The sequence below is a fragment of the Lissotriton vulgaris genome, unplaced genomic scaffold, assembly GCF_964263255.1.
Source record: "Lissotriton vulgaris unplaced genomic scaffold, aLisVul1.2 SCAFFOLD_1655, whole genome shotgun sequence".
NCBI classification, from domain to species: domain Eukaryota; kingdom Metazoa; phylum Chordata; class Amphibia; order Caudata; family Salamandridae; genus Lissotriton; species Lissotriton vulgaris.
In genome coordinates, this window is record NW_028246986.1 from 183,861 (window position 1) to 255,949 (window position 72,089).

Sequence of the window (72,089 nt, forward strand, 5' to 3'; positions counted from 1 at the left end):
ATCTTCTTTCACGCACGCGTACACTGTTTAAACGCTTCCGCATCACCCGGGCGGTATCACTTTCGCGTACTCAGCGCCGGATCGCGTCTTATGCTGTTCACGCTATACACTTGGTAAGTTTTCAGCTCCCAGGAGCTTCACTCGATTTTCCAGCACTTTTTTTCATTTAATATCACGCCATGCTCTTAATTACACGTTTCTTTTAACCCAGTTCCACGCACATTCTTTTTCACCTCTCTGACAGGCTGGCCGCCGACATATTCACTCGGCACAGTCATTCACATGGGTGTTTCACGTTCGTAGTTTGACATTGCATGTACACCCGCTTTCATTCTACTACCCACGGTTTTCACCTCAGGGGAACTCTGAATCTACTTTTATACTTACTTTCGCTCTTTCACTCACCATATACTAATACACCTTCTTCATCCTGTTTTTTTAAGAAGGCATGTTCACCACTTTATTAACCTTTCTAACTATCATCTTGTTTTGTTTCAACTCATTTCATTCAATCTGCACTCGGGACCTGACTAGTAACATTCATTTCCTCTTCTTTCTCCAGAACACATTGACCCCTTGAAAAAGAGCTCTTCAGCTCGAAATGCATCGGGATGTTCAGATTTATAAATCAAACATTTTGAACTGTTCAACCTATGAATTTGATCATGCAACAATTGTCCACTTGACATTTTGTTTATTGGATATACTCTATTCCAATTTGAAAAGGACAAATCGCATTTGTAAAACAAAGTGAATAAAACTTTGAACTTTTTCTTTGAACTTTATTGTATAAATGGCTTTCATTAGCACACAGGTGTGCTCAGGCTTCTTCACCTTACGCTGGTAAGGTATTTCTCGCTTTATTGACTTGCCCCTCCCGGACAGATAGGGGTTCACCCTGAGCACCCTAAAAAGATTCAACCCAACGGCACCCATTGCTTAAACAGTATCAAAAGGAGTGCAGCGGACTTCATCTTTTTTCATGTCTCTTTCTCTGAGGACATTTGCCTAACTTACCACAGGTGCGTGATGTGGGGTCCCACATGACAATTTTTACCCAGAGTTCATAAAACATCTGACACCACTGGAAGTGATAACACAATTCTGCTACTATTTTCTTGATTCAGTGTACTCATTAGTCCAAATCTTGTGTCAAAGGCCATGGGAAATGTGGAAACATGAGCAATTATGGTGATAAGAAGAAGTACATTGTCTTTGCCATTTATTAAAATATCTGGGGTCCATTTGGGGTGTTATGCATGCAGTGACTATTTTCCTGTTATGGGAAGTATATGTACGGTAGGCACAGTTTCTTATTATGCAAGAAACAAATAAAAGAAGTGACAGGATGTGCACATTAAAAGGTTCAATATGATGATATCCTTCGTAAAATTATTTCAATGACTGTTGGACCGCAGGAAAATACAGGAATTCAAAAATTACTTTGGCCACAAAACTATACCATAAGCATGATTCAAGTACGTCTGTCATCTTTAGACACTTCCTTAGAGTATTGATCTAAGGTTTAATGGTAAAATCAATCATTGTTTTCTATGCTTCCAATTGGGTTAATTTAGATTTATACTTAACTTCATTTCCAGCCACCTGCACAGTGCATTCTGACCTTTGAACTTGCTGGTGAATATTTGTTAGGCTGCTCAAGGAGAGCAATGAATATATTTATAACGTATTTTACTTCTTTTTTCTAACATTGCAGCATTCTTCTACAACAAATGACAGTAACGCTTCCTCCCCACCACCCTCTGGTTACCATTCCAAAATCTACACCCCCAGCGCCCCCCATCCCGGAGGAAGATGCCACCCCTCCTTCGTAGTCAGACGCGGTTCGCAGGCGCGTGGTCCTGGTCCCATGCAGCAAAGGGCCTGGCCTCCCTATCACCCCTATCTCGTGGGTCGTATCAGATTGCTCTAATCCTCACCTGTCCACCCATGCCAAAGTTTGTCACTTTTTGGGAGGGCTTCCTCTTCCCTTGTATATCACCCTTTCCTGCAAATAGGAAATATTAATTTCACTTTCCCAATCTCTCACCTGCAGTACCACTGAGGAGCCCCATTTACGCACCACTTTTCTCTTGGCTAGAAGGAAGGCAAGATTCAATAGAAGCCGCTGATAGGAAGACACGTCTGATCCATTCCATACCACTAAGAATATCAGGAGCACTCCTGGATCTATTCAAATGTCCGTGGCTCCCTTTAAGTCACCCCTTCCCAGTACTCGCGGAGACTCAGACAATCCCACAGTGTGTGAAGAAACGTACCCCTCTGAATACAACCTTGCAGACACTTCTCAAGCGGCCCTCTCCCCATTCCATGTAAGAGGACCCTGGTATAGTATACACGGTGTAGAATCTTAAACTGTATCAATCTATAGCGGTCCTTAATCACTACTATTCTGGGAAGAGCAATGAATATATGATGCAAACTTTGGAGCTGCAGCATACCATCCGAGCTCACTTGTGAAGGACAACAACATCCTCCCATTACAATCTCATAGACGAATGGGGAAGCAATCAAGTGGAATATAGTCTATAAAGGACCTGTCTGCCTATTCCTCAATCTGACAATTTCTCCAACATGTAACCCCTCTCAAGATTAGTTCTCCGAAATCCATCCTTACATTGCAAGGGTTCCCTATCACTGAACCTGTTTCTAGCTATGTTTCAACTCAATTCCTTTTATTTTGCTTTCAGGGTGACCTTTGGTGCTCGCACCCTCTTGGGAAGTGATTTCAACCACACAGACATACTCTTGAAAAGAACTGCATTATCCTACCTCACTCTGGAAGAAATATTCAGTTACAACTAATGCCTCAAACTATTCTTTACCTCCCAACTCCATCTCCTTTGCAATTGGCGCCAACACATCTCAACCTTGATAAGGTCTCTATCACCTTTGCTCACTCTTAAGGAGTTATTTGCCAAGGAACCTCACTCTGGTAGAAAATTTTACTTTCTCAGTGCAGTGGTACTCTCAAAAAGCCTGGTACTCTGACTGGATTGCGGCTTCCATCATTCCATGCCATTAATAGATAGAAATTGGCAAGTGCACTTTTCTTCTGGGAAGCGTCCACTCTGCTGCAAATTACCACATCACTGGTTCGGGTGGGACTGGACTATACCATATCAAAAGATACCAAAATGATTCACCATCTATCTCAGCACCAACTGGATTATGGAAACGCCCTTTTCATCTGCATCTTGAAAACTCTCTCCTAAAACTCCAGATGCTGCAAAATGCCTCTGCCCGACTTCCTACAGGAATTCCAAAATATCAATCAGCATCACAGGCCTTGATCAAATTACATTGGCTCCCAGTTGCAAGGAGGATGGGATTCAAGGCGCTCTGCATTGCGTTTAAGCCACTGTACAATATTGAACTTCACTACCTTCATGAGAAATTTGTCTGATACATCCCTCAGAGGAGGCTCAGATCCTCAGATGCAAAATTCTTAGCATTACCCAAGGTCAAGCGAGCCTCATGGGAGGAAGGAGTTTTGTCCTGAGGATTGCAAAGCTATGGAACTCCCTCCCCGCTAATTTAAGGAAATGCCCAGATTTACTATCATTACAGAAATCCACAAAGACTTGGCTTTTCAATCAATATAGCGCTTTCATATCTCAGCCTCATATCTCCCTTCCTGTTTAGTAGAGCAGCAGTGCCAAAACACCTCAGGCCATTTGAGCGCTATACAAAATTCTAAATCAAATCAAAATCCAAAGTAGATATTAAACATTTAATTGTTTCAAGAAACAAAATCAAATATTAGTAATTTAACTTATAACCCCAAAGGCAAACGCACTCTAAGCTAGAGATTAGTCGTTTTTTGGACAGATTTTGAAAGAAGAATCCATTCTATGTCTAAACTCTGTAAGTGCTCCAATATCACAAGAGATATCAGAAATAACATACCTGCAGTCGAACCACTAAACCCATTACCTGCAGATCCTGCTGCTGAGGTTCGGTCGGGTGTTTCCTCCGTAGTGACTGAATGAACGTCTGTGTACGAAGGAGCAAAGCTTGGGCTACTGGTGTCTTGGGAGTGGGTGGTGAAGCTACTTTCAGAAGTTAGTGGATGCCTCCTAAAGGAACCAGCAGGAACTTCTTGGTAGTCCACAGCCTTAAAGGAAAATGCTGAAAAAAATGATCTAATGTTTATATGGTTGGAATGAAAAGATCTATCAGTCTTTGGTTTACAACTAATTGATTTACTCAAATGTATGCAAGGATAGAAATATATAAGCTCCAAATTATAGTGGCAAACTGTAACCATGTTTTACTTTCCACTTGTATAAATGAATGAATAGTTTAGCCAATAAATCTGTATTATTTAAATGTAACTGAAACAATTGCATGCTTTCATTAAACTACTCAAGACTTACTGGGCTCCCTAGTGCTTCCACAAGAGGACTTTACCTGCTCTCCACCAAAGGCTAAATTGATAGGTCAGTAACAGCAGCGGCTCCTCCGCTATGGCAGAGGGGTGTCGCCCCCCCAAAAAAATGTCAGGAAAGGGAAATAAAACGACACTTGTTTAATTTTAAATCTCCTGTCTTGCTGAGTCTTGGGGGCAGGGCCTGGGGGCTGATGCCACTGAGAGGAGTGGTAGTGCATTCCCTTCACTGCGCATGATGGTTTGGCCGCCCGTTTCAGACTGGCCAAACCATCATGCGCATTGAACCACTCTCCAACCCCAGCTGCATTGTTGGGGTTGAAGAGAGCAGGCACAGACTCCTAGTCTGTCCTGGAGCGCCAATAGAGGGCACTCAGGCCAATCCTGAAGCTTCTCTCCTGTGAGAGCAGCTTCAGGATTGGCCGCAGGTTATTCTGGGAGCAAGTGTTAATCTGTAGCAGCAGAGCTGAGGAGCGCGACGCGGGGCGCGGACGGCTTAAGGTAAGATTTTTTCATTATTTTGAATCCCCCCCTTCGATATCCTTGCGTCGCTACTCCTGCCTATTCCAGAGTATCTCTAACTAAACCATAGGGCTTCTTTGCCTACCTATACAATAGTAACACAACCCCTGCCAATACTCTAATATCTTAGCACTACCTATGCCCCTTAAAGGCCACTCTACCTATACCTTAGTGCCTCTATCCCTACCATCTACTCCACCACCTCTACCCCTCGCTTTGAGCTAGTGCGACCACTAGCTTTACAGTATTTCTACAATTCGCGCATCTGAATACCATGATAGCACCATCCCCAGTCCTCTACCACAGTACGCTTAGTCCTGTCTATAGCCAACTGCCTCTTCCCCTACCTTTACAATTGCACATCTACCACTGCCTCTACAGTAGTACCTCCGCAATTACCAATACTGTAATACCTCTTCTACTTACACCCTAGTACTACTCCTGCCTATACCCGAATACTTTGCCTGTATTAACATTCCTACCTTTTTTATCCTAACATGTATTCTTGTTCCATTTTCATATCCTCACTGCTCCCTTATCCCTTCTCTTGCTGAATTTCTTCCAGCATGGGGAGTCAAATTGGTGTCATCATTTTCGATTTGATCCAAAATGAGATGCAGCCATCTGTGGCAGATGGTAACACTGTGGAAGGGATTGAATAGTCGCCAAGGTAACTCAGTGAGATAATGCACTTGCTATAGGTGTTCAACCTGGAGGTCACAGTTTTGAATTTTGTCAGAGTCAAGTCAACCATTTATCCTTTTCTGCTACATTGAGTAGCAGACAGCCAGGTAATAACACCTGCTCTTTTTAGAGATAAATAGCAACAGGCTGTTTCTCCTTTCGTGCTGTAAAAAACCTAGCTGTTATCATTTCTATTATTCAGTTTGTTGTCTAACTTAGAATGAAGGATCAGGCAGTGGGGCAATCAATGCCTGTTATGGCTGGAAGAGTACAGAGCCAGACAGTGCTTAATTTGAGCCAGTAGTTTCCAGTGCTCGGCAACTGCACTTTATTGTTAACACTGGGACTCACGATATATTGCCAAATCTCCAAATAAATTAAAGCTCTGGCACTTCTTTTTTTGCAAATGAAACACTGGTGACAGACCAAGATACTTTAATTTATTCGGAGATTTGGCAATATATCGTGAGTAGGGACAAAGGAAGAGATCACAGATAGACTTGAATGTGTTGTCTAGAACTATGAGGGGGGTTGTGGGCAGAAGAACAAGTCAGTCTTAGACCGCATTGAGTTTAAGGAGAGGCTTGACTACAAATCGGACATGTAATGTCTGCTCCTTCCCCCACAAATCACACTCTTGAGCCAAGGTGAGTACAACACTGATTTATTGGGGATTATTGTAAGTACACAGAGCTAGGGCGCCGAGCGTCTAACTATCGCCAGCTCCGGTCGCCAACTGTCGTTTCTCCCCGTTCGCGCCTTCTCCTTTTTCCCTCTGCGCATGCGCGCGCCGGACGCTCCAGTCTATGGCGTGACGCGTCATCGCGTACACGCTCATAGACTAGAGCGCTCACCACATATCTCCCCCCTTTTATTTTAAACAAGATAACTTTCCCCCCAACTGGCTGAGTGTCCTAAACGCAAGAGTCAGTGTCTCTGTGGAGCACCGGAAGGGTGTCAACCCTGACTAATGTCCATCCATTATAAAGTCTCTATATCGAGAGGGCGCAGTGACTGCCCTGCCGCTGCGAGTGCGTCTTACCGGCAAGTTCTCTTCCACCTCTGCCTCACTTCGTGATCTCTCGCCATCTCTCGACTCTCCTCTCTGTGCTGCACCCTCTGGTGCCCCTTCTCTGTCGGTAGACTCTGTGTTAGGCGCCTCCACCTCATTGTCCTCTCCTGCACCTTCCCACAGGTCTACTGCACTGCGCTCTGGTTGAGGTCTTGCATCTTGGCAGTCCACCCGTATCTCTTCCTCCTCGGACTTGGGCCACACTATTATCTTGTTAACTCTGGCCATGCGATCTTGGGACCACACCTTACCGTCGCTAAGGAGGGCCGCCCTGCCTCGCACCTCCTTGACTTGTAAGGGCTGGCTGAACTTGCTTTCACCTTTCTTTTGCATGGTAGGGAGTTTGACCCTGACCCACTCTCCTTCTTCCAGCCCTGTTTCCTTCACATTGCGTCGTTTGTCGTAGTGGGCGGCATAGATCTTCTGGGCCTTCTCCAGGTTGTGCTGCACCACTGCAGGGGACCACTTGCTGGTGATGGTCTTTTCCCTCCACACTACGTTGTCCCGTGTGAAAGGATGTCGTCCTCTTAGCACTTGGAACGGGCTGTACCCCACCGCTGTGGGGGTGATCCTGTAGGCCCACAGCATGCTCATCACTTCGGTCTCCCAGTCTTTTCCCTGTGAGATGGCTGCCTGTATGGACCCCATAAGCACGCGGTTAAACCGCTCCACTTGACCGTTGCATGCTGGGTGATAGACGGCCGTGTGCCTTGACTCGATCCCGTTCCTCCTCATAAATCGGACCCATTTGTCCGATACAAATTGCGGTCCATTGTCACTGAGAATGGATTTGGGTATTCCTTCTCTCAAGAACACAGACGTCAGAAACTTCAGTATTGTGTCCGTTTCCATCGATTCTTGTATGTCCACTTCAGGCCATTTGGAATACTTATCCATCATGACACATATATATTTGTTCACGCCTCTGCTGTCCAGGATGGGCCCCAGTATGTCTATAGCCACATTCTCCCAGGGACTTTGCGGGGTGTCGAACTTCCCCAATGCTGGTCTGAGTGGTCGTAACACCTTGTCTGCTCCTTGGCACTGCCCGCACTCCCTCACTTGCCTTTCAATGTGGGCATCCATACCCGGCCACCAGTACATCTGCTTGACTCGTGCCTTGGTTTTTACAATGCCCAAATGACCTTCGTGCAGCTGCTTCAACAGTTTGGGTATCAGGGACTCTGGAGGCACGACCCTATCGCCTCTATACAAGAAAATCCCCGAATCACTTAGGGACAGTTCTTCTCTCATCTCAAAGAACCTCCGCACTCCCTCTGCGAGCTTCTTTTTGTCCGGCCAACCGGAAGTGAGGTGCTTTTTTACCTCCGCTTTCTCCGCATCCAGTTCGTAGGCAGCCTCCCATTCCTGGGCACTGATCGTTGTCTCGTGGTCTTCCATGCTGGCTACCATCTCCTCCCCGTCCGGGGCCTCCTCCGGCGCATCCTCCATAGCTGCATCCCGGCTGAGGTAATCAGCAACCCTGTTTTGTGTTCCTGGCAGATATTCCACGTCATAGGTGTAGTCTAGTAGTTTCAGAGTCATTTTTGCAATTCTTGGGGTCGCCGTATCATGGCCCGAGGACGTCAATACTTTGATGAGTGGCTTGTGATCTGTTTGGAGTTTAAATCTGGTGCCCCATATAAACTGCCTAAACTTGTTCATTGCCCAGGTGACTGCCAGCATCTCCTTTTTGATAACGCTGTACCTCTGTTCCGTTGGAGATAGCGCTCGTGACGCAAAGCTGATCGTCTCCGTGGACCCATCTTCTCTTTCCTGTGCCAAGACCGCCCCCAAGCCTTTGTCGCTCGCGTCTGTTGTCACTGTGGTCTTGCCAGTGGGCATGTACCCTTGTAGCGGGACAGCGTGGCTGATGCAATCCTTGATCGTGTCAAATTCCAATTGTGCTTCCGTATCCCACTCGAACTTGGTCTTGTCTCTGATCAGTTGCCTCATCTTGTATGTTCTGGTGGCAAAGTGTCTCACAAATTTGCTATAATACTCGGCCATTCCCAGGAACGACCGTACTTCTTCCTTGGTGCATGGGGCTTTGGCATTCCTGATTGCCTGCACATTCTGTTCTTTCGGTGAGATGCCATGTGTCCCTATTTCGTGACCTAAGTATGTTACTGATTGAGTCCCAATTCTACATTTGCTCCATTCCGCCGTCATGCCTTTGTTTTGCAGCACTCCAAGGACCCTATGCAGCTTTTTGTCGTGATCTCCTTTGGAGGAGCCCATCACCAAGATGTCATCTTGAAAATACTGCACCCCTGAGATGTCCTTGAATAGTCTATGCATCAGCTTCTGGAATACGGCCGCAGCGGATGCCAGGCCGAAGGGCATCCTCCTGAATTGGTAACACCCGAAAGGTGTGATAAAGGATGTGTACTTCCTACTCGTAGGGTGCAGCTCTATCTGGTAGTATGCAGACGTCAGATCTATGGTGGAGAAATGGGTGACTCCTTTCGTTTTCGCCAGCATCTCCTCGATTCTGGGAAGTGGAAATCTCTCCACGACGAGATTCTTGTTGAGCTCACGAAGGTCCACGCAGAGACGGACTTTGCCATTTGGTTTCTTGACCACCACCAAGGGCGAAAGCCATTCCGCACTGTCCACCGGCTCTATAATGCCTTGCTCCTCCAGCCTCAGCAATTCTTGTTGTACCGCCCCGCTCGTGGATATGGGTATGTTCCGGACCTTGTGTACCACTGGTTCTGCTCCCTCCTTGAGGACCATTTTGTGCACGAATTTGTCCAGTTTGCCCACTGTGCCCTCAAAGACCTTGGGGTATGCCGATTTCCAGTCCTCATCTTTGTGGAGGGGCCATTCATCCGTCAATAATATCTGTTCCTTCCCCCCAGGATTGAGTATGATGCCTAGGTCCCCGGCGTCTCTCCATCCCAGAACCGATGGGCCTTTCTCCGCCACATACAGGGTGCACGTGGCCGACCTCCCTCTGAATTCGAACTCGAAGTCCCGGCACCCCACCAGGGGGATGGTATTCTCTGTATACGAAATGGGCCTGATGTCCGGAGGCCATAAGTCTGGCCCCACGACCGGTGCAAAGTCTTCTTCCCAGATGGACCTTTGCACAATGGTCCAGGGGGATCCTGAATCGACCGCCACGTGTACTTTCACCCCTCCTATGAGCATGTCCGTACGGGGCTTATCACTGCGCTTCCCTGCCACCTCCAGCACTTGGTCCTCGATGCACAGCACCAAATCGTCCTCATCTAGGTCATCTTCTCCGCTCACATCGGCAGTGGCTGCTTCTACACACTTGACAGTGGATTTCGTCCCCTTCTTCCGACACACCTTTTCAAAATGGCCAGTCAGGCCACAGAACGAGCACCTAGCTCGGAACGCGGGACATCGTTGGTCCTGGGCCGCATGCGCCGTGCTGCCACACCTGTAGCACGCAAACTTACTGCTAGGGCTGGGGCGAACCGTTTGTTTACCCATCCCTCTTGTGTCTCTCCTCTGGTCTCCATACCTGCTTTTGGGATTATTGGACTGTGGTGCCTCATCAATCTTGTTGATCATTTGCTTCGGCACGCTTTCTCTTTTTGCTGCATCGGCGCCTCGTTTTGACATTTCTGCTTTCTTGACCATCGCCACCACTTCCTTGAGAGACGTCTCGTTCATCGCCCATAACTTGTCCTGGACGGCTCTGCTGGTTGTATGCATCACGATCTGATCTTTTATGTATTCATCTTGGAGAACACCATACTGACACGTGATGGCCAGGCGTCGGAGGGCTGCCACATAATCGTCAATGGATTCGCCCGCCTCTTGTTTTCTCTGCTGAAAGTTGTAGCGATCTATGGAGACGCAAACTGCTGGGCGGTAATGGCTGTCCAAGTCGTCCAGTGCATTCTTGAAGACGTCTGTCTCTGTTGCACCCCTCTCCTTGGGTACTAGATTCTTGAACACCCTCACCCCTTCTGGGCCTAAATTGTGGAGCAACAGTCTCTTTCGTCTTGCCGGGGTGTATTCCCCTTCACTCTCATCTTCCAGAGCTTCAATGTAATTTAGAAAGTATTCTTTCCAGTCCTCCCATTTTAACTGCGGCTCACCCGGCCTGGGCAGGAATGGCACCGGTGCCATCAGGGCTGAGGCTTGATTTGCCATTCTGGCTTCACCTCTGGGGTCTGCCACCTGAGCACTGGGCTGGTTGGACTCCCTGGATGCTCCTGCACTCCCTGCAGCGTCCCCTTGACTCCTGGGACTACCTGGGGTACTGTCCCTTGTGGGCAGCGTGGGGTTATCTGCCTGTGCCTCTTCCTCTGACTTGGGGGTGATGCCTTTGGTTGCCAGGGTGCTGGCTGTTGGTTCTGTTCCCTTGGGCAGCACTGACCTGGAAGAATATGCTGTATCCTGGCTTTCCAGTTGCCTCTGCGCTGCTGCCACGCCCTATGCTCGTGCTGGCTGTTGTTCTGTCCCTCTGGCTGGTGTGGGGCTGTTGGGGGGTGCAGCTCCTGTCTTCTGTGCACGGTGGTGTTCTTGATCCCATCCTCGTCGCCAATGTAATGTCTGCTCCTTCCCCCACAAATCACACTCTTGAGCCAAGGTGAGTACAACACTGATTTATTGGGGATTATTGTAAGTACACAGAGCTAGTGCGCCGAGCGTCTAACTATCGCCAGCTCCGGCCGCCAACTGTCGTTTCTCCCCGTTCGCGCCTTCTCCTTTTTCCCTCTGCGCATGCGCGCGCCGGACGCTCCAGTCTATGGCGTGACGCGTCATCGCGTACACGCTCATAGACTAGAGCGCTCACCACAGGACACTGGGTTAAGAAAGAGGATCTGGCGAAATTAATAATAATGGAATGTGTTTGGATCCCACATTCAAAGAGATTAAAGAAATAGCAGAGCTATTGTTTACTTCTCCTACATGCTTCTACACCCGTTCTCATAGCGCTTTAATTTTTTTTTTTTTAAATAACGCAAGAAAGTCTAGTGCCTTTTTAAAACTGTTGTTGTTTCTTGTATTTTGTGCTCTGTACCGCTCTGCTCCCCGGTCCACCATGGGTCTTTGTCCCGTTTGAGTGGAGGGAGTATCGGTAATGCTCCAGCCCAATTCCTCTCTTCCGGGTTGGAGACCGGAGGGGGCGGAGCTTTCATCTTCTACTTAATCGGATGCCATTCCCCACGCGCAGTGGACGCGCACAGCAGGTGTGTCAGGAGTGCGCCAAAGGCAAGCCCGTCTGCGCCCATCTGCGCCCAGATGATGCCAGGGGCCACAACCCCTGCAAGTTTGCATCCGTATCCTAGGAGATACAGTCCCCACTCCCTCCTCACCGATACCACATACAACAAGAGGATCGCAAAGAGGGCAGAGGAGGAGGCCTAGCAAATATTTTTAAAGACCTCTTAAATTGCAGCAGTCTCCCTAACCTGGTACCAAATTGTGAAAGTTTATCTTTCGCCATTGATTTCTCCCCCACAACTACCTACTCTGGGCTACTTATTTATGGGAAACAACAATTACAATGCAACTTTTACAACGCATTCTGTTACAGCGCACACCATTACAACGCAGGATCCTTTACAACGAATGCCTTTACAACGCATGACATTACACAGCAGATGCTTTTACAACGCATGCCATTACAACGTAAGTATTGGTAAGTATGTCATTTTATTTAATCATTTATTTTTAAATTTAAATTAAATAAATTTATTAAAGTAATAGTATATATTTAGTTTTGGGTTATGGGGTACAGGGGTATTTTTAGGGTTCAAGGCTGGGTTTGGGTTATGGGGTACAGGGGTATTTATAGGGTTCAGGGCTGGGTTTGGGTTTTGGGGTACAGGGGTATTTTTAGGGTTCAGGGCTGGGTTTGGGTTATGGGGTACAGGGGTATTTTTAGGGTTCAGGGCTGGGTTTGGGTTATGGGGTACAAGGGTATTTTTAGGGTTCAGGGCTGGGTTTGGGTTATGGGGTACAGGGGTATTTTTAGGGTTCAGGGCTGGGTTTGGGTTATGGGGTACAGGGGTATTTTTAGGTTCAGGGCTGGGTTTGGGTTATGGGGAACAGGGGTATTTTTTGGATTCAACGCTGGGTTTGGGTTATGGGGTACAGGGGTATTTTTAGGGTTCAGGGCTGGGTTTGGGTTTTGGGGTACAGGGGTATTTTTTAGGGTTCAGGGCTGGGTTGGGTTATGGGGTAGAGGGGTATTTTTAGGGTTCAGGGCTGGGTTTGGGTTATGGGGTACAGGGGTATTTTTAGGGTTCAGGGCTGGGTTTGGGTTTTACACTAACTGGATTTTAAATATTATTTTTATACACCTACACTATTTAAAAAAAATATTTAAATATATTTACAAATATACTAACAAAAATGTATTTAATAAATTAAATTAAGTCAATATTTATTAATTACATTTGTTAAAAAATAATATACTTACCTAGACTTACGTTGTAATGGCATGCGTTGTAATAGCATCTGCTATGTAATGTCATGCGTTGTAAAGGCTTCCGTTGTAAAGGATCCTGCGTTGTAAAAATTGCGTTGTAATGGTGTGCGTTGTAAAAGTTTGCGATGTAACGTCATACATCCCTTATTTATCACCCACCTGGGGCCCTTAGGCAGTTTCTCAAAGCCCCCCGCCCCCCCATCATAGCGAATTTGGAATTGTGTGCCATCTAACTTCTCACAATTAGGGGATCTCAATATCCATCTAGATGATTCCTCCAACCACACTGGCAGAGAACTGACTATGAGCCTTTCTGCACTACAACTCAAACAGCTAACATTCGGACCCACCCATATCAAAGGTCATCTACTTGACCCTGTTTTTAGCAACTGCACAGAGCTCAGAACGGGAATTCCATCCCCGCTTTCTTGGTCCGATCATTTTCTGATGCCCCTGTCCTGGGTTACTTCCGACTCTCATTCCCCCACTAACACAATCATTCTTAGGGAACGTAACTGATCTCAACTACCCCTGGAACTCTGGAAGCCAGCCCTTGAAGCCCCTAGACATTCCAGCAACCCCAACCCCATCGCAGCTGATGAGGACTAGAATAGCTGGATCCACAGTTCCTTAGAAGCTGTGCTCCCCATTAAATCCTCTCAAACAAAACGGAGTGCCACAACCTCTCCCTGTTATACCTCCAATTTAGGCGGACTTAAACGATATTGTACTCCCCTACTAGTAAATTTGCGTAAAGGGAGGCAATAAAAACCTATAAAGATGAAATCAAAGCCTCTCAAGCAGTCTTCTATGAAGAAAAAATTAAGGTAGCTGCTTCGTCCCCCAAGGAAATCTATCGAATTGCCAAAACTCTCCTCAAACTTCCTCAGAAAGCCCCCAATCCAATTGATGCTCAAACCCGATGCAATAATCTGGCAGACTTCTTTCTCCAGAAAATACAAAAAAGATATACCTCCTTTCCCCTCACTCAGCCGGATCCAGCCCTGGCCACTACCATAAACTCAGGACCTCAACCCTCAGCCACTCTGGATTTCCTCCCCATTCTTGATCCCACTACGTTAGACTCCATCATGCAGCGAATAAAATCCAGCTCCCCCCTTGACCCGGCACCTCCACGTGCCTTGCTGCTGGTCATAGGAAACATTTTTCCTACTACTCTCGATCTGCTCAATGACTCCATCTCCTCTGGCATTGTCCCCCCCCCCTGGAAGCGTGCCGTGGTCAAGGCTCTTCTAAAAAAGCCTAACCTTGACCATGACAATCCTAGTAACTATCGACCGATCTCCCTGCTACCATGGCTGAGCAAGATTCTGGAGAAATATGTCAACTCGGTACTGGTAGAGTTTTAGTACTGTCTCGCATTGGAAACTTAAGTTCTAGCGAGGACAGACTAATCTTTATTTTGAATGCGGCAGAGGACAACCAGAATAAAATTGTTTTCCGGTACCTTGTGCCTCCTTTTATCCTCACCCACACCATCTACTCTATCCTGGCCCCTTACCCACACTTCACCCATAGGCAGTTAGATAAAAGATCTCCTCTTTGAGGTGTGCCCGTTGGGTATTGCACCGCCTACCCAACGAGGAGCATCGCCTATGATGAAGCATGACACTCGCAAGGGTGTGTGAGGCCAATATATCCAACACAATGGATACCCAGGGTTAGTTCTCCACGAAGTACTGCCCTTTACACCTAGTGACCGTCTTCTCCTTCCTTCAGGAACAGCCCAGTCTCCTCTTTGTTGTCTGAGAATTTTTGGAAAGTAATCACCTACTTGATCTCTCCCAGACTGGTTTCCGTCTCCAGCATGGAACCGAAACCGCCCTCCTCACAGTAACCGAAGAGGCTAGGAAAATCCTTGATCAAGGAGGATCTGCAGTAATCATCCTCCTCGACCTAAGTGCCACATTCAACACTGTAAACCATTGACATACTGATCCATCGACTTATGAACTTAGGAGTGTCAGGAAATGCCATCATCTAGTTTAGGTCGCTCCTAGCTGACTGCTCCTTTCAGGTTTTTGAGGACGATATCGGCTCCATCAGTTTGCCACTCAGTTGTGGTTATCCTCAGGGCTCCTCCCTGAGCCCCACACTGTTCAACATATATATGAGCCCCCTTGCTGAGATTGTCCGTCCTTTCGGCATAAAAATCATCACCTATGCTGACGACACTCAGCTAGTGGTGGCCCTCAATCAGCCAAACATCTCTCCAACCAACCTAAGCAGCTGTCTAGAGGAGGTGGCCAGTTGGATGACATTTTCCTGTCTAAAATTGAACTCATGCTATTAGGAAATACTCCCTCATTCAATGCGAATCTACTGTGGCCCACTTGCTTTGGCCCCGCTCCAGCCCCAAAAAAACACAATTAAAAGCCTAGGCATCTGGCTGGACCACTCTCTTAATTTTTCAGCCTCCTGCTATGGCCTGCTCAGGCTATTACGAAAAATCCTTCCCCTACTCCCATTTCAGACAAAACAAATCATGGTCCAGGGCCTCATCTTGTCCCGCCTGGACTACGGGAATGCCCTCTTCTTAGGGACCCATCAATCTACTACCTGTAAACTTCAGATTATTCAAAACTGTGCAGCCTGCACACTCCTTCGGATCCCCCATCGGCAGTCAACCTATCCAGTACTAAAGAGCCTGCACTGGCTCCCAGTTAGGGAAATAATTCAATTTAAGGCCCTGTGCATTGCCCACAGGGCTTTCTGGAAGACTGGCCCGGCCATCAGCCAATCACTGATTACTCCCTACCAACCGAACAGACAGCTTCGTTCGGCATCTTCCTTCCTCGCCCTAGTCCCCAAAGTCAAGAGAACAAGGTGTGGTGGCCGTACATTTGCCTACAATTCAGCCAAACTGTGGAACTCTCTTCCCCTCCACATGCCGACATAGCCCAACCTACTACCTTTCTGCAAACTCCTAAAAACTCTGCTTTTCAATAATCCCTTATAGACCTTAAGCAGCCTCAGGGTAGCTAACACGCTTTACAAATGGTCTTTTCATTTAATTTCATTTCACTCATAGAATTAAAATTGCAGTAAATACTATACTCAGTTCCTGAGCTGCTGATCGACTTAATGTGGGATATTAGAGAGCAGCCAGGTGAAGCGAGGCAGTGTGCTCGCGAAGGAACCTCTGAACACTTAGCGGGAAATGCACAATGAATTGCAGTTTTTGACAGTTATTCAAACACAGACTGATCAGAAGATGTGAGTGGCGAGGCACTGGAATTTTTTTTTTGCCCATATGGCCAATCTTCAATAAGTCCCTTTGGGTGAGCAAAGATCAAATATACGCCCATGCCCCTTCTTCATGACTAAAGAGAACATCCAAGATGGCCAGTCGCTCATTAAGAAAAGAGGAGCAACTAAAGGGAGCCCGCCCTCTAGATTGAAGGAGGCGGTGAAGTCGTGCTTCCACTTCCCCTTTTGTACCGTTTTTGGCCACCATAAGTGTGGCAGGGTATGCTCAGACGCGAGTCCCTTGCTCACTTTGCCACTGGATTCAAGCAAGCCGGGCTGAAGACGGCTGGAATGCCAGAAACCGGTCCTCGGAAGCTTGTTTCCGGTCCAGGGAAGACATGGCTTGTCAGTTCGGGCAGGACTGTTCCCATGAGACACAAGGTCAGACTGATTTGCATATAGCCATGTCTGAACTGGGGTGGCAGAGTGGGCTAAAGAACGGTGATGGATTAAACCCAGATCTTTTGACTGGGTGTGAGTGTTTGATTGATTCAGATGCTCCGTCCATCACCACCCCCTTTTGTACCGCTCCACTTCCAACAGGTCACACAGACCTGAAGATTTTAAGGAGGAGCCTATGGAGTACTTGTCACAGTCAGCCTTCCATACTTTGTTTTAGATTGTTTGAATGCTTGTAAAAGATGGCATATCCTAGGCTGACCACCCACTCCACAACAAACAATATCGGTACTACTAGGAGACATCCTCTCTGCATGGGGTAACAAGCAATACTAGACGTGCTTCAATCTCCTTGAGTGTCATCAATGAGTTAAAGCTGAAGTCCCTAGACAGGATGAACATAACATCTAAACAACTCCTACCACATTCATTGAGAGCATACCAAAAATTAAGGGAGATGCTTGTAAGAGAAAGAATTCTGGAGGTACTTGTTATCTCGTGCAGAGAAGTTGTGGCCTAGAAGTTTGGACTTTATTGCTCTTTTCTAGGACAATGTCAGACTTAGTTGATTGGACAGTATTACATCTTGTTTAGCTCGCCAGTGTCACAGCAACAGTGGACCAACCAACTTCAGGCGAGGCAGCTATTCTGGGCTATGTCTTCACGATTCCAACGGGGAGACACAGGAGTCTCTAGCCCGCCGACACCAGTGAGCATAGGTCTCTCTCTATAATCCTCCGATCCTGCAGGCCCATTGTATCTTGCTCCTCCTGGACAGTCACTCCCACAACACGATTAGCATGCTTCTTCCCTCTCTCAACAGGGAGGTTTGCTTCTAGCCAAGTGCACAGTCAATATTCATATTGCCAATAATGTTCAAGTAAGCAAGGGAAGAGAGACTGACCTGAGACCATATTGACCATCTGCTGGTCTGAAGGTTGATTGCATGGAACTTACCAGCTAAAAGTAAGGATTGGCATAGAAGAGTTGCATGAGACGAGGTAGTGCGAGATCGTGAGATGGCATATTTTAAAAACGAAGATGAGACTGGCAGTTTTATTTCAGACTGTTCTTGTTATTGACCAATATGGACCTCAAGGGGGCCATGCAGGGCTAAAAGAGTGACTTGCAAAAATAAATGCATGCTGTTGCACATATTATGGGTAGGTTTAGGGGAAAATAGAGAAATAATAGAAGAACAATCCCGGGACCCAGTTAGGGATCAGGGGATTGGCTGCAGCAATTTGATGGTGCAACTGGTAACATTAGATACAACAGAGGTTAACTTTCTTTGTTTTCAAATTTGAGAGATATGTCTAGGGCGAAGTGCGTCGGGACCCACTATGGAGGTGTAACTAACATGATGAGTTTCCCAAAGAGAATTGCTTGAAAATCCAGCTGAATGAGGATATCTCCAAGTAGTGGGTCAGGCGAATGAGGTGGTGATCACCTGGTGATCACCATCCAATGTGACAGAAGGAAGGTTCAAGTTATATCCTTAAAATCCCTGGTCTTATCTCCATGTTGCAAGTACAATTGAAGATGATGTGTGATTCACTGTAAGAATTGATGACAGACTGTGCACTGCATAAGGAATCCAAGAAGAAGTGCCACCAAAAAGTGAGGGATGAGTTGGTGCAGAGGTGGGACTTTAGAGTCAGCAACGGAGAAAGAAGATATTCAACCAATAATGGAGACGTGTGTAACAAACTAGACTCATGAGATCCTGTCATCGATGAAAGAACACAAATCCTTGGGGATCAAGAATTATAGCATACTTTGACCTCAGTTGCCAGACCACAGGCCACATTGTGCATATTGAGGTTTTGTAATTCTCGAGTCTGACTCCATTTTGTTCTGTGCCACCATTTTGTGTTGCCCTCACGTAGGCCTGTGAAGGTAGCCTGGCGAACAAAGTGTATACATTAACTAGGTTTCTTTTTACTCTGAAATGAACTGTAAGAAACTGACCTCTTCACCTGAAACTGACCTCGCAAAGCCAATTTCCCTGATCGATCTTTGTCTGAGATTGCCAATCAATGTTTCCTTGCACATGCCTTATCTTGTTCAGCATCTGTTACTGTTTCTTTTTTATGTTTCTTCATTACATGGGTTATGCTTTCAATTATAGGTTTGTCCGGCTTGTGGAGATTGAATTTGGGACATTCCTAATAATTAACTTTTGGGTTGGGATACTGTAAATTGAGTTTTTGTTATGTGATACTTTGTTTGAAAATGTACCTTATTGGCTAGAATTTTGTGCAGTGGGAGTACATTTATAATGTGAATAATGGGTATAAAAGGAGACGTCTCGCCTTAGTAAAATGAGCAGTCTCCTGAGAATTTACACCGTGATGTATTTCTAGGATCACTGTTACTAGCTGCAGCTAATAAACTTGGTCTCTGATGCCATCCAAAAGTATTCCGTGTCTCTGTATACCAAGACAGGTGAACTCTAAGATCTTAGGCGTGCCCCTGACGCCGCTGGGTTAAACCCTGGTTCTTCAATATTACCTCCAACCCACTTCCCCTCCCCCAGCAGGGGAAGGAAAAATCACAGGCAGATATCTTAAGAGACCAATGATTTTTGGAAGTGGTCAAGGGTGAAAGTAGGAATACACCTGTGTGGTGCTTAATTCAACATTGTTCAGACCCAGGTTTCTGCAAAGGCAATCAAGCACTATGGTATGGAAGTAGAGATTGAGATGCTGATCCCAAAGAAAAACGTGTATATTCTTTTAATGAAAAAGCAATACCTGGGCCAGAAGCAGTCCCACAATCTTCCATGGCACCCCATTTTGCGGAGCAAGCAACATGTAAACATGTCACCAACTGTAGCATGCACAATTTAGTTATTTTACTTTATGAAAAAGACACCATCTCCTTAGCCAGATCCGATGCATCTTCCTACAAAGACACATCTCATTAAAAATACAGCTTCCTAGAAACACTATGGGCCTGATTTAGATCTTGGTGGATGGGGTACTCAGTCTCAACGGTGACGGATATCCTGTCCACTGAAATATAAATCCCGTAGGCTATAGTGGGATTTATATTTCAGCGGATGGGATATCCGGCACCGTTGTGACGAAGTAACCTGTCCACCAAGATCTAGATCAGGTCCTATATATTCAACCACAATTAAATTGACTTCTTCAAATCAAAAAATCTCCTGGGGCAGTATCATAGAAAGCGCCCTGGGGGCACAATAGCCATGTGCACCAGCTTTGTGCACCACTGGGTCACATTGGTGTTACAGAATGGGCTGCAAACATGTGTGTAGCACGAACAGCCCCAGGGGCCGGGCACCCCGCCCAAATCATACGGATCACATATTCCGGTAAGGAATCACACAGTTTTAACCCCCATGTGAAGCGGGATGCGATAAGGGCTGGGAATTTGGAAGTGAGCAAACACCTGATAAGGTCTGTCAATATTGTAACCTGGAGATAAAAGCGCCGTCCGAGTACGGGACGATCAAGCCCAGCATGCACCAGGAGTTGCAGGCATGGAGGCTAGGCTTGATTAATTGCCGTTCACTGCCCAAACACAAAACTGAAATTTGCCTGTTAGAGGATGCCAATTTAAATGTCTTATTTATTACAGAAAGTTGGTTCACTGAAAGTTCCACCCCAGACATTGTAACGGCCCTCCCTCCAGGATACCAAATATTCAGGTTGGATCGTACATGGCCGGTGGGGGATGAATTGGCCATTTTGATAAAAAATGTGTTTAACCGCATCACCAATGCCCTCCCCATCCAGGGGTGTGAAAGCCTCCAATTTTCAATTTCCATATCACCTACAAACACCTTTTCGGGGCTCCTAACTTATAGACCACCAGGCCCCTATGGAGAGTTTCTAAACAGCCTTGTTGATTTTCTCGCTAGCATATTGGTATAGAAAAACTATATTACTATAGTAGTGGACCTAAACTATATTACTATAGTAGTGGACCTAAACCACTTGGAGGACCAGAACCTCCACAGCATCAAAAGGCTGCTGGTAGATCTCGAGGGCCTGTAACTCTCCCAGTTGGTCACGTCTGCCACACATAGCAAGGGCCATATACTGGATTTGGTAATATCAAATGACACTAACATCGAAGATGCTCCTACAATACCAGTGCCCTGGTCAGATCACCATCTCATTCCATTTAATCTAGGTGATAGAGCAAGAGAGCAGGGTAAGGCCACTCCTGCAGTAGATATGAAGAAAAGAAGCTGGGCCAAGTTGAATGCAGAGGCCTGAGGGAATTTCCTAGCGGACATGGCCACACTGAACACCAAGACACAGGTAACAGTTGAAGAAGCATATTCTAGTTGGGAAACTTAGATTACTCAATCACTGGACAAAATAGCCCCCAAAACCTCATTTAAATCCCAAGCCAGACCCATAATGGTGCCATGCTTTAACCCCCAACTACTCTACTTAAATAAAAACTGCAAAAAAATTGAAAGGGACTGGAATCACAGTAGTTATGGCCCTAACCTCTCCAGCACAAGACGCTCAATCAACGAAGGCCTCGGAGGAGAGGTGCAATGACCTAACCACCTACTTCCTCACAAAAGTTACGGACACCTACAGCACTTTCAGGACTGGGAGAGAAATACCCACAAAGTAGGAAGGGTATTAAGTAGAGACCGCCCCCCACAAACCATCATTAACCTCCCCCCAGTTAACGCGGAGGATGTGAAACTACTGATGGCTAAGTTGAGGTCAGGCTCGCCACTAGACCTAGCCCATCGTACATTGTCCAAAAAGTCACAACTACCCTCCTCCCTACACTAGTTAAGATCATGAACCTGTCTCTTGAGTTGGGTGTAGTACCAGTGCCATGGAAGCATGCATAACCAACACAGATCCAGCGCAAATAGGGAACTACCGACCCACCTCGATGCTACCATTTGTTGGGAAGCTGCTGGAAAACACATAAATTGAGTGTTGACAGAGTTCTTGGAAACAAACAAATGCCTCCACTCCATGCAGATGGAATTTCGTGCACAGAATCAGCTCTATTAACAGTGGTAGAGGAACTCAAAATGTCGCTGAACCAGGGAAGCTCAGCAGCTTTGCTACTCCTGGACCGGAGTGCAGCCTTCGACATTGTGGACCACCACATTTTGCGAAATAGACTATCGGCCATCGGTGTCCAAGGTAACACTATACAGTGGCTGGCTTCATTTCTAGAGTGGCGACCTTTCCAAGTTATGGAAAACAATCTCCTCTCCATCACAATGCCGCTGACTTGCAGGGTGCCATAGGGCTCCTTGCTGAGTCCCAAACTTTTTAATGTTCACATGGAGCCACTATCACGGATTGCCCAAGAGTTTGATGTTTCTTTGACATCCTACGCCAATGATATCCAGTTGGTGATTTCCTTAGACGCCAGTACCAATTGGGACTCCGACAGGCTAGCTCCCTGTATGGAGAGAGTAACGGAATGGATGACAAACAGCAGCTTAAAACTGAACAAGGACAAAATGGAGATCATGGTCCTTGGGAATACGGCAGACTTTAGGCCGTCAATAAGCTGGCCCAACTGCCTTGGCAGCCCACCCACTCTGAAGGACTATCAAAAATCTGGGCTTCTGGCTCAAAAAGGATCTATCAATGGTGACACAAGCCAAGAAAGTAGCAAAAATCTGTTTCGGACTACTTAGAACGCTCCGAAAAACACTGGAGTGTATTCCCATACAGCTTAGAAAGGCAGTAGTCCACTCCTTGGTAACGTCAGTCCTGGACTACGGAAGCTCACTTTTCCTAGGGGGCGCCGAAATACGTGATTAACAGACTTCAGGTGGTCCAGAATGCAGCAGCAAGGCTGCTGTGCAAGGCCCCAATCCAGGAGTCAGCCAGTAAGCATCTCAAAGTACTCCACTGGCTCCCGGTGGAGGCCCAAATAAAATTCAAGGTACCGGTTGTGACGCACAGAGCGTTACACAACCTGGGTCCAAGAAAAGTCAGAAACCTGGTGACCCCATATGTCCCAAATAGGAGCCTGAGATCCGGCTCCGAACGACTGATAAAAACGACAGGAATCAGGAAAGCTAGGGGGGGGGGGGAGGCAGATCCTTCTCTCACCTATCACCCAAGTTGTGGAATTAATCAACACGTGAATCGCGAATCTTGAGTAAAGAAGCAGCATTCTGGAAGTCAATCAAAACGTGGTTGTTTAACCAGTATCACTAACTTTATTCTAGCCTCGCCTAGCATCAGTCTGTTAGCGCTGGGAAGCCCTCGGGCAGCTATGTGCTCTACAAGTCACAAATCTAAATTAAAGTAAATTAAATTAAATTCCATACTACAGATAGTGCTGGCCCACATGTAGTGCAAATGCAATCTCAGATGGCATTCCCTCAATTGCATGGGGGCACGGCCCATGCAAATGAAGTAATCCCTTTACCTCTGTGCCTGCTTTGTATTATAGACATGGTCCAAAGGCAAACAAGCTGTCAGGAGCTGCACGGACAGTGCGCCTTCTTCTGGCACACTATCAGAGCATCCCCTGATGGCCGCCCTCTGTAGGGGAGAAAGAGGGTCCCATGAACCCCCCTGACATTCCCTTGCAAGTGGATACAGTCACTCACTGCATCAACCTGCAATGGGATCTGTCTCCTCTCTTAATGGTGCAGGCATGTTGCCGCCTGCAGTGAAACATGGAGCAGCTGCTTCAAAGGCACTCCATATTTCACTTGAAAGCACTGCCCCCAAGGAAGCATGAGTTTGCGGCTGGCCTGAAAGTAGCACATTCAACATAATAGGGTGCACTTTCCCTGTTTGCGCATGGCACATCTACTTGAAGTGAACAGGGAAAGTGCGCCCTATATGCAATAGGGCCCCTGATGTCCAGGTAAAGTATTTTCCTGAGAATAAAGCATATATTGCAGCACACTGAATCTAATGCATTGTAAACATTCCAGCTTCCTATAAGAAAATCATCCAGGCTGGTCTGCTGTCAGAGACCAAGTGCCACAATGGCATGACAACTATTGCTTAAGAGCGTACAAAGCACAGCTGGGTTATTTTATTTTATATTGCTATGCTCTGCTATAGTACATAATATGAGACTATGATAGACTATGTTGTAATGTTGTAGCAGGTGTGCACATTTTCATAAAGTTCTGATATGTATTCAGGTATGATGGTGGTACCTGAGAGAGACCATGTTTTGCACAGGGCTTCTTTAAATGTTTTTCCTAGCATAGATCTGGTTCATGTTTGCTGGCTTTGAAAGTGAATACAATGCTGCATTTTCCAACCAAGGATTTATGTATGTCGTGTGAATGCAGTGTGCTGCTGCTCCATTGTTGTTATTGGCTGACTGGCCAGAGCCTTTTAGAATATCAGGAGAGTGTGTTTGACTCTGACTCAGTTGGCATTTGGAAAAGATAATGAAAGGATACAGGGACCCTGGCTCTGTGGAGATACAGTCAAGGCTTCTAAGGTGATTAATTTATTCCATGGTTGTGAGGATCTTCTTTTGTAATATTTACCAAGGACTCCTTTCTCAAGTAGTGGCAAAGGGCCCCCCTTAGCCCATTACCCACTCAAATGCTCGCGAACAAAGACACCCTTATCATGGCCGAAGCTAGGTCAGAGGTAGATGCTTACGTATTTATTTTGTAACTAAACTGAAACACTTCCAGACAGAAGACAGTATGAATTTCAGTATTTAACTGAGTGACCCCTCTCCCTAGGTAAATAATTTATCTTGGGATGAACTTTAGAATCTAACAGGAATATGCAACTTCAAAGCTATGGGAAACACCCACTTTGGAGAGAAGTACAAAATATCAGTTTAACTCACAAACTTAGTTCAAAGGTTTTTATTGCCATTCTTCGTTTGACTGAATCCACTACAACATTAGATTCAAGGGATATCTGTTAGAAATTGGATTGTTGGTTGACTGGGGTTTGAGCCCTAGTCAAGCAACAGCCACAATCCTAGTCATGGTAAGAATCAGTCAAACCATAAATTAACCTGTGGTCACCTTCTGGTAGCTTGGCACAAAGCAGTCAGGCTTAACCTTAGAAACTATGTTAAAATATTTTTCAACACCCCCAACAGATCCCACACCGGTTAGAAAAATAGAGCTTAATTTAATTAATAATACAAGACCAAAACGTCAAAAATCCAATTAGTAGAACTTGAGATATTGAATTTAAAAGTTTTAGGTAAACATAGCACCTAGAAGCAAAAATAGCTGTTTGTGATATATGGTATCACCAGACCGGGACAAAGTCAAAAATTCAGGCCAATCACAATGAAGTGCAGGCTGGCTACAGGGACTTATTTAGGCAAGCTGAAACAACCGATTGCTTGGATCTGCATCGAAGATGCACCCCACAGCCGAGACAATGCGTCAGTTCTGAGATGCGATGAGGCTGTGGTGCAAGGTCCTGATGAGTCAATGCCAAAGATCCTATCGGAGGGACTTGTGATGCAAAGTCCAGTGTTGAGGATGCAAGGTGCAGCAGAGGCGATGCATTGTTTCCGATGAGAAGTGAAGCTGCGATGCGGAGATCCAGTGTCGTCGTCGGGGCTGTGGTCGACGAGGGATGCAAAGAGCCTGTGCTGAGTAAAGCATCGCACAGCAGCAGTTCTTCAGGAGTTCCATCGGTCCCAGATGTGGGAGGCTGTGGTGATGCAAGGCTTTTGCAACGGGTCTAATCCACACAACAGTGTAGATGCATCGGTTCTGCTTGAAGATTCACTGTTCAGACAAGGAGATGCGTCGGTTCTGCTTGGAAATTCGTCACTCAGCAGAGGATGCGCTGGAAATATACCTAAGGCCCACTTCCAAGGTTCCAGGACTGGGGTGGCACCTCTTGGCAGGGCAGGCTCTCAGATTGCAGAGTCATATTCTGCAGCAGGATGGTTGGAAGTCTTTTATGTCCCTGAGACTTCAGATCAAGAGGACAGCCAGCTAGGCCTCAGAGTCACTCTTGGTTCAAGTGATGCAGGTCCAGTCCCCTCACCCAAGTAAGAGGACAGCAAGTAGCAGGCCAGCACAGAAAGGCAGGAGTGCAACAAAACAGTAGTCTAGCAGAGAGGCAGTCCTTCTTCCTGGTAGAGTCTTCACAAGTACAGAAGTGTACTGAAGTGGTGGTGTCCGAGGTCCAGTACTTATACTCAGTTGTGCCTTTAAAGTGGGATAGACTTCAAAGACATTTGAAGTGCACAGAGGTCCTATCTTTCTGCCCTGAATCACTACAGCGGGGTATGCAGCCCTTTGTGCGGGGACAGGATGCAGCATATTCAGCTGTGAGGATGGGTCCAGCTGCTCCATCCCATCCTGCCAGGATGGCCTATCAAGTCATACCTAAGCTCCCATTGTATGTGGATGTCCAGGGGGAATACAAAAAGCCCAGCTGTCACCCACTCCAGAAATGTGATCTGAGACAGGCAGCAGGCACCACATGGCTAAAGTAAGAAAATGGCAACTTTCTAAAAGTGGCATTATCAGAATTGCAATTCAAAATCCAAATTCACCATGAGTTTGTGTTTTAAATTGCGATTCCAGAGACCCCAGACTTGAAGGGTTTATCTCTTACCAATTGGAAATTACAATTATACAATGAAATAAGGTAATCCCAATGTTTTCCTGAAAACCGAAATTAAGAGTTCTACTCTACCAGGACATGTAAAAGTTAAAAGTAGATGTGTTGTAACCTAGCATACCTTGCATGCTATCATGTTAACTGCAATGTGTTATCAGGTGGAATCTTGGGTTGCAGAGATGCCTACCTTAGCTGTGACTGAAATGTATTAAAAGAGAAGGGTTTGGCCTGGCTAAAGGTTTGTTATTGCCAAGTCGGAATGACAGTGTAAACAGCACACACAGGCTCTGCAATGGCAGGCCTGAGACATGGTTAGAGGGGCTACTTAAGTGATTGGCACACTCAGTGCAACAAGCATTTAATTTACAGGCCCTGGGCACTTGTAGAGCACTTTACTAGGGACATGTAAGTAGATTTAATATGCCAATTGGGTATGAGCCAATGTTACCATCAGCCACCTCCGGCATGGCTCGCAGGAGGGGTAGAGGGGGGTTGAATGGGGTGGGAGCTGCACAGTGGGTGGTGATTAGTAAGCACCCAGGCTCCCTGACCAGTCACAACTCTGCGATACACCGTTGTGATTGGTCTGAGCACTGTGACACAGCGCTCTCTCAGGGGCTGGAGGGGTGGGCATGTTCTCTATGCAGGCTGTAATGCAGCCTGCATGGAGAACAGGGAAAGTGTGCATGACTGGTTTGGTGGCCCAAGAAGGCCGACCAAACAGTCATTGCGCACTTAGGAGAGGCCAAACCACTCCTCCCCTGCTCTGCTTTGAGAGAAGAGCAGCCCCGCCCAACCGCCCATCCACAAAGCAGCACAAAGCATAAAATGATAAGAACTCAAAAATATTATCATTTTATGTTTTGTACTTTGCACTGCTTAAAAGCAGTGGGGTGACACTCCTCTGCCATAGCGGAAGAGCTGCCACTGGTAACTATGTTCAAGAGAGAGAGAGCACATAAAGGTTAGCACTGGTTGCCAGTGGTAAAATGTTCAGAGGTCTAAGGCCAACAAAATGGAGGTCACAAAAAGTAGGAGGAGGAAGGCAAAAAGTTTGATGGTGACCCTGCTGAGAGGGCCATTTTCCAACAAAATCTAAAGAAGGCCCAATGTTTTAAAACAGATTTCTTTGTGAGCTGGGATGCTGCTCTGAAAGTGCTCAAAAGCAACTTTGAGGAATCAGAGCTGATCAACAGTTCTTCTTGGGGATTGAGGCCTGTAGATAAAGTCCTGCACAGAGCTAGTGATCCCCTCAATGCTGTTGGTGTTAAACTCCACCTGCAGACCAGTGGGGCCACTAATAATCTGTCTCTTGATCCATTCCTCTTACAAAATAATAACGAAATAAGGGCATTTCAAGAAATTGTTGAATGGCATTTCGAAAACAGTTTCCTATATACTATTATGCAGCCCTTTCATAAAAGCATACCATATAACCTCAATTCATGAGGCTGTGAAATTGTTAAGCATGATTTAAGCCTCATTCTCACTTTTTTGCCCCTAACTTCTGAGGAATGATGCTAATACATTTTATTATTTTTATAACTGCCTTTATATAACCTTTAGTTATTTATCACTGCCCTGTATTCTTGTGCCCCCTCTTGCTGGGTTAAATCTTTTAGCTCAGCCAACCTACAATAAATAAATACATTAAAGGTGACCCAAGAAAGTCTTTGGTCTACCTGCATTGGTAAATAGCTGTTTTTGTTGGATACTGTGAGAACTTAGAAAGCATTTAGGGCCAGATCGACTAAGCTTGTGTGCATTCATAAACGGACTGATTCGAAGGAACAGGCCATTAGCTAACGCAAAAAGCACTTTGGCATTTATCATACCCCATGTGCAAATCAGTACCATGCTACAGAGCTGCAATTTGGGTTTGCAATCAAATACCGATTCGGTTTTTGGAAGGCGCGCGTTTACGGCATATCTTGCAAATACCTAAACTGAATGGCATATATTTATATTTTGCAACTGAATTCTGGTCAAACAACATTAATATTTTACTGACTACAAACATGCATCGATACCCCATTCGCAAATAGGAAGGGGTCTCCTCAGGCTCCCTGTCCCTTTGTGAATATTAAAAAAAAGGTTGTTTAAGAGGAAGCAGTGGTCTACAGGACAACTGCGTCTTCTTAAACAACAAAAAAAACAAAGAAACTTTTCTTTACAAACGCAGTCCAGTTTCCTTTAAGGGAAAAGGTCTGAATTAAAAAAAAATTGCTTTACTAAAAATCATTCATAGACATGGTGGTCTACTGACTGCAGCAGGCAACCATCACTGTGATAGCTGCATTTTGGTCGCAATTTGTGACGTTTCTCATTAATATTCATGAGGCAGGTCAAATTGTGACCCACTATGAATCTGTAATTTGTGAAGAGGCCTATTAATACATAGGTCGGTTCACAAACTACCAAACTCCTCACAAAAATACGGGTTGAAAATTGCGACCAGTTGTACATACATCTGGGTCATAGTCTCTAATTTGCCTTCCACCGTATGGCTTTCTCGCACACATCATCTAGAATGTAAACATTCTGGTTTTTGGCTAATGCACTGAAGGAAAAATACATTCCTTGGGGTATAGAATGGCATCACAACAGACAACATGTACAACATTTTAAAGCTTTCCAGTGGAATTTGATATGGTAATTATTCAGTTCAGTGTCTTTACAGCTGCATTATGCATCTTCAAATTGTTCCTGCAAAAAAAATAAAAATCATGCCATGAAAGCAATCCTACTCCTTACAGAAATTGCTCTTCGTGTGAGCTACCCCAGGGATTCTAGTAACCCCACACATATAGTAGACTCTAATTCCCTTTATTTCGAAGATATCCATGTTCATATACAAATGATCTGTATTTGTGACTTACAAAGCTTAGCAAATCACACGAACAGCTCAAAGCGCTATGCCATGTGTATGTGTAACCATTATCACAAATCACTCTGTTGCCTCACAAATACAACAAACAGGAAGGTTCAGCCTTTGCTATACTATAGCCTATCACAAACAGCTACTTTGGCTAAGAAATGTTGGTTTGCTGTTATGTCACTTACCTTTTGCTGCAGAGCAAGTGGGCCCAAGCGCCAATGCCATGTTTTTTTCAGTTCATGAAATCACCGACACAAGCGTTATCAGCAGATACGACCTATTTTCCTATAGTAAGCGCACAACGTGACATTCCCTCCTCCCCACATTCTGTCACCTTAGCCCCACTACGCCAAAGAACTCTCAGAATCAAGGTAGGTTGTCCATGGCGTAGCCTTTGATTCACATCAAGCAAAGGAATTAACCACAGAGCATTACCAAGTAAAGTATCCTTCTTGGATATATAAGGATTATTCATAGCATCACACTTTAGCTGCATCAACATGTTAACGGCAGTAAGGAAATTAAGTACCACATTAGATTTTAACTCTAACTCGGCCGTACACTAGAATAACATGGCCGTATATTTGAACTTTACACTTTACTTTTTAACTTGGCCGTACACTAGAACTTGGCCGTATATTTGACTTGGCCGTCTCGGCCACCAATGTCCTACTCTGCTGCGCACATTGTGCTGGCAGGCCACAACGCGCTACAGCCAACAGTTTCACTTTCACTTTTTAACTTGGCCGTACACTAGAACTTGGCCGTACATTTGAACTTTGCTGTCTTGGCCACCAATGTCCAATTCTGCTGCGCCCATTGTGCCGGCAGGCCCCAGCGCGCTACAGCTAACAGTTGCACTACTTGAGATCCAGGGCACCGCATAAAGCACTGTTCCACCGGGGCACCTGCTCACAGGCAACCTCCCCAAGATTGTTCTCAGTCCATGCGTCGTGGATTAGGGCAGTAGAGACCAAGACTACCGGCAGGTCAGTCCCTCCTCCCCGCCGACCCACTGCAAACATGGAATCTACCCCCTCCTGGGGTCCATGGAATGGCTGCACCTCCATTGTTGTGCATCCGTCTTTGCTGTTAACGGTCAGCGCTCCGCCACAGGGTGAGAAGCTCCCCGGCGCACTCGCCCTCCCCCCCAGATGCTGACTATGCTTCACAACGACTGCCTTTTACCTGAAAGACGCACTTTATTGTTACAGAACAGCACCAAAATCCTGACTAGAATAAATGGCATACACCGGAAAATATACGGGACAACTTAACCCCATGCATATTTTCTCTCCCATCAGGCATGCCCTGCCTTACAACAGCTTTTAAGCCTTATCCAGAGTCTCATGTAGACCCTCGCTTGTTTTCTGTTCTATTTCCATAATATCCCACACATATTATTGTGACATCCGATGTGTCCCACTTAGACACCTTTACCTATTTATAAACGGTAAGTACCATAAAGTACGCTGGATAAATTTACCATATGTCTATGTCCTTCACCAATAATGAAAAACATACCTGTTGAAAACGCCCGCTGAGCATACCATGTCGGTAGGCCCTGCCTTGCGCAGCCTTCGCCCGGGTCCTAATCCGATCCCTCGCCTGTTTATAAACAGCACTTACATTCACTGTGCCCAGTGTGCCATTAGGCCCCGCTTTGCAACCACCTTTTCCAGGTTTCCATTAGAACATCCTGCCGGTGTATAAATGGCCTACCCTGGAAAATATGCAGGATAAATTTACCATATGTTTATGTCCTTCACCATTAAGATAGAGCACAGTCTGCCGGTAGGCTCTGCCTTGCAAAGGCCTTCCACAGGGGTCCTAATTAGCATTTATATTCACTGTGCCCAGTGTGCCATCAGGCCTCGCTATGCCACAACCTTTCTTATGTTCCCATGGTGTATAAATGACCTACACCAGAAGATATGCGGGATCACTTAACCACCTGCCCATTTTGTTCACCCACAGTGGAAAACATACCTTGTAAAACGTCAGCTGCGTGCAACATGCCAGCAGGCCCCGTCTCGCAACAGCTTATCCCCAGGTTCCACCCGAGGCATACCTGCCCGTTCCTGCAGGAAGTTTGCTAAAAAATTATTCTGACCACATCATCAACTACGGGCACTGCATACTGCATTGGCCTCCTTGCAGATCTTAATGGGTGTCACATAAAGTCCGCACTGTGCACAATTCGCACTTAAGTTGGAATAGTGGGCATTGGAGTAGTAGCAGATTGGGCACCTACCCTCAATGTTGCACAAAGGAAGCACTGCCACCGGGATACCTGATCCCAAGAGACTCCTAGTAATAAACTATGAGGATTCCGTTCCCATACTGTTATTGTTTTGTACTTTATGAAGAGTACTAACTCGCTACAAAGCGATGTACTTTGATAACAATTAAGCATGAGCGGAAAATCCGTTCCGCTCGCGGATTTCGCGGATTTTCGGTACATTCGCAATATGCGAGATTTGCGAATTTCCCGCAAAATCCACGAACGAAAATCCGCGAACGGAACGGATTGGGTCAAAAGTTCAAGCTGACTTTTGTAACTCTTTTAGAATGGCGCCGGCAAGCTGCCAGAGCCATTCTAAAATAGTTACAATAGTCAGCTTCAACAGGACGCTCTAATAGATAAAGTAAAGCAGGTGCTGCTCAAATTCAGTTACACAATCATTAATCACCCCAAACTTGGGGTGATTAATGATTGTGTAACTTAATTTGACCTTCAACTGGAGCACCTGCTTTTCTTTATCTATTAGTGCTTCCTGTTGAAGCTATTTCTAGCTATTTTAGAATGGGGCTGGCAGCTTGCCGGCGCCATTCTAAGTGGGGCTGAGGGCAGAAGGGCACAAAAGTGGGACAGTGGGCAGAAGGGGACAACACATGAGTGGGGCAGAGGGCAGAAGGGCACAGAAACAAGTGGTACAGAGGGCAGATGAGCATAAAAAACGAGAGGGTGGCAGTGATTAAGCAGGCAAAAAAAAAAAAAACAGCGAAATTGCAAAGCGCCTCGCGAACACCCGCGAACACGCAAAGAGCCTCGCGAACACCCAAAAATAAAAAAATCCGCAAATTCACGCGAATTTGCGAATTTTGCGGATTGCCAATTCGCAAATCCGCAAATTCGCAAATTGCCAATTCGCAAAATTCGCCCATGCTTAATAACAATGCGAAGCAACTGTCACCTCCCAGGTGCTTATTGATATGTTAAACTAGCTTCTAATGTTAGCCCAATGTGCTATTCAGCATGGTCCCATACTGATTGTCCTCGGTTTTGGTGCAAAGCTGTCCTTTGCGACTAGCGCTTCCAGAAGGATCTTGCAATTGCTCCTTAAACTTTTTAGTAGGACCTAGAAAAACCAATGAGAGACTACCGATTAATGATGGGAATCAGTTCACCCCCACTGCTATCACCCCAGGTGCAAGCATAGGTATGTGGGTATACTACCTTGGAGAAAATTAACCACCATTGCCCTTGACAGGAGTATTGGAACAGAACATACTGATAATTAGCTACAAACAGCTGACATTGCCCCTGGCAGGAGTATTGGGCCAGAACATACTGAAAACTCTGTGACAAACGGCTGATATTAGTACTGCCAGGGCGCTGGATCTACCCCCCAGCATTGTCCACTCGTGTGTTATTTTAATGGCAGACACAGCAAACAGTTGCATTACTTGAAACCAGAGCACCGCATAATGCACCGGCCCTCCGGGGTACCTAAACACAGGCAGCCTCCCCAAGATCCATCTTAGTTGGCTGTCTCTGCCCCCATGCTGCACAAACTCTGCCTCTCACACCAACTGCCCACATAACGGTTATACCCGAGGCATCCCCTTTGTCCCTTATTTGCAGTGGACCTATGTCCCCAAAATGTTGGACACATTAATTGATCAAAGAAGCCCTAACTTAGGATAAAACGCTACGCCAGGCCCCCTCCAACTGAGCCTTACAGGAACATCACTCCATCGACGACGTTCTCGACGACTTTTCTTCCATCCAGGCTGTACACCAAGGGGACAAAGAGAAGGAAACCCCACGTGGCACAGCCTTAAATAGCCTGACAGGTTTCATTTCCTGCCGGCCAGCCAACCCCCTTCCTTATCCAGGGGCCCCGGAGGAGGCTCAGCCCCATGGCGCTACTAAGGGCGCCCCTCCCCTAGGCGCGGGGGGGGGGGGGGGGGGGGGGGGGCACGCCTGTCACTCTTGAACTCAGTAACAAAAATGTTTCAAAACGGTCTCCTTATATTTATAAATCCAGTTCCCACCACTGTTTCCCCAGATGTTATTATACCTCGTTAATAAGATTCTCTCAAAGTAAACTTACACTACTGATAAGCATGCAGCAAAAAACATCTTTCTTCCAAATGTGACCTCTTCACCACGCACACGCACCCCATTGTCTGACTTCAAGAAAGAAATATTGCGGAAGGAGCAATACTTAAATCCGGACTCATTTATGGCAATATTTTACAAAATGTATAATAAATATCATAAATATATTTACTACATGTATACCATACAATATTTTACTATATTTTATATTAGGAAGCCGTACCAGTCAACTCTCTCCTCAGAGGTCGAGAAAATACAAAAGCTTGCACTCAGGCTGATCACCGTAATACGTAACGAATCAGAGGGTGTTTGTGAACTCTGCTGCTCGCAGCACAGCAAACAGGTGGAAGGATGTATGGAAAGTCACTGTAACCTTTTGCTCTAAATCACAATGTTGCTCTCTCCATTACCTGATTATTCCTATTTTTCAGTACACATTCACATTCTCTTCACGTTATAATAATACTTTTCTGTCCATTTCACTTCTTAGATCTTCATTGTTTTTAAATAAATAGGTCACCTTCTCGGTTACTGAAGTTATTAAGCAGAGGTGGATCTTCTAAAGAGTGACAAAGGCCTTTCATCGCTCTGTAGCCTACTGAAAGGGCAACAAATATTCTGGGGCTCTGCAACAGTCTGCATGGGTGCTGAGCTGTGCAGTAACCTCAGCTACATACATGCACAAGTGGCATCCAATATTCTCAAACTCTTGCATTCTTATCTGGGTGCCCTGCTGTGAAACCAGTTCATATGCTGGATATGAGAGCAACAAACATCCTCAACATGCGACAGTCTCGCCTGTATGCTGTGCACTGAAATGAACATGCATGCTTACACACTTAAGGCACACAACATCCTCAGTCTCTCAAAGTCTCATGTGCATCGCTTGTGTTGCAAAAACCACTCATGCCTGTATAAAAGGTCCCACCACGCTCCATCGCTTTTCACCAAGCCTCCTGCGGTATCGTAGCTTGTGCCTACGCTTGTGCCTACGCTTGCCTGAACTTGTTATCCAGCCAAACGCTAGCGCTACTGTGCCTGCGCTTGATTAGTAATATTGTTGTGTGCGCTAGTATTGTATCCTCGTTTGGTGCGCTTGCATTGCTAAAACGTCACGCTAGTTGCATATTTGCTGCCTTGTCTGTATTTTGATCAAATCACATTTGCCTGACTGGACCGGCGACTCTGCCCACCCCAACCCCGTCGTCCTTGCTTCCGCTTTGGCTGCCATCTTGTTGTTGTTGGTATTGTCCCAGCCTGCAGCTCCACCCGCATCCCGCCTCCCAGCTGACCACCCCTCCCACAACAGAGTATAGGATCGTATCCCCCAAGGAAGCGCTGTGACCGTCCTGCCTCCATCTTCAGAGGTCGCTCCCACCACGCTCCATCGCTTTTCACCAAGCCTCCTGCGGTATCGTAGCTTGTGCCTACGCTTGTGCCTACGCTTGCCTGCACTTGTTATCCAGCCAAACGCTAGTGCTACTGTGCCTGCGCTTGATTAGTAATATTGTTGTGTGCGCTAGTATTGTATCCACGTTTGGTGCGCTTGCATTGCTAAAACGTCACGCTAGTTGCATATTTGCTGCCTTGTCTGTATTTTGATCAAATCACATTTGCCTGACTGGACCGGCGACTCTGCCCACCCCAGCCCCGTTGTCCTTGCTTCCGCTTTGGCTGCCATCTTGTTGTTGTTGTTATTGTCCCAGCCTGCAGCTCCACCCCGCATCCCGCCTCCCAGCTGACCACCCCTCGCCCCACCCCCTCCACTATCCACTTATGGTAGAGCTACTGACGCGCAGCGTTCACGCGCAGCGATCGCGCCCCATGCGCGCCGAAGGTGCGCCAAAGGTAAGCCCGTCTACGCCCGTCCGCGCCTGGACCGCGCCCAGCGCCAGTCCCCCTGGCCCCCGTCCCACCCACCCCACCCGCATTACATACGCCGCCTCCTCCCTCCTAGCCCTTAACCCCGGCCGACTCTCCAACTGCGCCCAAGCCGCCCCTGGACACACCCATGGACCCTTCACATGCAACTCCTGCAAGTTTGACGGCACCAAGACCAACTCCACATCGACTAACACCAAACAGAGACCTGACACCAACCACCTAAAATGCATCCTGCTCAACACCCGCTCGGTCCACAAACACGCCATCGACCTCTGGAATCTACTAGACACCATCTCTCTGGACGTCGCCTTCCTAACTGAAACATGGATGAACGCCTCCTCAGCCCCAGACATCACCATTGCCATCCCGGAAGGCTACAAGATCATCCGAAAAGACCGCACCAAGCAAACAGGAGGAGGCATCGCTATCGTCCACAAGAATTCCATCCGCATCTCAACCAGCTCAGACGTCAACCTCGCTAGCGCCGAACACCTTCACTTCCAGATCCACACCGACCCCAAGACCACACTCAGAGGCACCCTCCTCTACAGGCCACCAGGACCCCGAGCACAATTCAGTGAAGACATCACTGACTTTATCACCCCACACGCACTCCCCTCCAAGGACTACATTCTACTGGGAGATCTCTATTTTCATCTGGAAAAAAGCAACGACAGCAACACCACCGCCCTTCTGGACAATCTCGCCAACCTCGGACTCAAACAACTTGTTAATACCCCCACTCACCTCGCAGGTCACACACTCGACCCTATCTTCACCTCCAGCAAACATATCTCCTTCAGTCACACCACAGCTCTCCATTGGACGGACCACAGCTGCGTTCACTTTATCTACAAAAAGACCACAACCCACAACCATCCTCAACCTACTCTGCGAAGAAACTGGAACAAAATCAGCATCGACCAGTTCTCCTCATCGCTTCTTCAAAACCCCCCTGCCCACTCTTCGAACCCCAACCAAGCAGCCATTAACCTCACTCAATGGCTAACCAACAGCGCCGACAACCTAGCACCCCTGAAAAAACGTCAAATCAAACAAGGCAACAAAAACGCCCCCTGGTTCAACGATGATCTTAAGAAATCCAAGAAACTCTGTCGTTCCCTTAAGAAGGCCTGGAAAAAAGACCCAAACACCAGCACCAGAGACGCCTTCAAAAACGCCACCCGCATACACCACCAACTGATCCGAACTGCCAAGAAAGCCGCTTTCAAAGACCGACTTGACAACAACGCCCACAACAGCAAGGAATTATTCAACATCGTCAAAGAATTCACCAACCCCACTGCCAACTCCAACGACATCACTCCCTCTCAAGACCTCTGCGACTCCCTAGCTTCGTTCTTCCACGACAAAATTGCAGACATCCACAACAGCTTCGACAACCAACCCGGAGACCAACCCACCCAACCTTCTGCCACACCTTCACCCCCCTTGAACATCCTTATTGACTGGAACCCAATCTCCACTGATGATACCATCCGCCTGATGAACTCCATCCACTCAGGATCCCCCACAGACCCATGCCCTCACCACATCTTCAACAAAGCAGATTCCATCATCGCACCCCACCTCCGAGATGTCATCAATTGCTCCCTCACCTCCGCCACCTTCCCAGATAGCTGGAAACACGCCGAACTCAGCGCCCTTCCGAAAAAACCCACAGCTGACCCCACCGAACTCAAAAACTACCGCCCCATATCACTCCTTCCATTCCCGGCCAAAGTCATCGAGAAAGCTGTCAACAACCAGCTCGCCGCCTTCCTCGAAACCAACAAATCCCTCGACTCCTCACAGTCCGGCTTCCGAGCCAAACCCAGCACTGAGACCGCACTCATCGCAGCAACAGACGACATTCGAACTCTACTGGACAATGGTGACACAGTCACCCTCATCCTCCTCGACCTCTCCGCAGCCTTCGACACAGTCTGTCATAGCACCCTATTACAACGCCTCAGAAACATCGGAATTCAAGGAAAAGCACTGGAGTGGATCACCTCGTTCCTTGCCGGAAGAACTCAGAGAGTCCGCCTCCCACCATTCAAATCAGAGGCCACTGAAGTCATTTGCGGTGTGTCACAAGGATCTTCACTCAGCCCCACCCTCTTCAACGCATACATGAGCCCCCTCGCGGCCATCGCACGTCAACACAACCTCAACATCATCTCCTATGCTGATGACACTCAACTGATCCTCTCACTCACCAAAGACCCTAACACCGCCAAAACCAACCTACATAAAGGAATGAGAGAAGTAGCCGAGTGGATGAAGCACAGCCGCCTGAAACTGAATTCCGACAAAACAGAAGTCCTTATCAGAGGTACCTCCCCCTCCGCCTGGGACGACTCGTGGTGGCCAGAATCCCTTGGAAAAGCACCCATCCCAACAGACCACGCACGAAACCTGGGCGTCATTCTGGACTCCTCACTCTCGATGACCAGACAAGTCAACGCCGTTTCATCATCTTGCTTCAACATTCTTCGCATGCTCAAAAAAACATTTCGCTGGATCCCCACTGAAACTAGAAAAACGGTCCCCCACGCACTGGTTACAAGCCGCCTGGATTACGGAAACACCCTATATGCCGGTACCACCGCAAAACTTCAGAAAAAACACCAACGCATCCAGAACGCATCAGCCAGACTCATTCTAGACATTCCGCGTAAAGATCACATTTCTGGTCACCTGAAAAACCTTCACTGCTCCCCATCAATAAGAGGATAACATTCCGCCTTCTAACCCACGCACACAAAGCACTTTACGAACTTGGACCCGAATGCCTCAACACACGACTTTCCTTCTACACCCCCTCCCGCCAGCTACGCTCCTCCCACCAAGCCCTTGCTGCTGTACCTCGCATCAACAAAACCACCATGGGAGGAAGATCCTTCTCCTACCTGGCGGCTAAAACCTGGAACTCACTTCCCACTCACCTTCGCCTCACTCAGAACCACCTAGCATTCAGAAAGCAACTTAAAACCTGGATATTCGACAAGTAACTCCCCACCCTTCTCCAAGCGCCTTGAGACCCTCTGGGTATGTAGCGCGCTATATAAATCACTGAATTGAATTGAATTGAATTGAGATTCTAAAGTTCTGAGTCTTACTTGCATGCCATTAACAATAATAAGTGCACACACAAACACATATATGTGCGTGTGTGTTACCACACATGGTAAGAAAATAAGGTAATATCCCGATAGATAAAATGGCAGCTGCAACTTTCTGTTCAGTTTGCGTTCAGCCAATCAGAGCCTTCCAGTTGGTGTGTGCATTTGCGAATAATGCCAAAATCACAGCGAAATGTCCATGGCCAGAGATATCACTATACTTTTAAACTAAAATTTCTCAACAACTACTTAGCGGATTTACACCAAATAAGCAAAAGGCACTTTCTTAAACCGCCATCTACCTGCCTGCCAAATGTGGTGTGAGCCAGTTCAGCGGTTTCGGCTGTAGGTGTGTAGCCATGCATTGTGAGTCAATCTTATCTGCTTGCATTGCAATAGAATCACCTTCTTGTCCACAGGACATAGCAGCAGAGGTTACCATATCCCTACGCCTTTCGGCGTTAGCCTTGTTCACAGATGGAAACAATGTGAATTCAAAGTCCTTCGTGCATGCTAATTTATGCTAAAAAGTCACATGACCAGTCTTAAAAAATATATTTCCCATAATGCAAGGTACTATTCACGTCGTAAATGTCATGTGGATTCTCAATAGATCCTTGCTCATCACTTCTTGATTCTTCAAGGATTTTTTCATTGCTCCTGCATTAGATCGTAATGGGGCTGATGTTACACACGACATGTGGCTTGATTTTATTGCACAGTGCATACTTCTTTCAGCAGCCTCTGGATACTGCTTGTGTCTCAGAATGGTCCGGGAGATATATAATCTCCTCCGACTCCTTTCCTGCATCAGTTACCTCTTTTGCTGCTACTGGCAATCCTCATGTAGGTGGGTGACTGATAGTGCGTCATGCTCCAGATAAAATCCATAAACCAAGTCTCCAAGCACACGGAACCCCCAACCCTTCAGGGCGGCCTAGGGAACAATGGGCATTGAGCAGCCCATCAATCGCCATCAAAGCAAACACAAAACTGAGGCCCATTTCTGAAACAAATCATTTATTCCACAGGACATATCAGCACAGGTTTCCATATCCCTACGTGTTTCGGTAAATATGTACTTACCTTATTTTCTTACCATGTGTGATAAAGGCACCTGTGTTGTAAAGTGAAGGCTGTGTACCCATGCATTGTGAGTCAATCTGATCTGCTTGCCTTGCATTGCAATAGAATCACATTCTTGCATACATAAAAGCCATCACATTTCCTCAAGCTCTCATAGTCCAGCCTGCATGCCTTACAAAATGCCGTACATTTCAGTAAGCTCACATATATGCTTCAAAGATCCCTGAAGTATAAAACAGTTCACATACATGTTGCACGTAGCAAAAAGAAATGCACATATTATTTTATACATAATTAACCCTAAAGACACAGATCAGTGCTCTTAAAACATTTTCTGCTGTACGCAGGCCTGCTTTTCCCCCAACCTTCCGCACTGCTCCCTGTTACGGCTGGTGTCTTCCTTCGCAGAGACCACAGCCACCTCTCCAGTGACCCCGCCTGCCCTCCGGTATCGAGACCACAGTGCACCAATGCAGCAGACGTGCACAGAGGGGACGCTGTCCGCATCCAGAGACCTTTCCCTGGGCCAGGACTCCAACCACTACAGACTGCCTTCGCTGCACTTCAGACGAACTTCGAGCCCTGGACCACTGATGCCAGAACAGCAGCTGTGCCCAGGCCTCCCCCAGGACCATCAAAGGCCACTTCTCTTGCCAAACTGCAGCTTTACGTGCAACACAAGGGAAACAACAGACTCCACATCCATCAGCCACACTATGTCAGTCGCACCCAGCAGCATAGCCAGCGCAAACACCACTGGAGAGATCAGCAGCATGCTGATGAATATATGCTAAATTGGAATACATGCCATGCAAATCTGGGACACCGTCACCACCCGCGCCCCAAATGCCATCTTCATCACAGAAACATGGCTAAACCCAGCATCAGCATGCAACATCACCACAACCACTCTGGCTGGATACAAGATAGCGCACCAAGACCGCACCAATAGAAAGAGCATCAGCATAGCCAAAATGTATAAAGAGACCCTCAAATACGCAACCTCGACAGGTGACACCACCCCCTTCATAGAGCACCTTAACTTCCAACTCCAAACGAAAAGCGAAACTACAATCAAAGGCACTCTTGCCTACGGACCTCCAGGACCCCGCCATCACTTCTGCAACACCATCTTCACCACTCCTATCGTCATTGACTTGAATCTGTATATCTTCCAACGAGGCCTCAACTTTCACCTTGAGAACATTGACAACACCAACACGGCTAACTTCAGAGAAAATATATCCAATATTGGCCTCAAGCAACGGGTCACTGTTCCCACCCACATCGCAGAACACATGCTCAGTCCTATCTTTGCAGCCAGCAATAGAGTAAAACACACCCACACTGAAAAACTCATCTGGACTGACCACCACTGCATCCACTTCTTCATTTTGGAACCCCTTCAACACCCCCGCCTCCAACGCCTGCGAAACACGTCACAGCTGGGTCCAAGGTATCAGAATATTGCTAGACCAATTCCCTCAACTCCCACCTACCAAGCTACCCACCCCCATCTAGGACACAGAACAAGCAGTGAACATCTTCACAAACTGGATCACAGCAAGCACTGACAAAGTCGCCCAGAGTAAACCTACCTACCCCAAGAAACAAACATAACACCCTTACTGGTTCATGGAAGAACTAAAAACCCAGAAATGCTGCTACAGACAGGCTGAAAAGAGATAGCGTGGCAGTAATACCCTCAAGGACCGAATAGGCTTCAAAGCTGGCCTCAACCACTACCACCACCCACTAAAAACACCAAGGAGACCTCTCTGGACACCTGCATCAACGACAGCCGCAACAACTCCAAGGAACTCTTCAACATAGCAAAGGAATTCATCACCCCTTCAGCAACAGAAAACACATCAAGTCCGTGCATGATCAATGTGATGCCCTGGCAGACTGTTTCAGCTACAAAATTAACACCATCTACCAAGACTTTGCAACCCAACCCCCTGCCACAGACAGTGTCAACTTCCTCATGCTGACCGATGCCCACCCACACCAGCTCACTTCGTGGAAACCCATCACAAAAAGGAAATGGTCACCATCAAGAGATCCAGCCACTGCGGAGCCCCTACAGACCCCTGCCCCCACCACGCTTTTAACCTCAGCAATCAACTCATCAGCAAAAAACTCACCAAGGTTCTCAACTCCACGATCACCACAGCCCACTTCCCCCAGAATTGAAAACACTCCAACATGAAGACTTTGCTGAAGAAGCCATCTGCCGACCCAGGAGAACTGAATAACTACCGTCACCTTAACTACCATCCCCTCTCTTTGCTCCCCTTCCTAGCCAAGGTCATTGAGAAGGCAATCAACATCCAGCTCACCAGACATCTGGGGAACCACAACATCCTGGGTCCCTCCCAATCCTGCTTCAGAACAAACCACAGAACCGAGACGGCTCTAGTCACATCCGAATGCTGATAGACAAGGGAGATACAGTGGTCTTCATCCTCCTCGACCTCTCAGAAGCTTTTGATGCCGTATCCCACCACACACTGATCAGCAAGCTCCACCAGATCGGAATCCAAGGAGCAGCCCTCAAGTGGTAGCATCATATCTCACCGAAAGAAAGAAGAAAATCATCCTCCCTCCCTGCTCCTCGCTCCCTAAGAACATCACCTGTTGGGTACCTCAAGGCTCATCCCTCAGCCCAACCCTCTTCAACACATACATGACTCCCCTGGCCAACATTGTGCAAAGCCTCAAACTCAACATCCTCTCCTACACCGATGACACCCATCTCATCCTTTCTCTGACTAACAATCCAAGAACCATCAAAGACAATTTCCAAAGGTTCATGAAGATTTTACCAACTGGATAAACAACTGTCAAACTCAACATCGACAAGGCAGAAGTACTCATCTTCAGGAAAGGCAAGGACACACACTGGAACAACGAATGGTGGCCTCAGAGCTGGGCCCAACCCTGATACCCACCGAATAGACCCACAACCTTGGCATCATCCTCAACAGCCAGCTATCCATGAAGAAGCAAGTCAGGGCAGTCTCCACTGCCTGCTTCCTTATGCTCCGTATGCTAAGGAAGGTTTTCAGATGGCTCCCGACCAACATCAGGAGTCACCAGCAGACTCAACCACAGAAACTCCCTCTATGTAGGAATAACTCATTAGGAAGCTCCAGACAATCAGGAACACAATGGCCAGGCTCAGCCTCAGTCTCCCCAGACAGATACACATAACCCCTCACCGTAGGAAAATCCATTCACTACCGGTCATGAAGAGATGCCATTACAAGCTACTCACCCATGTACAAAGGGCATTAAACAGCAAAGGACCTGCATAGCTCAACCAACGCACGATCTATCACCAACCCACCACGACATTCAGATCAGGATCCCTCACCCTAGCTGTCACCTGTTGCACCTGCTGGACAAACAGAGGAAGCCACTCCTCCCATCTGGTGGCCAAACCCTGGACCCCTTCACCTCAAAGTCTCACAATTGCTCCAGCAATCCAGGAAGGACCTCAAGACATGGATGTTCAACCGATAGAAGAACAGGAAGAATGATCCCACAGTGCCTCGAGACCCTCACAGGTGAAGCAGCCACACTCAACAAATCCTGATTGATTGATTGATTAATTTATTGATTGACTGATTCATGCTTAGAGCTACTGTGCATATGTTTATTTGATAGGGGCCTGAAAATCTATAGCTGTACCACAATCCTTGCTGTTTTTAAACTGGATGCCAGCACTCAAAAGGAGTTGCTGTGCAGATGTTTCTGCTGGAACGATGCGTTTCGGGTACCTTACAGCATCATACTGGGGCTGGATGGAATTTTGTCTAAGAAATATAGACAAACACTGATGTTCATTAAGGCTTTCAACTATTACATTTATCACAATATATGGTGGGATAAGTAAAACTGCTGTGCTGTATATTGAAATACTGCATCCATTCTATATTGCTGTGTAATCTATAGGTCACGCCTTTGAATCCCAGGGGTCCACTCGACCTTTCATCTTCTGATGTCGATGAAATGCATAACGCCGAGTAAATTAACAACTATTATTAAAGGGTAGCATTTTTTATTATTATAAAGCTGTGAAAAACTTTAGAAGTGAGGTTATAAAAATGTGAAAAACTTTAGAAGTGAGGTTTGAGATTGGAATGTGGTGTCTTGTCAAAAAGTCCCAATCCCTGTTTTTTTTCTAATAGAAAATCCAATATGTAAGATAAAAACATAAATTGTACATGAAAGAAGCAGAACATCTAAGAGACTTTGAGAGGTGAGGTAAATTATGCCCAAAATAGTGTGAAAGAAAATGAAGCTCATTATTGGCTTTTATTTGAACAGCTTAACTTACTTAACATTTCAAACCTTACAGAGAACCTCAGGTATCTCGATGAACAGGGCATTTTGCCTAGCATGTTGCCAACATGCTACTGGGTTTTAGAGACATCAGTGAAGTGTCTGAAGACAATTTAGACTTAGTTCTTCCCACAGCCTTGCATCCTACACCAACCTTTCACACACTAAGGGATGGCTGATCCCACACACCGAAGACCACTGCTCTAAAGTGTACTAGGAGTACTCCAGTTCAGTTCATTGTGGAGGTCAACTGACTGGTATCAACATCGCACTGATATCTTGTGGACTTTCTTAATGTACAAATATTCTCTTCTATATTCTAGCCTGCGTTGTAGTACAAAAAACCTCCTGTACCTGAGTTCTACAGTGCCAGGATACCAACCTACACTTTCAGATTAGTTTCAGTAACTAAATTACAGTACATTTTTGGGACACACAATCTCTTTTCCTTCTCACCCAAGAGAATCATCTTCTCTTGCAAAAGTCTTGTTTTTTCATCTGAAGCTAAAGCTAGGTCTTGTTCAAGCTTGCTGTATAAAGCGGCAATTCGTTTGTTTATCTTTTCAATCATTCAGTTCACTGTGATTTGCCATTAAAAGTGAGGAGCTAGGGCGATCAATCAAGAGGGTGGGGAAGAAACTGAAGAAGGAACAGAGCAACTGAGCATCACAATTCTTCCCAGTTATTACTTCAATTGTTTTATATAGCTGTAAACATGCCTCATCTGGATCACTTCTAAAATGTGGTTTCACTTATGCTTGTGCAATTAGTTTGTTAGTCTTTATGGGTGAGTGTTAGATTTGGCATCTTTTGGCGTGTTTCCCCTGAGTTTTTGCTTTCAGACCTCTCGGTTTTGACTCTGTTTGTGCTGGCTTAGTGTTTCTGCGCACTTTTCTCACTGCTGATCAGTGGTAAAGTGCAAGTGCTCCTGTGGTAAAATGTGTTGTGGATTGGTGTTTCCATGATTGGCCTGTTTGATTTATGTGTCAGTTCCTATTAGAGTGCACTGCATGTGCCAGGGCCTGTAAATCAAATGCTGTTAGTGGGCTGCAGCACTGGATTGTGTCACCCACCCACACAGTCCATAAATGTAACTCCGGCCTGCTATTGCAGAGCCTGTGTGCAGTCTGATACTGCCATGTCGACTAGGCAAGTGCACCCACTTGCCAGGCCCTAACCTTCCTTTTCTTACATGTCAGTCACCCCTAAGATAGGCCCACAGTGCCCCTGTGGGCAGGGTGCAGTGTATGTGAAAGGTAAGACATGCTCTGGTGTGTGTGGCATGTCCTGATAGTGAATGACTGCCAATTTCATTTTTTCACAATTGCAAGGCCAACTGTTCCCCATAGGACATAATGGGAAGTTTGTATATAACATCCTATAAACATAACTGGCCCTGGGAACTAGGTAGGAAAATGAAGTTTAGTATGCCTGAACTCAGAATCTAAAGATGCATCTTTTAGTGAAGGTGATTTTTACATTCTGTGTTTGAAAATACCACTTTTAGAAAGTAGGTATTTTCTTGCCTAACCATCCAGTGTGCCTCTGCTGGGGTTCTGGATTGACTGTCTGGGTTTTGGATGACGGGCTGGGGAGCAGGAGTGGCTCTGTATAGTCTAGGTGGGTCAGGAAAGGGCTGAATATACCTGGGCTGCATTTTGCACCTGAATGGGCCTGGTCTGCCTCTGACAATGCCATCTCCACCTCCTGTCAGGAAGCCACACCAGAGAAGGCAGAACTGGTTTTGGCTGTACACAGACACTCTCTGCCTAAGAGATCAAAGAATTTTGGGATATAAATATTGGGGCCCAGACCCCTGAGCTTTAGAACTCCTTCTGACAAAGAAGACTACCAAGAAGAAGAGCCGAGGTGTGGAGGAACTACTTCTTTGCTGAGTGCTTTGCTGTGTTGGCCTGCAGTGGCTACTTCTGTCTTAGGCAGTGAAAGGACTGGACTGAACCTTCTACAACTTCTTTCTTTGAGTATCTCCAAGGGCTTGAGGTTGAGTTTGCCCTCTGTTCAAGAAGTCTCAGGAACAGCAAAGACTTCAATTTCTTCTGCTCTCAGCACTGGAACTGTGTGTTTTGTGCTGCAACAGAAGAAAAAGCAAACTGACGCTGTCTATGACGCCACTGCCGACTCTGTGTCCTGAAGGCAATGCAGAGGGCACCACCGCAATGCGGCCCTGCGACCCTGGTCTCACCAATGAAGCCTGCTGCTCGCACCGCGACCTGTGGGCACTTCCCCTCGCATCATCTCACTTCACGACGACGCCTTGGTATCCCCGGTGACGACGCTCCACGTCAAAATCGATGCCGCTGCTTGCACTGCTCGTAAAGTAACACAATGCACTGACCTCATCCCACACTGCAGCCTTGGCCTGCCGGTGCCATCGACTTCAGTTCGTCAGCCAACAACAGCGCTTCAGCAACAACGCCGCTGATTGCACTGTGACCTGCAAGCACCACGAAGAGCACCGCATCACTTCGCACTGCGACCCTCGTCTCACCGACGACGCCATCTGATGCCGCCATCAAGCCGCTGCTCACACCGCGATCTGAGGGCATAGGCCACCGTACTGCTGCATTTCGCACTGCAGCACCCGATGCCTGCCGACAGCAGCGCTCCTGACTTCAACCGCGAGGAGTTCGATCTGCAACGCTTGTGACTTCAAGGGCCCGACAACTCCTGCACCGACCTCCAGAACCGACACTTGAGGACGCCGTGCTTTCGGAAGTTCAACGAGAGGTCGCCTACGGCCTGCATTTCTAAAGGTAATGTTTTATGGGTCTTGCCGACACCGTACCTGGCCCGCGATGCCGGGGTCAGCCAAAACTGTTTGTTCACGACACCGTGATAGCCCCAGAGGGAGCTATCGACTTCAAGGAACTTTTTTTCAAGGTTATTCTGATAACTTAAGATTTCGAAGACCTGCCAGCACCGCGAAAAGCACCGCATCAGTTCGCAATGTGACCCTGGTGTCACCGACGACGCCATCTGACGCCGCCATCAAGCCTCTGCTCGCACTGCGACCTGTGGGCATCGCACGCCCTATCGCTGCACTTCCCACTCCAGAACCTGACAACTGCCAACGCCAGCTCTCCTGACTTCAACCGCGAGGAGTTCGATGTGCAAAGCGTGTGACTCCAAGGGCAAGATGACTCCTGTCCAAACTTCCGGAACCGACGCCTGCGGACGCGGTGCTTTCTGAAGTTTAACGAGAGGTCCCAGATGCCCTGCACTTCTAAAGGAAGTGTTTTGGGGGTCTTCCCGACCATAGCGTTCGCGATGCCCCAGTCATCCAGAACTGTTTGTTCATAACGCCGTGATAGCCTCAGAGGGAACTATCGACTTCAAGGAACTGTTTTTCAAGGTTTTTTTGATAACAACTGTATTGTGGATTTTTATCGTTTTTGGTCTTGTCTTAAGTTTATAAAAATATTGGATATTTTTCTAAACCGGTGTGGTGTACTTTTGTAGTGCTTACACTGTATTACTGTTGGTTATGTGCAAATGCTTTACACACTGTCGTTAAGATAAGCCTGACTGCTCGTGTTAAGCTACTAAGGGGGTGAAGCAGAGGTTATTTTAGGAGTGTAACTCCCTTATCCTGGCTAGGAAGAAGGGTCCCTACTTGGACAAAGCTGCAAGCCCTTGCCAACTAGACACCACCATTTTGAACAGTGAGGTGCTAGAGGGAATGTTAGAAGTCTATATCCAGTGTGGCACAAGGATCATGCAAGGTTAAAAAGTGTTTTTATGTTCATGCTGCTGAAGACGCAAGCTAGTAAGTATGAGTTTAACTCCTGAGAGATAGTAGGGAGAGAAAGAATAGTGAGAAATGGCTAGATAAGTTTTATAGATGCTTTTGATAGCATAGACCTAAACTGATAGACTTGTCAACTTCTTTTGATACCATGAACCACCAGGTGGTGTTAGAATAATTTGATGGCTTTAGTATTAGAGGCACAGTCCTCACTTGGTTTCAGAGTTTTTTGACCACCCACATTACAATGGGTTCTTCTCACCTGCCAGAAACGAAGTATGGCTCTGACACATTTTATTCATTTTTGATGGGGACCCGAGCATAGGAGCTGAAAATGTACATACCGCATGGTAAAATTCTAGCACGGGATGCCTTGAAATGATAAATTAACATGGGAAAAACCAGAAAATACATCCTTCTTTCGTCAGACATCTTATTTAGAATCATACTTTTTGGCCCTCTTCAATCTGCCCAAAACCTACTCTTGGCTAAAGTGAAAATAACTTGGGTGAAGTATGTTTCAAAGATAACAATGGAAGAACAATTTAAATCTGTGGTGAAGTTATGCATTTTCTAGTTGCGGGCATTTAGACGTATAAATCATTTCTCCATTTTACAACAAATTATTCAAATTATGAATGCATTTGTTTCCATCAGTCTGGATTATTGCAAAGCCCTGTATTTTCAGATTCCATCAAAATCTATTAAAACGCTTCAAATGAAATAGAATGCTGTGCCAGGCCGATTTTGAACTTCAGGAAATATGAATGTATTCCTCCATTGCTGTTAAATTCCATTGCCTTCCAGTCAGCCAAAGAGAAATGTTTAAACCTCTGTGGCTATGCGTAGAGCACAGCAAACATAAGGAGATGAGCACTTCATGATCCTTGTTCAAACCCTCTATCTAAAAGATTCTCATTCTATAATCCAGGGCAAAATCTCAGATCTGAAAAGGCTAATCTTCTGAATGTTCCCAGATTCCACTGATCTGGTGTAATCTTGTACAGTGTTAATGGTCAAACTATGGAACAGATTGCCACTGGAATTGAGAGAGAGGACCTCTCTGTTGAAGTTTAGAAAACTTCTAAAAACATGGTCCTACCCTGTGTCTTAGAGACTGGTGTGAGGCAGCTGTTTTGATTGATGACAGCTAGACAGTTTTAGGACCTGTTAGCGCCTTGTTATCTGCAGTTGGCAGTTCTCACTGAATAAATAATAGAAAGTAGGAAAAATAGACTAAATATTTCGGATTTCGGGTGGTTTGAGTTTTCCACAATGGGCATCTTGCATTACATTAAATGATTGATGTAAATGTGTTCTTTTCCATAATTCTTCCAAAGTGCAGGCAGGTGGCTGAGTCCTCATTGATGATTTGAGAGTTCCAGACTTTTAGGCTCGAAGGGACCTAGCTCTAAGCTGGGCATTTAAATGTTAAGCGGCATACTCTTCATGTGCTGGCTGATCAAAGGCTCCAGGACTATATGAAGGGGTGGGCTTGTGTGAAGGGTGGGAAATAGACTTCACAGCTACTTTTGGCCTTTGCTCCGGGTGTCTTTGCCCAAGGTGCACAGGACTTTAACTTTATTACCAGACTCCTTAGGAGCTAATAGAGTGCTTATATAGGCTTATGTTGTCAGTGTTGCATGGTTGGGATTGGCCCTCTGCTTCTGCGCTTTGTCATCCCTGTCTGGATTTTTGAAGATGTCAGTATAAATTACACACAGTATTTCAAGCATTCCACAAACAGGATTCTGGTCATCTCTTCTTACTGCTGGTTTTTTAGGAGCGGTATACTCTTTCAGAAGGTAAATAGCTGAAGGATTAAATTGGGACTATTATAAAATTAAATATCATTTATATGATTTTGCACTAGAGGCTGGCCTGACACCAGTGTTGTAGGGCCCATGAATTCCCTCACTTTGACTTCTGGGCTGCCAAATATGACTATCTCTGCTTCGTTACCAATAGGAATGAGGTACTTGATCTTCATTTGGGTGTAGACATTAGGGCTGGAGGACATGATGTTGGTCTTGCTCCCATTTTATTTGACTGGCAGAGATAACATGAGTCCCCTTGATGGATATATTGAATTGGAAATGGCACCTGCTCATCACCTACAGTATCTTGTATCTGCGTGATAAAATCCAGTGAGCTCTTCCCCACCAAGAATAAGCCTCACACACCAGGGTCCGTGTAAACAAAATAGATGTTATTGGCAACGCGTTTCGACCAGCATGGACTTTTTCACAAGTCAATTGTGCAACAAACAAATCAACCATTTAAACGTGTATTTACAAAACATAAAGAAAGGACCAATGCACATTGATTCATGCATATGCAATGAAGGCAGACTTCCATACATTTTGCGTGAATTCAAAGCGCTGTGCACAATAACGGAAATATTTCCTCTGCGTATTGATTATAATGCGTAATTATATACACCATTATACCGGCAAATGAAGTTGTAATACAAAATATGTCTTAGATAGTTTGTTATTTTACACAAATGTAACAAATTATAATAGACTAATCAAGGAAGTCAACTAACTTTAACGTTTTCCAATTTGCCCTTGATGTTTAGCCTGATGCGTGCTCATACGCTGAATGTAGTGATTTTGTATCTGTATACAGTAAAAAGAAACTGTAAAGGGGAGGTACTGTGAGGAACATGGAACTCTTATGTTTCATTGGTCCACTTTTAATTTATGATGAATTATAATATCCATTTAAGTGGGCAACAAACTTGGATAGCATCCTCATGCTCTGAATTTAAGCAGAATGTTGATGCTCACAGTGTTACAGGAGATTATTTGTAATGTTCTGTGGGACACTTTATGTAAATATTATGAATCAAAAGTCAGAATGGCTACCACCGAGCAGACTGTGATGTTCCCAATACTCCTGTAGTTGGTGGGTTGCATCCCGTTCTAGGATTTTGGTGAAGTAAAGGATGTTTACGATCATTCGATAGTTAGCAAGCACTCTGTGGTTGAAAGCATAAATAGTGGAAGGATTTGTGGCCCTTTTGGCAAAATAGAAGTTTGGTATGGCATGTTCTCTTCACAAAAACACAATTTTTTAACCTTTTCTTAAAAGTTTTGTGCCACCTGCTAGTGCTGCTGCTTTGCCTTGCTATATGGAAGCATCAGCTCTGGTTGATAGAGGTTTTCTACATGAGTGTAGTATTAATTGCGTGTTTCATGGATGCACTCAAGAAAGTAATGATGGTTGATGCAATGATTGGGGTGAACTGCATGATGCATGAAGCTTGGCATAACTGTAAGAACAGGTTTAATGCTTTGTTCTTGTTGCAAGTCTGAAAAAGAGACCCTTCGGGGGACCACAGGGCAATGCAGCGCCGGCCCGATGAGGAGCAAAAGCCTAATGATGAAGCATGAGATCTTTCGTGGTGTGTGAGGGCATCGAGAGGAGGACACACTGCCTTCCACAATTCTTGCTGAAGATCACTTGTATGTCTTTTAGATGCTGAGCTTGACCCAGTTAGCTTTCATCCAGTTAGCGAAATTAATCATGCCAGCGGTGAACTTGTTCCTTGTGTTGGAGGACTTGTCTGAAATGGTGTGTATTAGTTGCATATCATCGGCATACTAGAGAAAGCGGGATGTTTGCCAGAGGGAAAATGTATGATTAAGGAGCAATGAACCTTAAGGGACTTCAGTGAGGATTTTGTGGACTTCCAAAGAGTAAGGTACTAAGCTGGCAGCTTATTTTTTATTCATTGTGAAAGAGCAGGTCCAAAAGAGAGCATGTCCTTAGGTGCCAGTCTTGTGCTAGTGTCTGATGAGGATGGGGTGTAAGACCGTGTCATATGATACAGAGAGTTCCAGCAGAATGATGGTTGCTGTTTCTTCTGTCAAGGGTCATACTGATGCCGTCTGTGGCAGCGATGAGTATTGTTTCTGTATTGTGCTTGTGCCTGAATCTAAAATGCATGGCATCGAAGAGCTGGTGATTCCTGAGGTGGTCGGTGAGGTGTCAGTTGATTTGGTTTCTCTGTGACATTGGCTGGGTAGGAGGTAGATAGGTCTACAATTGGATAGCGTAGATGAGTAAGCCAAATGTTTCTTGAGGATGGGCAGGGTCAACATTTCAGCATATTTTCTGGAGTTTTCCTGTCTCAGATAGGTGGTGTTAAACATAATAAATAATGACTGGATAAGTACAAGGGACGTCTCAGAAAGGTGTGTTACACCTCATAAGTAATGAATGGGATAGGTCAAAGGATGTTGAGGTAATGTAGCAATACTGTGCAGATAGAAAGTCAAGGCCTTAGACACCCGATTTTATAGTTCTATATGTTACACAACTATATGCCACCATGCAAAAGCTACCTTGCATATTTCCGTCACTTTCAATTGCTCCATTACAAAGGCCTTACTCTAAAAGTTACATTGCTAAGGCCTACAATGAGGTTATATGTAAATACAATACTATGCCAAAAAGATAATCGATATTCACAACCAGAAATCTATCACTCCTCTTTCAGTAACACAGTATGAATTGGTCATAAAATAAATATGGTATTGATCTTTCAATGTTTGATACTAAAAATGTCAATAGAGGTGTTTAAAAAGGAGACCTAGCAATTATGAGATACCCCCTGTTCCAACGGGCCGTATGGGAATTTAAAAATCAAGATGTAGATTTGTAACTTATTTACAGGAAAAAGAAAATCTGAATTTGGAATCTTATTTTTTTTTGCAAAATATTTACTTCTGGTTAAAAATTGAGGCTTTTGTATCTTCTGGTAGTGACATTTAAGCTTTGGGCCTACTCATTATGGGTTACATTGTAATTCCGATGAAGGTAGAAACATGAGTTCCTCTTGCATCGGATTTTTCAAGTTGTGCTTCTAAATCACTTTACTGTCTTTATATTCCCAGGCATATTTTGTCAGGATATGTTGAAAAGTACTTGTAAAAAGGCCCTATTGCGGGAAAAACTGCCAGAATTAGTACTGGAGCACCAACTCCTGAGATTATTCACAATTTGTGTCAAAAACGTGTAATTTCCCAGTACTCCTTCCCCCAGGAAATACAGATCCCTACGATATTGGTATTTCCCGGTGCAGGATTACTGATCTGCTTCCTCCGCACACCTCTAATAATGAGGGCATAGGTAACTACTATGACATATTATTTATCAGTCCAAATTATTACATGGGAAAACCTTGATAGCAATGTGGGACCATAACACAGGTTAGCAGTTGTGGATTTGCTACAACAAACTGGATGGTCCCTTAAACTTAATGGTGCCCATACTGACCACTGACGTGCAAAAGGCTTTTTTAATTGTATCAGGAATCAAGCCAGTTTTTTGCTGATTAGACACCGGACTCTGTTAAAGGGGGGCATCCAGTGTAGAGAAGAAATAATTCTCTTTACCCAGTCTGCATCTCTACAATCACCTATACCAGGCATCTAGAAGACTGCTTTGCTTGATGATGTCAGCTTGAGTTTTGAGATATATTGTGGCATCATTTAGTTCAGTGCCCCTTTACAGACTTTGACCCCACTGCCCTATGTGATGGGGCAGATGCAAAACATTGGATTTTGGCAGCCCCTAGTCCATAGTAAACTTCTTGGGAGCGAATGGTTGGAAGATCTTGCTTGGGTTGTGTGGGGAATATAGCTATACGGACGAAATGGAAATGTGGCTAGAAGTCTTAGTGTAGAATTTCCACTTTCCCAAAAAACAATGTCTTACAAAAATTGCTTCTCACCAGTTTGGCCTTTGATGTGAGATGGGCTGCTCCATGGTGCCTCTTCAAACTGCACCCAAGTGCTCATGGTGGAAGAAAGGTCTGATTTCAGAGAGTCCGTAATCGGAGGGGTTCCTGAAGAGCCAGCTCGAGCTTGGTCCATGGAACTGCCGAGATCCATATAGGTGGAGTTCTCCAAGGATCCCTCATCCTGAGCTGGGTTATTTTCAGAAGAACTCACGGAGGATGAAAAAGATCTCTCAATGGCTTTCTCGCCAATGCCCGGAGCTGTGAATAAATAAAGACATTCAGAAGATCACTGTGTGAAGCAAACAGATACAGACAAGCACCTAACTGATTATCAATTAGGAAGGCACAATAAATGCACAATGGTGATAGGAACACTGAAATGGACATAAATCACAGGATGATTTAGGACCCAATCAAAATTGTATTTATTATTTATAAATTTTAGAGGCATTAGGGTTCTTCACAATTCATTACATAGAGAACAAAGGAACGCGATTTCCATTAATTGTCAAGTCAGTAGGGATTAAGCTCTTAGGAGCAAATACAATGTAGAGGTAAATACAAGATGGACAACCATAGATTTGGAAATGGACTGGGAAGAGGGACTGGGAAGAGGGAGCTTGTATGTCTTCTAGGAGTATCTTTTGTGAGTAATACTCCTTGAAAAAGTGAAACTGCTTGTGTTTCCAGAATGAGTAAACTCAGAGCAAGTCATTTTTACAGTGGAGGATACACTCTGGATCTTGTTTCCAATCTTGTGTTACTTTTCACAATGAATACTTTTGGGCCAATTCATGCCTCTGTTCTCAGAGCCCCTAAGCAGACCATGGTGAATGAAGTCACACTGACTGTGAACGATGCCTTTATCTGTTCAGTCGAATGCTTTAAGTAACCTGGAAACATTTGGCTACCAGACTTACCTCTTTGGAGCATTAAAACATTACAGTAAATTCTTGGCATGTGTGTCCTTAATACAACACACTTCCTGTTAATTTCTAAAAGGAACTCCTTTGAAGTCCAATTCCTCCAGCAGCCTTTTCCTGCTGGTGCAGTTTTGAAATAATCACCAGCTGCCAATAACTAGTAAAATAAACCTCTTAGCTGGACTTATCTGTCCTAAGGTACCATCTGGACCCCCTCTTCTCCAACATGTGGATCAAGCGGCTTCTCTTCTCCAATCACTGCCCCTATGTTACCTTGGGTGTTTCCCCAAACTCCCAAGATGAGCAACAGACCAGATTGGACTGAGGGACTTAGGAAGGCAGTCTCAGAAACCGCTGTCCTCATGTTTCCTCTGGTTTTCCCCTATTAGGTATATCTTTTCAGAGCCTCATTAAAGAAACTGCAGGAGCATTGTGGCGATGTGAACTGTATAGTCCATGGACAATACAAAGCAAAATGCCTTTTGATATTTGTTTTTGCCTTGGCCAGATCCTTGGTTCACTACTATAGCCTAAGAGCCTACCGAAGTGGCTTCTACTGGCCATTAAAGGCCAGCTCTCTTTAACAAGAGAGCAGGCCTTTAATGGCCAGTAGAGCCCGCTAAGAAGGAGAAACAACTATTACATCGCAGTTATTAAAAAGCACTACCTTAACAATGCAGCTGTTACAACATAACTGCCTTTACATTGCATGCCATTACAATGCATGCCATTACAATGCATTTCAATACAACGTATGCCATTACACCGCATACCAGTACATCGCATTCCATAACAACTCATTATAAGGTAAGTATTGGGGAATGTTTAGTTTAAGTCTGAGAATGGGTTTTGGGGTACATGGGGATAGTATTTGACCCCTACACTATCCAAGACTTACCCTACTGTTGCACTCACTGGAGTGGAAATAGTAATTTTGATCCCTACACTATCCAACACTTAGCCCACTGTTGCCCCAAAAGTATGCATTGTAATGCTATGCGTTGTAATGGTATGCGTTGTAATGGTGTGCGTTGTAATAGTAGTTTTTAAAAATGCGTTGTAATGGCATGCGTTGTAAAATATGCATTGTAATGACAGTTGCGTTGTAAAAACCACGTTTTAAAGGCATGCGTTGTAATTGTTTGCGTTGTAACATAATATATTCGCTAACAAGGACTAAGGCTATTAGAACATTCCGCCCCTAGAGGGCAGACTGTTCTAATTTGTAAACCAAAGGCCTCACGTAGCACAAGGGGATTGGAATTCCCTTGGGATCCGTGAGACCTTTTGTTCACAGCAAAAGCTGTGGACATATATTGGAATGTTGGAGCTCCGGGCTGCTACAAGCCATTAGAAGCCTGGAGTACTTCATTGTTTTTAATGGAGCTCCCAATATTCCAATGTTCTCATTTTTATTAGCTCCCTCTCACTTTATTCCATTCTCCTCCTACTTCCAATTCTTCAATGCCTCTTCTGACAACTCAGATTCCTATGGCAAGTCACTCAATATTTCCTGCTGGAGGCGCCCTCTCAAGGCCAAGACAGCAATGAAAGAAAGAAGAAATGTGTGTTAACCATCCATGTAACTGGAAAGTGAATCTATTGAAATTTGAAACAGTTCGGCTTTACTACATAAATAACATTTAAATAAGCAACACAGAATTTTGGAAGTAATGTTACATATGTAAAGATATAAACTTGCATAATGAAAATGAATAACTAATGAAATAAAAATGTTATTTATATGTTCAAGAAGAAATATTTAATTGTTCTTTAATTTAGAAAGTGCTATTATGTTTTTCTTTTTTGGGCTCTCCACCAATATGTAATATGTATTGTTACAGTGGTTCATGAAATGTCATGAGTAATGTAATATGTGAGGTCATAGGCTGTGCATTTTGGGGTTATAGTTAACTCTGTAAACCATAAACTTGTGAATTCCAGACTTTTTTAACCCCTTCGCTGCGGAGGCTATTCCGCCGCAGCGCTAAGGGGGTGGCACGGCCGCGCGGCGGTTCCGTGCTTTTGACAGAACCGCTCCGTCACGGCTCGCGGGTGAGCTGTGCTTGTGACGGAACGGTTTCGTCACGGCCCCGCCCGTTCTTTAGAACGTTAGCGCAGGCAGGGCCGTGACGGAACCATTCCGTCACCAGCACAGCCCACCCGTCACGAGCATGGAAGAGGTTCAAGGTTTTTAAATGCTCGTTTTTACTCTATATATATATATATATATATATATATATATATATATATATATATATATATATATATATGTATATATATATATATATATGTATATATTTATATATTTTTGACCCAGTGGAAGTCACCACTGGGTAGTAGTAATAAGGTAATAAGGTCAGTAATCTTAGTAATCAAAGTAATCATAGTTGTGTGGTGAATTGAATGACAGGACAATCCTTACTGGTCTTGACGCAGCCGCCCTGCAGGGATGGGGGCTCCCACCAAAAGGAGATTTTTGTTTGGATCTATTCGGGGAGCATGTCCAGCTTGCCTCTTTGTTGCATCACTGTGATGAAGTCTGGCAAAAGGAGCACTGAGGCGAGAAAGAGAGCAGGAGGAGAAGTGTATCCTCTTGCCATTTCTGAGATCTGGTGTTTGACCATTATAATACGGATGTGAGTCCGGCAGCATGATATCGAGCAAGAACGCAAATACAAAATGAAGCCTCCCTCTCATGCGTTTTTTTTTTAATTGAACATTATGTGCACTTGGACAACACGATAACGTGATGTTTTGAGTGGTATTAAGCAAACAAAAAGTGATAGAATAATTACACAGAATGTATTTATGTTTCAGGTGCAATGTGGGAGTTGTATTTTGTGAAAAGAAGGTCAAGTGTTTAATGGGATTTAAGGCCTACATCACTCTGCACTATTACCCGGCTCACCTGTGAACAAGGCTGATCGCACAGCCAAAATGTGTCAGAGAAAGAAATGCTGCGAGTCTGATAGAATAAAACATTGATTTTTCTCAGATTGGGGCTACGAGAAGTATATATTATATTATATATATATATATATATATATATATATATATATACTAGCAGCCCGCCCCGGCGTTGCCCGGGGCAGAAGGGGGCTGGGGGCAGCATTTAAAGTCTCTGTGCACTCCCGCCCGCCTCGCCGCCACCCCCCGCCGCCTGCCCCGACATTGCCCAGCCCGCCTCCCACCTCCCGCCCGACATTGCCCAGTACGCCTCTTGCCTCCCGCCCGACATTGCCCAGCCCACCTCCCGCCTCGCGCCTCGATCCGCCCGCCTCCCGCCTCCCACCTCTCGCCTACAGCCTGCCTTTGCCTTACCTGGCCGCCCGCAACGTACTTCACCGCCACTCCTCGCCGCTCTTTGCCTCACCATGAGCGGCCCACTCCAGACTCCACGCCACTCCTCGCCGCACGCCACCGCTCCTCCCCCGCATATCGTCATGACGTCTAGGTCACGGTCAGCACTACGTCGCGGCCGGCGCTAGTTTTAGGAAACTACTTTGTTTTGAAATTTTAATTTTTTAATTTACGTTTTTTTTTTATTTTCAGTCACCTATGTCCATCTACACACCCTGAGGATTCAAACAATGTATTGGGTGTGTAGATTGGCGCTGTGGTTTCCGTGTTTACCTTGCCAAAAGGTGCAAGTTCTCTCTTTATAATAGTAGTATATATATATATATATATATATATATATATATATATATATATATATATACATATATATATATATATATATTATACACACACATAAAACATATGCACACAAAGCAGAAATGTGTCTATGTATCACAGTGGTCTTTGTTAGAATGAAGCAAGTGCTACAAAGAAAGCCAGTGCTCAATTTGAGCCGGTGTTTGCGGTACTAAATTGTCAACACCAGCTCTTATCACCACATAGTGGCACTGTTTGTCTGTATTTGAAGTGAAGACATCAACAGATTCTTTAACAAATAATATACATTAAAAATGGATAATACCACAACGTCCAGACCATTCTTTTATCTTTGGGTGGTCTGAAGATGTCTAAATTGTAGCAGTTGTAGCAGTGTTATGATTAATGGTAATGTTGGTTTTGGAATTTAGCAGTGCTGCTGGCAGTAATGAAAGGTGGAAGCTGCAGAGGCCAGTTTAGAAATTCTTTGGGCCCTGCCCTTATTTTAATCCTTCTAAATTAAGCACTGAAAAAACTTTGATGTTGATGTGGCTAGTAAATCAGCTTACAGGTAAATGTTGAGCATGCCTGTAAAAAAAGCTGACAATTGGGAGTCAATCCTTTTGGAATGTAAAGTCTAACATGCAACAGTGGTTGCTATGTCTAAAGTATCTTATGACGTTTTTAAAGCAAGAAAGAGTCACAAGTGATCAAACATTCACAAAAAAACAAGCAATAACTATATTTTGAAGGGAACAGAAAATAATTTTTCTTTATTCCATTATTGTCTTAGAAAATGTTCCTTTAGAATATCTGGGCAAAAAGTTAGAGCTAAAAACATACCACAAGGCCAGCTGTGTGGGAAGCAACAAGGTGGAAATGTTCGCAAACAGTTCAAGACAATGGAAAATTAGGTTTAGGCTAGTTTACATGCCATTTCCATAGTTGGCCATAAGAGTCTCGTGTGAAGTTAATGAATATAGGCAAAAATTGAGTTGTCTAACTTTTTCCTCTTTGGCACAAAGTGTTGTTCCAGCATGAAAAAAAACAAAGGTAATATTAGACTAAAATCTTGCAAGTACACAATAACGAGAGCTTTATTGCCTTCGTAGCTCGAGCATTCATTGCTTACAGCCCTACCGCCAGATGAGCGCCGATTGCCTTCTGACCGCACTGCTTCAGTCAGGCACATCAAGTCCCGCCCGCTGATCGGATATAACTCAACGATCAGTCCGCGACCCATGAGCGACCACCCGGACTTCCTATACCCTCGCTCAGTTACCTGGGTATAATTCACTGTTTCCATCGACAACCCTGTCCTGATGACGATCCCGAATAAGGGGGATCGAAACGCCGTCGACTGTACAGCTTGAATTACACGACGCATATCACGTTTTGTGCTTCTATATAAATAATTGCATTTTAAGTGATTACAACTTGCTTTGTGAAGCCATCATTTGATGTAAATATTTTGATTTGTGCGTCGACTACGCAGCTGTTTTTAGCACTTGCACTTTCACCATCACCAATTGTATATAGCACCTTGCACCAAGTGTCACTGGGTTGTCACATGATCCGCTCTGTACAGTGCTGTCTTAACTGTATTGTCATGTGAAATATCCCCCTTGCTTCTTGGTAAATAACACTACCTTTGTAAAAATCAACTGACTCCTTGTTTACTCCTTTCTTGTAATGCATATTGCATACATTTCTAAAACTGCCTCCACATAATACCTGTTGGGAATTGTTTTTGCTTACACAACATACAACCCTTGGCATCCTCAAGTTTACTAAATGAAACAGTTCCCTAGATCCTGCCACCTTTCCATCCAGACAATAACCATAAATAACATTAAACAAAGATTAGCATTTTCAGTACCCCTAGGAGAACCAGTACAAGGCTCCTCATCCTGGAAGGAAACCCACTCCGAGTGGCAAGTGGAGGTGGTGCCAGCCAGTGATGTCATCCTCTCAGGGGGTGGTGCATCCTCTCTTGGCGATGGCTTCAATAAAGGGACGGGAGAGACTTGCTGATTACAATTGAGGCCTCCACGAAGTTACCTTAGATGCTACTTGCCAAGCATTCATCTACGGCCAACCTGTCAAACCTGTATTATGGAGATGACAAACAAGAACAGTGTGAATTTATTTTGAGATGCCTATTATGTTTATCTTGCTGACTATATTGAAGGGTACGAGAAAATATTTGTTTTCCAAACCAAGCCTAATATCACTTTTCAACAAGGATATTGCTTTAGAAGAAGCTTTTGCCTTAAGCTGTGTGTGCTTCCACGTCACAAACCTTGTCTTCAGAAAATTATTTCCCACCTCACAACTTGCAATGTGTAACCCTCCTACCATGAACCAAGAAGATCCGAAGGACTGTAATGACTGAAGTTATAAAGACATTGCCCACCCTACCAAAGATAATCAAAGAACCAATATTATATATAATAGGGAGTAATGGAAATTGGTATTTTCCAAGCTTCAGTATAGAGACAAGGAGGTGGATATTACATAACTATAAGAACTTATAGGAATAATTTACAGCATTTGATCCAAAGAAAGAAAACGTTTGGTTAAACTATAAAATCTTAGAAGCCACAATTTTGGAAAAGTATTTTCAAACGTAACAAAAATAATCGTGCAAAGTGATTTTACCACCCCATAAAAATGCATAGCCATATTTATGACTTGAGTGAAGCAGGGCAGCTGCCCTGCGTCACATGGAAAGTGCAGGAATGCTCAGTATTTATCCAATACAGCGCATTCCTGTCCTTTTCCCTTTTGCTGGTGCCGTTTTTGCAGCCTAGCGTCAACGCAGGTAGCCTTGCACCCAGGTGCAAGGGTGCCTGTGTTGTAGGCAGAATTATTTTTGTGCAGAAACAATCCTGGGTGGGTTTTTTTCTTTCTGTCTGTGCTGCAAAATGCAGTACACATAAAACAATTGCGGAGAAATAAAAATATTTCTCTTTATTTGGGGTTGGGGTATGTAAGTATGTTTCTCATTAATAATAATTTTCGGGGTGCAGAAGGTTGAAAGAGCAAATTTCAGAACAGTTCAATCTTAACCTTTGGAGGAAAACGATTGTGCAGTGTAACAGGTATGTATACCACTTACAGTTCCAGTCCAGTCTTCGGGTGTTTCAGGCTAAATCTGCGGGCAATATTGGTGGTGGGGAACTAGGGGCACACAAGAGGTGCGGGTTCAGTATCCGCACTGTGACGGTTGATACCCGCAAATTAGATTTACCCTTGCAGTCTGCTGAGGGCAATGAAGCTCATGGATTTTCAGCAGACCGAAAACAAAGTTACTGTCGCGGTTGACAGTTCTGCCGCTGTCGGACTGTCACTGGGAGGTTGCGGTCGGGCAGGCAGTGCATGGGTGCAGGATTAGGCTGGCAAGGCCACTTGCAGGGCGGTACGGGTTCTTGGGCACCGGGCTTGGCACAGCTCCAGTTGTAAGAACAAGTTGATCCCTCGAGGTCGTAGAGGCCATGCTTCTTTGAGGTGTTCTTCTGACCGGGCCGAGTCGCGTCGACACAAGTGCCTCTCCTCTACCACCATGGTTAGGGAGTTCTCTGGTAGCAGTGAGTCGCGTGAAACCAAGGGTCAATCCTCACCACTGCAGTTCTGGTACCGTGAGATGCCGGAGAATAGAGCCTATAGTCCGAAAGGAGGTTCTTGGCACTTTGGTGAAGGTTGAAATGTCTCCGGGGTTTCTTGGAGGCCATGCAGAGTTTCTGGAAGAACAGCAGGTCCAGTGGTCAAACTGGTTGCGGGCGGTTGGGTTCTTGCCCGGTTTTGTCTGCAGTGGTCCAGTTCCTGCAGCAGTTGTCTTCAATCTTCTTCTTTGGTCTGTTGAATCTGAGTGTCTGATCTAGGAAAACCACCTAAATACTAAATTTAGGAGTTGTTTTAGGGGAGTAGCAGGTAGGGCCAATGGGCACCTTACCTGTGATGACTTCACCCTCTATTATGCTCGCCTCCTGTGGGAGAGGCATATAACTAGCCCGTATTGGAAGGGTACCCCCATCTTCAAGATGGCAGGGACTGAAAGTTGTGCTTCACCTCACTTCCCCCCACCTCAGGGGTGGGGTTGGCAGAAGTGGCCACACCTCCTATCTTTTTTTACTTTCCCACCGGTTTTTCAGCCCATAATGGGGTGTAAACCAGGGGCTGCAATCTGCTGCTAGTAGCAGAGGTTGGGGGTCGCATTACAAAGGCAGCAGACCTTTGAGCCTTCCCTTCTTCGTGCACTGCCCATCCTGGGGGAGGAGACATGACCCCTCTGCCCAAGATGTGCATTGTTTCTGGTCCCAGAGAGCAGGTGCACTCTTCCCAGCGGTCTAGAAAAATGTCTGGTGTTAGCTGGCTGCCTACAGCAGGTCAGAGACCACACCAGGGTTGGTAGGGATCCAGGGGACAACTCTGAGGTGCCCTCTGGGTACATGGCTCAATAAATCCCACACAGGCATCAGTGTGGGTTCATTGCACAGAGTAGTTCGGTACCAAGCACTCCTGTTCTCAGTGAAGCCATCTCGAGACAGTGGAACTCGAGTTGTTGTGTTCCCAGCCCATGTCCTCTCTATGGTTTCCCTGGAACTTACAATATCAGAAATGGTGCCAAGTATTGTAGATGCATATCTGCTCATGCAGATATGCCCTCACCTGTAGTATTGTGCACCAAGTCTTAGGGCTGTGAGGCATGCTAGAGGGGGATTTACCTATGCCGTCAGGCAGTTCTAGCTCACATGGCACCCAGGCAGGGTGCCATGTAGACTTTGTTGTTTTGCTCCCTCACAGTGACATTCAGGCTACAAGGGCAGCGGCATGATCTCAGTGTGGGGAGAGGGGATCCCCATGGATTCTCTTCAGCTCTAGAGCCCTAGGTACCCAAGGTACCATTTACTAGGGACTTACAGGGGGCAGAAGTACCAATTGGGAGTTTTGTTTTGGAGAGGGAACACTGACACAGGGTACCTGGTTGGCAGGGACCCAGTGCACTACATCTGAAACCCCATCAAAATCAGGCTGAAAGTGGAGAGCTAACCAGGCAAAAGAGGCGCTTTCTCACACTTTGTAAATACCAAACATGTATAAATACATGCAACATAACATAACAAAGATTTTTTCATAATTGACCCACAAGCCCAACTAACATCAACACATGCGTGCATGCAGCATGCAAGGATCACTGAAGAAGTCAGTCTTATGAAGGGTAGCAGCTTTTGTTATTCAACATCCATGCTGTTATTATTGGAGTTTCATTCTGTTTCTGCCTCTGTCAAGTATGTTCTGGTGAACATACAAGTGGAGGTCCATTTGTTCATTTTTTCCAGTTTCAGGTGTATTCTTCCTCTTTGGCTTCTGAAGAATCACACCTTCTGGGCTCTGTTTGCAACTTTAGATCTTCGGAATGCGTATTTTCATGAACTCATTCATCATAAGAGCCAGGGCTGACTTTTCTTTGCAGTGACCAGGCAACAGTACCGATTTAAAGCAATTCCGTTCAGGTTTTCATCACCACCCATGGTATTGAGCAAGGTACTAGCCCTAGTAGAAAGACGCCTTGTTATACTGAAAGCAATGTAATGTATCCCCTATCTCAACAACTCAGAAAGAGTACGTGACTGCCTGAAGAACCTGGGGTTACTGCAGCACTTCAAGAAATCGAACCTGATGGTAGCTCAGAAGACATTATGTCCTGGAACACTATTCAATACAGAGGAAAAGAAATTGTACCTCAAAGAAACACGAAAGATAGTGTCACAAAGTCAGCTGTCAAACCTTCTTACTCTTCAACAAGGAGTGCTTAATTTGAACCAGTGGTTCCAGGTGGGTCCTAAGGGTATGCATTTTGTAGGGTCAGCACTTGTTTTTCCTCAACCTTTTGATGAGGAGCAAGGGGGAGAAAGACACAAACAAGGGAAAGAAAGAGGTAGAACAAGATGTAAAAACTGTGACAAAAGAAAATGTTTGATTGAAAATGAACCTGCAAGAGTGAGATAAAGATGGAGAGTCTGGTCCTGGATTAACGAGGCATGAGGTGACATCTAGACTATGCATCTTTAGTGTTCTTCACCCCAGCCTTTAATAGTGCCGACGTGAGTTTCTGAAAAAACCTTTGGGCCCTAGATCTTATTCTTGTATGGATCACGCACTGCCAACAAGCATCAGCCAGCACTTGGTTGAGGGCACCGTGTTCAATGTCGGCACCAATAGTGCTAGGCTCAACATCACTTAATACCTCTTCTGATTAATCTATTATATCAGTGGTCTCCAGATTCTTAAAGCTTCAAATGGATGATACCAAAATCCAGAAACGATGGTGGCTAATACCAGAGAACCTCAGAAGTGGGTTCTGTTACAATCTCGCATTATCAGCTGTAATCATCACAGATCCAAGTCTGGGTGGGGAGCAGTGATCGGGGACTTTGTGATGACGGGAGAGTGGTCACAAACAGAGCTGTCAGACCTCAAGCTGGAGAGAACTTATGGAGAATGTAAAGTCTCTGCAAGGATTTGCCTCTCAGATGGAAGGGAAATCAGTAGTAATATGCACAGGGAATTCCATAGTCTACTGCTATGTACATCGGCAAGGTAACACCAAAGAAGAAACCCTAGCAGAGGTAGCGATCTTCTTTTGCTCTTAGACAGAAATGTGCTTAGAATCTCTGAAAGCAATGTACCTTGCAGAAAAGGACAAATATCAGGTGAACAGCCTGAGCAGGAAGATACCTTCATTAGTAACTTATAACTTGAATAAGCCACTTTTCTCCCTAGATAGTTCAACTATTCAGACTATCATGTTGTGTCTCAGGTCCCATCTGTAATTCATAGAGGTTTAGAATGTCTCCAGTTCACCACATTGAAGTTGAGAGAACCAGACTCGAAGAGCTTGGTAGTTCTAGGGAAGTTGCCATTTCCATAAAGGAATTACGATCTTTTGGTACCGTGCCCCTTTGTAGCCTCAACAGACTAGCACACAGTATCCAATAGAATTCACCTATCTGAAAGGGCTAGGTCTACTGGAACCTTCTTTACTTCTGTGAAAATATTTTGCAAGTGTGATGGCTTTATCAATTAAATAGCCATATCCTTAAATCTATCTTATCTTCGATTGGTGCTTTGGTAGCCTGTGGAAACCAGGCTCTGCTTGCCCATGAAGGTATGTATTTTACTGAACATATCAGGAATCTCATAGTCAAATTCGGCAGATGCTTGCTTCAGTCTTATGGATGTATGAGAACCTTAGGTTGGGGTGAGATGAAGGATAATCAGAGGTATTCAGCTACACATTGGAGCTCTACAAAAACCCTAAATAAATATTATACATTGATTCATATTTCTGTCATCCAGGCCTCTCATGCTGTAATACACTCCTCACAAGACAGTTAACAACCTTGCCAATGTCCAGGGATGGTGCTGTATCTTTCACTTCACAGGTTTTCCACTTTTTAGGGGTGAAAGGAGAGAGAATTCTCACTGAATGCATTGCCCTAGAAATACCTTTGAGCAACGTTTTGAGAATTGGGGAGTGGGCAGTGCATTTGTAGATTCTGCCTGGCCTGTCCCTGATTTTTTTTCAGTTAGAACATAAATATTAATACTTGCAGATCACGGGAGGAAACAGGGACGCCATTGTCATGCCACACGTGTTTGACTGTTGGACATATTGGCTCCAACACTCAATATTCAAGCGACTGCACCTTTCCCCGGGTTGGCTCGTAGAGAAAACATCTCCGGTAGGGGCTTATCAGTGATAGAGAGGGGGGCAAAGATGGGAGGCGGCCTCTGTTCGGTAAGTAAGTTCTCTATCATTTGTCTAATATCCAGAATGTTCATTAGTCAGACAGCTCACACTTTTGAGGACTGGCAGTCTTTGGTTGGGGTATAAGTGAAACAGGCTTTCATCTTTCTGAAGCCGGCACAATGTGCTCCAGTGAACAATTTTATAATTATTTATAGATTAATAGAGGGCATAGATTAGTTGATAACACAGAGTAAGGCAGCTATTCCTAATTGCTTGGAAGAGACCTCAAATGGTGACATAACATTGTTTACTGCCCTCCCTATCTGTGTGATATTGTTTTGCCATTCCCTTTCAGTCATTCCCTTTACTTTGCCTTTCTTTTACTGCCTCCCTTTGTATCTCACTAGTGTTTCAATTTATTCATTCTTTCCTTTATCCCGGCCTTCCTTGCATACACCTCCTCTGCCCTGTCCTGCTGATCTTTAGATCAACCTTAGAGCGGATGTAAGAGGTATATAATAAGGCAACATGACTGGACCCTAGACAAAAGGAAATTCCAAATATGAACCATAAACAACAGCAGATCCAGCTTCAGAAAACTACAGCATCACAAAGTTTTGCAATACTTATCAGTCTGCACTTGCATACATAAACTAAACAGCCACAATAATATTAATATTATGTTAGCAGCATAGAGTCATCTGAAATCCCAGGAAAGAAACAGTTCACAAACTAGCTAATGTACAAATGAGGAGGGAAGTGAGTGGGTTGCGAAGAAAGGTGGAGAGGTTTAGATGGATTACCCAATTTAATTCAATAAAAAAGAGTATGTGTGTTGAAAGGACAAAATTATGTGCAATGGTTTATTCTGTGTAAACTTTAGCTCAGTAGATAATGTGCATGAGTTGTAACCCGGTTACTACTTTATTTGAAATATAACTCAGTTGCTATTGTTTGAGAGCTGTAATTCAGTTAATCTTATTTTTGAGAATTGTAACTCAGTTGCTGTTTCACATGAGTTGTAATTCAGTAGCTATTGCGTGTGAGCTGTCTCTCAGATGTACTTTGTTTAAAGTTATTTGAGTAGCTTATTTTGTGTGAGCTTCTATTTAGTTTCTATTTGTATGTCAGCTGTAATTCAGCTGCTATTTTCTGTGAGCTTTGTCTCTGTAGCTATTTGTATGAACTGTATCTTAGCAGCAAATTTCATGTTATCTGTAATTCAGGGGCGCTTTTGCGTTCACTGTATCTCAGAAGCTGATTCTGTGTTAGCCCTATCAGGTTATTACAGGGACAAGAAACTTCACCTAAATCATGATTATTTCACTTAGAAAATTGATGGCACTAAAACCTTTTGGCAACACTACACGTCAAATCTTTGACCCATCAGTAATTGCTTAAGTTGGAAAAAATAAATAAATGTAGTAGCTGAATGTGTTTCTTTAGAGTCTACCAGTGTTTAAGTTGAGCCAGTGGTTGCTGTTGGGGGCACCGGCACTCATCTTTGGGGACAGCACTTAGTTACCCTCATCAGACATTTCCAGAGAGCAAGAAAGGGAAAAACACACAGACGTGCTAGAAGGAGGAAGAGCAAGACTGAAAAACCATTACAAAGGGAGAAAGGAGGGATCAGCAAGAGTGAGATAAAGGGCTAGCAGTGTCTGGTAGTAGATAAAAGAGGCATGAGGTGGACACAAGACTACACAACCTTGGTTTTCGGTTTGCCGACATTTCATAGTAGTCACTGGCTTCTGAGCAGCTCTTTGGGCCCCAGCACTTGATATTTTACAAATTAAGCACTAGAGCCTACCAATGATAATCAATAAATGAGGAAACACCAACTGTAAACAACATCAAAACCACAATCACTTGACAACACAACTACAAATATAAAAACAGACCTCGACATATGAAGAAATCTTGGAAATGAGAGCAGAATGTACTGGCTTTTATTATCACTGCGGGGTTATATTAATGCTGAATTTGCCAAATTCGACAAATATGGTTAGTACGCAACAACTATTTGTCTTTTGGATTAATTCAAAGAGGGACAAATGTGTAAAATGCTACTTTGTTATACTTACCTCTCTCCTCAGGATGCCGTCCCACAGAATGTGCAGTCTGTGTGTCAGGTCTATAAATGGGTGGATGCTTTCCCAAACAAGATGCAGTCTGTGTGTCAGGGCTTTAAATGGGTGGAAACTGTTCCACAGAATGTGCAGTCTGTGTGTCAGGGCTTTAAATGGGTGGAAACTGTTCCACAGAATGTGCAGTCTGTGTGTCAGGGCTTTAAATGGGTGGAAACTGTCCCACAGAATGTGCAGTCTGTGTGTCAGGTCTTTAAATGGGTGGATGCTGTCCCAAACAAGATGCAGTTTGTGTGTCAAGGCTTTACATTGGTGGATGCTGCCCCACAGAATGTGCAGTCTGTGTGTAAGGTATTTAAATGGGTGGATGCTGCCCCAAACAAGATGCAGTCTGTGTGTCACGTCTTTAAACGGGTGGATGCTGTCCCAAACAAGGTCCAGTCTGTGTGTCAGGGCTTTAAATGGGTGGATGCTGTCCCAAACAAGGTGCAGTCTGTGTGTCAGAGTGTTAAATGGGTGGATGACGTCCCAAACATGGATGTTGTCCTTGCTCAGACCAGGCATCAATTAAAACCTGTCTTTGAAATGAGTCTTTACCAGGCCCTATAGCAACTATCTTTACTGAAGAGGCAAAAACACTGATCGTTTTCTCAACAATTACTGTAAAAACCCTTAAAATGCGCCATGTTAGCATAACCCTGAATGGCAACAGTAGTTTGTTGCAAAGATTTCCAGCCCCTACATTTAAAAGTATGCCACTTACAGCATAAAAAATACAATAGACATCTTGTTTATTACCCATTCTCCTGTCAAACTGTCTGCAGTTTATCTGGGGGTGCATCTGCATCCACCACGCCACTACTTATAGCTTCACTGTGAGTGTTTGAAACACTCACAGGAACACTCCCTGTTCCACAGATCTTTAAACCATTAATTAACATTCTAACATTTTCAGGAATTGGAATATTTTCAATTCTAATAATTCTTAACAATATTGTTGTTATTCTTTAGCAAACACTGCTAAAACGCATTAGCAAAGCCATTATGTCTGGCTTGTTTGGGGTGTATGTGTTTGTTGTTATGTGATATTGCAGGATGTAGTTGCAAAGTATTCACAGAGAGGCACGGATGGCATGCTCTATGAAGCACAGGATTCTAGTTCAAATATTTTAAGTCACTCTCTTAATTACGTACCCACACCTCTTGGAAAGGATTCCTAGTGATATTTCTGCGGCTGCACTCTTTAAGAGACCCACCCCCACCTTTTATATCCAACTTAAAGCATTGCTGGTAGTGACTGCTGAAGATCTATGCGAGACTTTCTATGGTTTGCAAAGGTCTGTTTCAGGAGATGCTGCCTTTGAATTATTCAAAAAGTGGGTGGTGATGAACAGAGTGTCTGAATTAAGCAGACCACTCTTACCCAGTCAAGAGATCAGGACTTGATCCATCACCGTTATTTAGCTCACTGCATCACCCCAGTTCAGAACCTGGCTATATGCAAATTAGTCTGACCTAGTGCCTCATGGGAACAGGGCAGACCAAACTACCAAGCCAATTCTTCACCGGAAAGGAGACAAGCTTCCGGGGACCGGTTTCTGGCATTTCAGCCGTCGTCGGCCCGGCTTGCTTGAATCCTGGTGGTGCAGTGAGCAAGGGACTCATGTCTGAGTATACCCTGCCACACTTGTGGTGGCCAAAAACGATTCAAAAAGGAGGTGGTGATGAACAGAGTGTCTGAATTAAGAAGACCACTCTTACCCAGTCCAAAGATCAGGGCTTGATCCATCACCGTTTTTCAGCTCACTGCACCATCCCAGCTCAGAACTTGGCTATATGCAAATTAGTCTGACCCTGGCCCAGTGCATCATGGGATTCAAGCAAGCCGGGCCGACGACGGCTGAAATGCCAGAAACCGGTCCCCGGAAGCTTGTCTCCTTTCCGGTGAAGAATTGGCTTGGTAGTTTGGTATGTGTTTGTTGTTATGTGATATTGCAGGATGTAATTGCAAAGTATTCACAGAGAGGCACGGATGGCATGCTCTATGAAGCACAGGATTCTAGTTCAAATATTTTAAGTCACTCTCTTAATTACGTACCCACACCTCTTGGAAAGGATTCCTAGTGATATTTCTGCGGCTGCACTCTTTAAGAGACCCACCCCCACCGTTTATATCCAACTTAAAGCATTGCTGGTAGTGACTGCCGAAGATCTATGCGAGACTTTCTATGGTTTGCAAAGGTCTGTTTCAGGAGATGCTGCCTTTGAATTATTCAAAAAGGGGGTGGTGATGAACAGAGTGTCTGAATTAAGCAGACCACTCTTACCCAGTCAAGAGATCAGGACTTGATCCATCACCGTTATTTAGCTCACTGCATCACCCCAGTTCAGAACCTGGCTATATGCAAATTAGTCTGACCCAGTGCCTCATGGGAACAGGGCAGACCAAACTACCAAGCCAATTCTTCACCGGAAAGGAGACAAGCTTCCGGGGACCGGTTTCTGGCATTTCAGCCGTCGTCGGCCCGGCTTGCTTGAATCCTGGTGGTGCAGTGAGCAAGGGACTCATGTCTGAGTATACCCTGCCACACTTGTGGTGGCCAAAAACGATTCAAAAAGGGGGTGGTGATGAACAGAGTGTCTGAATTAAGCAGACCACTCTTACCCAGTCAAGAGATCAGGACTTGATCCATCACCGTTATTTAGCTCACTGCATCACCCCAGTTCAGAACCTGGCTATATGCAAATTAGTCTGACCCAGTGCCTCATGGGAACAGGGCAGACCAAACTACCAAGCCAATTCTTCACCGGAAAGGAGACAAGCTTCCTGGGACCGGTTTCTGGCATTTCAGCCGTCGTCGGCCCGGCTTGCTTGAATCCCATGATGCACCGGGCCAGGGTCAGACTAATTTGCATATAGCCAAGTTCTGAGCTGGGATGGTGCAGTGAGCTGAAAAACGGTGATGGATCAAGCCCTGATCTTTGGACTGGGTAAGAGTGGTCTGCTTAATTCAGACACTCTGTTAATCACCACCCCCTTTTCTGAATCATTTTTGTCCACCATAAGCGTGGAAGGGTATACTCAGATGTGAGTCCCTAGCTCATTGCACCATCAGGATTCAAACAAGCCGGGCCGAAGACGGCTGAAATGCCAGAAACCGGTCCCCGGTAGCTTGTTTCCTTCCCAGTATAAGAATTGGCTTGGTAGTTTGGTCTGCCCTGTTCCCATGATGCACTGGGCCAGGGTCAGACTAATTTCCATATAGCCAAGTTCTGAGCTGGGATGGTGCAGTGAGCTGAAAAACAGTGATGGATCAAGCCCTGATCTTTGGACTGGGTAAGAGTGGTCTGCTTAATTCAGACACTCTGTTCATCACCACCCCCTTTTCTGAATCATTTTTGTCCACCATAAGCGTGGAAGGGTATACTCAGATGTGAGTCCCTAGCTCATTGCACCATCAGGATTCAAGCAAGCCGGGCCAAAGACGGCTGAAATGCCAGAAACCGGTCCCCGGTAGCTTGTTTCCTTCCCAGTATAAGAATTGGCTTGGTAGTTTGGTCTGCCCTGTTCCCATGATGCACTGGGCCAGGGTCAGACTAATTTGCATATAGCCAAGTTCTGAGCTGGGATGGTGCAGTGAGCTGAAAAACGGTGATGGATCAAGCCCTGATCTTTGGACTGGGTAAGAGTGGTCTGCTTAATTTAGACACTCTGTTCATCACCACCCCCTTTTCTGAATCGCCTTTGAATTATGGCGTTATTCTGAGTTCTATTGGAATTCAAAAATGCTAAAAAGTAAGCAGCATCCCTCAGTGGATATTTGCATATTTGCAGCTTTTGTTCTAGCTCAATTTTGAGGTGAAAGTTCTTGGTACAGGTTAGTGTAGATGAAAAATACTAAACTGCTAAAGGGTAACTAACTGGGCACACATTTCTTAAAAATATAACAGGAAGTGATTCACTTCTACAAAGCCATCCATAACATCGAACCTGAATACCTCAATCAATCATTCAATCAATCAATCATGTGTTTGTTAAGCACGACTACTCACCCGTAAAGGTCTCAAGGCGCTGGGGGGGGGGAAGGGGGAGGGGGGTTTGGGGGGTCCCAGGTTCCAGTCCATCAGG

At 45.3% G+C, this 72,089-nt stretch overlaps 1 protein-coding gene across 1 annotated transcript; it reads right to left on the minus strand.

Annotated features, from left to right (window-relative positions):
• Nucleotides 1-1,963: 1,963 nt before the first annotated feature.
• Nucleotides 1,964-60,204, minus strand: LOC147665677 (stonin-2-like). Its single transcript, XM_086949603.1, has 4 exons — nucleotides 59,997-60,204; nucleotides 53,526-53,792; nucleotides 3,931-4,152; nucleotides 1,964-2,097 (listed from the first exon to the last, which is right to left on the minus strand). The coding sequence occupies exons 1-4, from the start codon at nucleotides 60,082-60,084 to the stop codon at nucleotides 1,964-1,966; spliced, it is 711 nt and encodes a 236-aa protein (XP_086805729.1). The 5' UTR covers nucleotides 60,085-60,204.
• Between the last annotated feature and the right edge of the window lie 11,885 nt (nucleotides 60,205-72,089).

What these genes read in the sequence shown, in the direction of transcription:
- LOC147665677 (XM_086949603.1), bottom strand. Translation starts at nt 60,084, where the DNA reads ATGACATCACTGGCTGGCACCACCTCCACTTGCCACTCGGAGTGGGTT. An exon ending in TTGTACTGGTTCTCCTAGGG is followed by an intron (nt 53,793 to 59,996) that starts GTACTGAAAATG and finishes ATTTATTCACAG; the next exon opens with CTCCGGGCATTGGCGAGAAA. An exon ending in GTTTAGTGGTTCGACTGCAG is followed by an intron (nt 2,098 to 3,930) that starts GTATGTTATTTC and finishes CCTTCCTTCTAG; the next exon opens with CCAAGAGAAAAGTGGTGCGT.